The sequence below is a fragment of the Amblyraja radiata genome, chromosome 27 (assembly GCF_010909765.2).
Source record: "Amblyraja radiata isolate CabotCenter1 chromosome 27, sAmbRad1.1.pri, whole genome shotgun sequence".
Taxonomy (NCBI): Eukaryota; Metazoa; Chordata; class Chondrichthyes; order Rajiformes; family Rajidae; genus Amblyraja; species Amblyraja radiata.
Window position 1 is genome coordinate 5,265,723 of NC_045982.1, and position 72,089 is coordinate 5,337,811.

General features: G+C 44.3%; 1 protein-coding gene across 5 annotated transcripts; it reads right to left on the reverse strand.

Moving 5' to 3' along the window:
* Positions 1-1,344: 1,344 nt before the first annotated feature.
* Positions 1,345-44,562, reverse strand: LOC116988349 (glutathione hydrolase 1 proenzyme-like). Of its 5 annotated transcripts, none has more exons than XM_033044976.1 (13): positions 44,168-44,562; positions 38,006-38,107; positions 34,200-34,330; positions 32,557-32,625; positions 25,131-25,323; positions 21,076-21,239; positions 18,457-18,603; positions 14,339-14,475; positions 12,411-12,592; positions 10,376-10,500; positions 7,352-7,476; positions 3,498-3,626; positions 1,345-1,808 (listed from the first exon to the last, which is right to left on the reverse strand). In XM_033044976.1, exons 1-13 carry the CDS (start codon positions 44,299-44,301, stop codon positions 1,644-1,646), a joined length of 1,803 nt encoding a protein of 600 aa, XP_032900867.1. In that variant the 5' UTR covers positions 44,302-44,562; the 3' UTR covers positions 1,345-1,643. The 5 variants fall into 5 exon arrangements, with proteins under 5 accessions (XP_032900867.1, XP_032900868.1, XP_032900869.1 ...); XM_033044977.1 differs by having other exon boundaries at positions 38,006-38,193; positions 44,168-44,266; XM_033044973.1 differs by having other exon boundaries at positions 1,346-1,808; positions 38,006-38,161.
* Positions 44,563-72,089: the final 27,527 nt, after the last annotated feature.

Sequence of the window (72,089 nt, forward strand, 5' to 3'; positions counted from 1 at the left end):
ATATATTTAACAGACATCGTGTTCTACCACTTTTGACTGTCTGCTGCTTCAACCTGTTAAAGTTAGCAGAGAAAAGAAGACATTATGTGCAATTTAAAAAAAATCCAAGTAAGCTTTACTGTATTATTTGTTTTATTTAGAAATGTTTGCTCATGAAGGCAGGCGGTTTTAATAGACATGTTATTTTCATGATCAGATATTTCTGTACATTTTCACAAAATTGCGCATTTGCAATCATAAGATAGCAGCTTCATTAATCCGATTACTTGCAATTATTAGTGACCAATGAAATAATTCAAGGAACTGAAGCAATGAAATGCTTCAGTCACTTAAAGACTGATCCCATTCACAATTTTAATTCTTCATTACCTTCCCTGTGGTGTAGAAATTGACCCAAACATCACAATGTTTAATCCTTTGAGGGGTTCAACTGGTTATATTCAGATTCAGATTCAACTTTAATTGTCATTGTCAGTTATATTTACTAACTCTGATTGGAGGACATTGGGACCCTCAGCAAAGCCATGTAATAGCTATAGAAAATCTAAGTGAAATGTTAAGCACATTCAGCTTACTAATCAAAACCTATATCTGATTTCAATCTCATAAGGTTTCCTTATGAGCATTAATTATTCCCATCTAAGTATGAAATAGTCACATGTTGAGCACTCCTCAATGTATTTTGTTACTATGGCCTTGTTTATGCATACTGTGGGTACATTTTCCAACATATTGCTCCCATTGATGCAAGAAACATTTGAAGAATTTGTCATATTAGGGGCGACACGATGGTGCAGCAGTATAGTTGCTGCCTCACAGCGCCAGAGACCCAGGTTCGATTCCACCCAGTGCTTCTCTGTACAGAGTTTGTACGTTTTCCCCGTGACCTGCGTGGGTTTTCCCCGAGATCTTCGGTTTCGTCCCACACTTCAAAGACGTACAGGATTGTAGGTTAATTAGCTTGGTATAATTGTAAAGTGTTCCTAGTGTGTGTAGGATAGCGTTAGTGTGCGGGGATCGCTGGCCCGGCTGGGTTGTGGTGGGCCAAAGGGCCTGTTTCTGTGCTGTATCTCTAAATTAATCTAATCTAAAAAGTTATAAATGATAGTTTGGAAAAGCTTGAGCAGCGCACAAGCAAATCTACCCACAATAGTCGAGAATCTTTGTTGAGATTCATTGCACCCCATCTTTGTAGTCCTGAGCTTCATAATGCCCCTGTCCCACTTAGGAAACCTGAACGGAAACCTCTGGAGACTTTGCGCCCCACCCAAGGTTTCCGTGCGGTTCCCGGAGGTTGCAGTGTGGTTGCCGGAGGTTGCAGATAGGAGAAGCAGGTAGGGAGACTGACAAAAACCTCCGGGAATCTCCGGGGACCACACGGAAACCTTGGGTGGGGCACAAAGTCTCCAGAGGTTTCCGTTCAGGTTTCCTAAGTGGGACAGGGGCATAACTCTCTGGGTGGATTACAGCATGAGACATTCTAGCTTTCAACAAAATGGTTTGGTTTGGTTCACAATGTTAAGGTCTCCTGCGAGCCACGAAGTGGTGATAATTCACAGCTAAAAATCTTACTCATATTGGCCAAAATATTCTACAATAATTCACACAATGATGAGTAGGAGTTGAAAAGGCCCCTGAATGACTCAGTATCCAGCAGGGCAGCCACCTTTCCGTATAGCATCTGAAACAGCGTGCCAAACTCCCCCTTCCTTGACAATAGCCTGCACTACTGAAGGCATATCGGCAAAATCCGTGATGTGCATCTTCTTCTTCAGGTCAATCTCCATTTCCTCGCGAAACTGACGGAGCTGGAGAAGTCAAAGGCAGAAAGTGGGAGTTGACTAATCACCAGAAAGTTCAATCGATTCATGTAATTTTCAGTACCAAGAATATTTTTTTCAATACTGTGAGAAACTAGGGACAGGTTCAAGATATTTGGTGCACGCAAGGCGTAAATATACATGGACATTTTAAAGCAGAAAAACGGATAAAACAAAAACAAGATGAAGTCTTCAAAAGGGAACTGCAGATGCTGGAATATCGAAGGTACACAAAATTGCTGGGGAAACTCAGCGGGTGCAGCAGCATCTATGGAGCGAAGGAAATAGGCGACGTTTCGGGCCGAAACGTCGCCTATTTCCTTCGCTCCATAGATGCTGCTGCACCCGCTGAGTTTCCCCAGCAATTTTGTGTACTAACAAGATGAAGTCGGCAGTTTTATCATTTCAGACAGTCAGAAATTGCACAGTCATATAGCATGGAAATAAGTCCTTTGGTCCAACTTTGACCATGCCAACCAAGATTCCCCAATTAACCTAGTCCTTTTTGCCCATGCTGCCTCATATCCCTCCAATCCTCTCCTATCCATGCACCTGTCCAAATGTCTGTATACCCACCTCAACCACTTCCTCTGGCAGCTCGTTCCATTTGCCCACGGCCCTCTGTGTGAAAAATTGCTCCTCGAGTCCCTTTTAAATCTTTCCCTCTCACCTTAAACCTATGCCATCTTGTTCTCGATTCCCCGACCCTGGGAAAAAAGACTGTACATTCACCCTATCAACCGCCCTCATCATTTCTCACGAGGCATGGATTACATCATGAGATATTCTAGCTTTCAACAAAATGGTTTGGTTTGGCTTGCAATGTTAAGTTCTTCAGCAAGCCATGTAATGGTGATATTTCACAGCTACAAATCAGTTATAATTTATAAATGATAATTTGTCACATAAATTATATCATTTATAATTCAACTCAAAATAATCATGGTAATAGACAATTTGATAACATTGGTAATTTTAGGAAGTAAATGTTTATGAGGCACTAGACACTGGAGTATTCATAGAAACATAGAAAATAGGTGCAGGAGGAGGCCATTCGGCCCTTCGAGCCTGCACCGCCATTCAATATGATCATGGCTGATCATCCAACTCAGTATCCTGTACCTGCCTTCTTTCCATACCCCCTGATCCCTTTAGCCACAAGGGCCACATCTAACTCCCTCTTAAATATAGCCAATGAACTGGCCTCAACTACCTTCTGTGGCAGAGAATTCCAGAGATTCACCACTCTCTGTGTGAAAAATGTTTTCCTCATCTCGGCCCTAAAAGATTTCCCCCTTATCCTTAAACTGTGACCCCTTGTTCTGGACTTCCCCAACATCAGGAACAATCTTCCTGCATCTAGCCTGTCCAACCCCTTAAGAATTTTGTAAGTTTCTATAAGATCCCCCCACAATCTTCTAAATTCTAGTGAGTACAAGCCGAGTCTATCCAGTCTTTCTTCATATGAAAGTCCTGACATCCCAGGAATCAGTCTGGTGAACCTATGGATGAATTGTCTTCCAATGGCACATTTAAATATCCTACATTCCTATACTGCCATGTGGTCATCAAGAATTATTTTATTTAGGCACAAAACATTTTGAACAGAATTATAACAACACACATCTGATGCAGATTAATGGCTCATAATGTTTTATTTTAAGGAACTTTACCAACCTCTTCTGCATTTCGTTCTAGTTGCTCAGGCTCAAATTGAACAAAGTTTGGCAGTAGTTGGTGATGGATTCTTGGCCTGTTCACAGCCTTACAAGCATCATCGCCAAACCATAGTGCATGGATAATAACCTAATGAAACAAGAAAAAAGGTGTCAGTTATTGAGTACGAGCCCTGTTCCATTATTTGCCAATTTTATTAAAAGGCCAATTTAAAAGACCAATACAGACAAGTGGCCCAAAGGGCAGCGTTTTACGACTCCAACATCTAGTTTTGTTTATTGTCACATATACCGAGGTCCAGTGAAAAGGTTTTGTTGCGTGCTAACCAGTCAGCAGAAAGACAATACATGATTACAATCGAGCCGTTTACAGTGTATAGATACATGATAAGGGAGTAACGTTTAGTGCAAGGTGAAGCAAAGTCCGATCAAGGATAGTCCGAGGGTCATCAATGAGGTGGGGTCAAGGAAAGTGCGTTCACGTTGCCGCCCTGTTTCCACTAATCTTTCCACCACCACGCACAAGAAGCGACAAGACAGACACCATTGTATGCGGATGCTGAGAAGCGTGTTCAGCTCTAGCCGAGCAAGTTCTAATCCTGTGTGTGGACTCGACAAGGAGAAGATCAATGAGGTAAATAGTAGTTCAGCACTGCTCCCTGGTTGTGGTAGGATGAGCCAGTTGCGTGAAAACAACTGGAAAGAAATTGTCCCTGGATCTGGAGGTGTGCGTTTTTACACTTTTTCCTGACGGGAGAGGAGAGAAGAGGGAGTGGCCTGGATGCAACTTGCCCTTGATAAAAGGGAGGTTGGTTTGTGTGATGGTCTGGGCTGCACGATTCGCTGCAATTTCTTGCATTCTTAGATGGAGCTGTTCCCAAACCAAGCTGTAATGCGTCCAGATAAAATCCTTTCTCTGGTGCATCTGTAGAAGTTGGTGAGAGTTGTAGGGGACATGCCGAACTTCCTACGCCTTCTAAGGAAGTAGAGGTGTCGGTGTGCTTTCTTGGTCATTGCTTCGATATGGGTGGTCCAGGAGAAGTTGTTGGTGATATTGAATCCTAGGAATTTCTACTTCGGCACCGTCAATGCAAACTGGCGTACGTGTCTTTCCTGAAGTCGATCACTATCTCATTTGTCTTGCTGACATTAAGAGAAAGGATGTTGTCTTGACAAACCCCCCCTTACCTGCGTTAACCTGTTACTTGCCTGGCTTTGTCCTGCCGCTCCTCTCTTCCAGCTTTCTCCAACCCACCCCCCTCCCCCCCCACTGCCCGAAACAACTCAATCGGTCTGACGGAGGGTCCTGACCTGAAACGTCACCTATCGATGTTCTCCAGAGACGCTACCTGATCTGTTGAGTTACCTCAACACTTTGTGCCTTTATTTTGTTAACTAGCAAAACCACATGCTCAGAAAATACTAATTTCAAAATCATATCCATTCAACAGGTCCACTGCTCATGAAACCAATAGCAATTCTTTCATCTTCCACGAATGCATTACATCTTCCGAGCTGAATCGATCCAGTCGGTCAGAATGAAATCGGGTAATTGCTCAGCGAGGGTGCCTGTTGTTTGTCTGCCATCCTTGTAAAAGTAACAAACAATTACTCCCACATCCCTATTCTTTCCTCATCAACTTGCAACATATTTTCTTGTCATGTATTTTCAATTTTCTTCTAATAGTTCCTATTGATTTTGACTTTTTCACACAGTGCATTCCAGGTCACCATGTCTCACTGGAGTTAAAACATAAAATCCTCACTTGTTTTGATTCTTTGATAAACTCTTTTTATCGGATCAAGTGAATTAAATAATTTTCTTTGGTGAAAAAGGACCACTATCTGTATGCGACTTCAGTTTAAATAATTGTATATTAAAATATCATCTCCACAATTTCACCTCCAACTTAATGTGCCACCTGTCTTCACATTGCGTATAATTATTCCATATCAAACCTCAATCAGGAACCAGGTTGTTTTGGATCAGGCTCAACCTCAGTAATCTGATCTGGCCCTCCCCACACGAGACAAGTGATTGGATCTGAACTGCCACAGGGGCATGGGGATGGTAGTGCAGAAACAGGCCCTGTAACGCACGCAGTGGAGACTAACACTAGGCACTGAGCCAACAAAGCTGTCAAAGCTCTGGGTGAATTTAATCATTAAAAGCATTCAAATATTAAAACTTACAATCATAACACATAAAACACTGATAAAACATTTTAAAAGCACTCAACTCGAGCATGGTAATTTGAATTAAAAATAACAACATTCTCCTTTGCTTCCTGAACTGCAGGCCTAGAATTCCTCTTGAAGGCAACATAGTTTTGGATCCTACGCCAGGACAGACCAAAGATCCTATAGCAAGCAAGATAGACCACTCCTTCTAAATGTAATGAGCTGACGTGCGGTACGCAACGGAGCGGAACGTGGGCCTTTTTTCCATCCATTTCAGTAACCCGACCCGACCCGCAGTGTAATCAACGTTGCGGGGGAACAGTTTGTGTTAATAAATTATAATACTGAAAATGAGGAGAAGATTTTTACCAAATAACTTTTATTTTTACGAGGATGTTTCCGTAACCGGCTTCCGTCTCCGCACGAGTATCTTTGCTCCGCTACGGGATCTTTGGTGCGGAGACGGAAGCCGGTTACGGAAATGGGGCCGAAAATTACCCATGACCGTACTACGTCTTTTTCGTCGAGTGATCTATCTTGCTTGCTATAGGATCTCTGGGTCAGACTGGCATGGGGTCCAACTGACCATGACTCTGACCGCTCTAGGCCTCTGGACCACGTGGGTGACCTGGTGACACATTCAGCCCCCAGATCCACCTGCAAGTTCCAGGCTTGCAGCACACCACAATGATTCAAACTGCCCTTCCTGTCTCCCACCAATGTGTGAATCTCCCCCCCAGGACTGCCGCCTTACTTTAGATTTAGCTGCACCATCACACCCTTGTGATGGAGAACAAACGTACCTGTAGTCCATTGGCAGGCAGTGACTGGCAGGCACACAATGAATGGTAAGTGACTAATGGTGGGTGGGTGATGAAACAGGGTAAGACAAGCAGTGGGACCCACCCAGGCAGTGGACACTATGTTGTGGATGACACGAGGAGCCATAGACTATGCAAGACAGCCGAAGGCTTACAGTGTTGGGCTCATTTTGTCTTTCTGCGGTGGGAGTGATTCAGGCAATCCTTTTCCTTTATAAAGTACAAGCATGTGATTAATTCACTGCAACTCCACACTTCTTTGTAAGTGCAATGGTGCAGCAAGTAGAACTCCTGCCTCACAGTTCCAACAAGTTGCATTCATTGCTGACCAGGAGTATTGTCCGTGTGGAGTTGGCACATTTCTTCCCTGATCACAATGGTTTTCCGCTGGAGCCTCTGGTTTCAAAAGACAATAGACAACGAGTGTAGGAGTAGGCCATTCGGCCCTTCGAGCCAGCACCGCCATTCAATGTGATCATGGCTGTGATCATTCACCCCACAGTCCAAAGACATGGTGAATTGCTAAGTTAATTGGCCAGGCAAAAATTGTCCCTGGAGATTAAAAATAAATTGGGGAGAATTGATGGGATTGTCGGGAAATAGGGAAACATCTGTTGTAGGGGGATTGAGGAAGAATTGGGAATGCTCAGTGACCAGGTGAAGACTTGATGGGCCAAAATGGCCACCTATGTGGTAAGGAGATATCATTTTTCAGTGTTTTTGGTCAATTAAATGAACAGGTTGATGTTGAAGACTTCACAGTGTGATATCCTTGGAAGTGAGAAGGAATTTGTGCGAAACTAATTAACGTCTTATCTTTGGTCATCCACCATCCATTATGTAATCCCATGACCTCATCACGTACCAGAGCAGTTGCTGTGATGATCCTCGAGCTACCCGAAGCTCCCACTACCATTTTCACATTTTTATCTTTGTCGCGTATAATTGCGGGAGACATAGCGGAGAACGGTCTTCTGCCTAATGGAGAGATATCAACACCGTTACTTCAGTTGCTAATTAATTGCTAATTTATTCTACTCTCATTGCTTGGGGTTATAAATAATTACTGGATAAAATGGAGCAAATTGCACTGATAATTATTGTTCGGGGACTAACTACATCTCCATCAGGGTTATTTGCTGCCCTTTCATCTCCAGATGTTGGGCACCAAAATATTTTTTTTTCACACGCCAGAGATTATTCTAAGAGGAAAAAAAATAGTTCGAAAATAGGAATTAACTCACTGAAGATGCAAATCAATGTTGCAGGTCAGGACATTCTTGCCATAGAGGGAGTACAGAGAAGGTTCACCAGACTGATTCCTGGGATGTCAGGACTTTCATATGAAGAAAGACTGGATAGACTCGGCTTGTACTCGCTAGAATTTAGAAGATTGAGGGGGGATCTTATAGAAACTTACAAAATTCTTAAGGGGTTGGACAGGCTAGATGCAGGAAGATTGTTCCCGATGTTGGGGAAGTCCAGAACAAGGGGTCACAGTTTAAGGATAAGGGGGAAATCTTTTAGGACCGAGATGAGAAAAACATTTTTCACACAGAGTGGTGAATCTGTGGAATTCTCTGGCACAGAAGGTAGTTGAGGCCAGTTCATTGGCTATATTTAAGAGGGAGTTAGATGTGGCCCTTGTGGCTAAGGGGATCAGGGGGTATGGAGAGAAGGCAGGTACAGGATACTGAGTTGGATGACCGGCCATGATCATATCGAATGGCGGTGCAGGCTCGAAGGGCCGAATGTCCTACTCCTGCACCTATTTTCTATGTTTCTAGGAGTGAGAAGAAACAGGAAATATTGTCAGTTTGCTGCTGTGTATCGGGGTGAGGGAAGAACGGAGGCTGGAGTTTATCGGTGGACCCAGGTACAGAGTGGACGATGGGTGGGCAAAACCAGGTGGGGGAGGAGGATGGGACAACAGGTGATAATGGCCGGCGCACCCGGTGAAAGATTTATCCATCAGTGCAAAGGTTTGGAGGTGGAAAAAAGAATCAATGAAAAAACTTTTGTTTCTAAGACGCGGGTCATGTAGGCAGGATGCGCACTGTCATTTTGATGCTGCAAGAGTTATCCACAGTGCTAATGGAACTAAGTTCTACAGCAGCAAACGCTCGGGCGCGTTCCTGAACCACAGATACGTGAATGTTCCCAAGCAATGTGCGATTTCATTAGCGAGAAGGAAATTACATTCTATCACGTCTGGATTTCATGACACAATTAGAATGAGGCACTGCAATTGGTTTAAAATGATCTCACAATAAAACTGTGTGAGAAAGAACTGCAGATGCTGGAAAAATGGAAGGTAGACAAAAATGCTGGAGAAACTCAGCGGGTGAGGCAGCATCTATGGAGCAAAGGAAGAGGTGATGTCTCGGGTCCACTCACAATAAAACTGGGTATTTATTTAGCCAAATTATCTCTTCTGTGGTTCCTCTCTTCAAAAAGCACACACAACACACGCACGCACGCACGCACGCGCACACACACACGCACACACACGCGCACACACGCGCACACACATATATTAATGCCTATTTTGATTCCCATCTACCCTTGTAGATTACACTCACACATTTGGGACAATTTAACCTACTAGCGTCCATGCATTTAGGATGGGGGAGGACACCAGAGCACCGAGAGGAAACCCATACAGTCACAGGGAAAACGTGCAAACTCTATACAGACAGCATTGAGGTCAAGCTTGAACCTGGGTCTCTGACACAGAGAGACCGCACCTGTATTAGCTCCACCACTGTCTGCCATTGTCAGGCTCTACATAGTAAACCCTCATCTCTACTTTTGTCATGTTAAACACTTGGCTCCACTCCTTCAAGTGGCCACGCCTACCCTCAACGCCAATGTCTTTAGTTTCCTTTATAGAGAGGACATCCTTCACCGAAGGCAATAACTCTCAATCTAACAACAGACACAGAACAATACAGTGTGGAAACAGGACTTCAGCCCAACTAGCCCATTCTGACCAAGGGATTGGATGCCTACTTGAGCTGGTCCCATTTGTCTGCATCGGGCCTATATATCTCTAAATCTTTCCCATCCATGCACTTGTCCAAATGTCTTTTAAGCATTGTAATTGTACCTGCCTCAAGTACTTCCTCTGGCGACCTTTCCGTATATCTGTAGACATACACGTATGACAAACGTTGCCCCTAAGCCCCTTTAAGTTTTCCCCTCTCACGTTAAATCTAAACTAATTAGTTTTAGACTCCTTTACCCTAAGAAAAAGACTGTGGCCATTTACCTTGCCTATGCTCCTCATTTAGAGATTTGATATATCTCTATAAAGTTAGCCCTCAGTTCAGTCCACTGCAGGGAAGAAAGCTATGTCTAGTTTAGTTTATTGTCACATGTATTGAGGTACAGTGAAAAGCTTTTGTTGTGTGCTAACCAGTCAGTGGAAAGACGGTACATGATTACAATCAAACTATCATCCTGTGAATCTTTATCTGCTCACTATCCTGCCTAATGACAGCATCACTATGGATGAGAGTCAGGGGAGAGGGAAACGAGACATACAGAGAGATATAGAACAAATGAATGAAAGATATACAAAGAAATAAACGATGTTAGAGGAGAGGCCATTATTAGCTGTGGGTCGGGTGAGGATGATATTAAGACTCAATAAGACGATTTTGAAGCTAGTATGACGACTTGGGTGGGGGAGGGATGGAGAGAGAGGGTTACTTGAAATTAAAGAAATCAGCATCACTATAGTTAGGTGGCCTGAACTGCACTCAATACTAACAAGTGTGGTCTCACCAATGTACAGTCGCAACACAAAATCTCACCCGTGCCGTGTACAGTTGTAACATAATATTTAAACAGTATATTAAAACAATGATTGTACCTGGTTGAACATAGTTTTGAGAACACGGTGGCAGACTGTTCTTTCCGTTATTATGTAGGGAGAAGTCTGCCATCTGGTTGTTGAATATTATCCCAGTCCCATTGGAACGGACAAATGACCCAAAGCTGCAAGTGCAAAAACCAGAATGAGAGGGACGCTGGCACTGAGAACGGCAACAGTAAATCTCATTTAGAGCGACAAGAGAGTGCTGACAGAGTGTATCTCATTTAGAGCATGGAGCTCAATAAATGGATTCAATAAAATCTCCTTGAAAAAATATCTGGAACAAAGTGACTGAACATTTCGCTCAGGCATGACCCAGTGTAAACAGTTTTCTCTATTTCCATACGCGGGGTTTACGTAATTATAAAATAGTTAATAGCAATCGCTTAAAAAAACAGAATAAATAAAACAATCTTCCCATTAAAAGACATTTGAACAGGCACTTGGAAAGGATAGGTTAAGAAGAATATGGGCCGGTGAGACTAGTGTAGATGGGGTGTGTTGGTCGGCATGGGCATGTTGGGCCGAAGGGCCTGCTCCACACTCTATGAATCTATGTAAACAATTGAGTAATCTCACAATGTAAACTTCTCCTGCAGCCCGGGCCTCTTAGATTGGGCCAAGCCGCGACTTTGTTTGACAACTTCCCAAATGGTTTTGGTAGATGCATGATGTTCGCACTGGCCAACGTTCTTACAGCTGTAACTCCTGTCTGGCACCGCACACCTCCAATGGAAATCCTGGGATCAGAGATGAACGCCCAGAGTGATGGCTGGGGAAAGCCAGCAAAGAACAGAAGAATAACCTCGGGGGCCAACATTGGACGGGATCAAACACAAACACATCTTCACCATACAGTAAGGATAGTTAAACCACCACCATTTGCAACTTCCAACTACAATGTCACAAACGCATACTAGTCATGCTTTCATAGAAACATAAAACATAGAAAATAGGTGCAGGAGTAGGCCATTCGGCCCTTTGAGCCAGCACCGCCATTCAATGTGATCATGGCTGATCATCCCCTATCAATAACCCATGCCTGCCTTCTCCCCATATCCCTTGACTCCACCAGCCCCAAGAGCTCTATCTAACTCTCTCTTAAATCCACCCAGTGACTTGGCCTCCACTGCCCTCTGTGGCAGTGAATACAGCTTCTCCATGAAATCATATCATGCATAAGGATGTAATTTCCTAAAACCTGCTAAAAAAAACACATAATTGGTGGCAAACATAGTCAGCAATCAATTTTCAGGTTAAGTTTTATTATGCAACTCATACAACAATAGGGTGGCACGGTGGCGCAGCGGTAGAGTTGCTGCCTTACAGCGCTGGCGACCCCGGGTTCAATCCTGACTACGGGTACTTGTGTGTACGGAGTTTGTACGCTCTCCCCGTGATCTGTGTGGGTTTTAATGGATGGGATTTATATAGCGCCTTTCTAATACTCAAGGCGCTTTACATCGCATTATTCATTCACTCCTCAGTCACACTCGGTGGTGGTAAGCTACTTCTGTAGCCACAGCTGCCCTGGGGCAGACTGACGGAAGCGTGGCTGCCAATCTGCGCCTACGGCCCCTCCGACCACCACCAATCACTCACACACATTCACACACATTCACACACAGGCAAAGGTGGGTGAAGTGTCTTGCCCAAGGACACAACGACAGTATGCACTCCAAGCGGGATTCGAACCGGCTACCTTCCGGTTGCCAGCCGAACACTTAGCCCATTTTGCCATCTGTCGCCTCTAAGATGTTTTCTCTGAGATCTTCGGTTTCCTCCCACACGCCAAATACGTACAGGTGTGTAGGTTAGTTGGCTTGCTACAAATGTAAAATGCAAATGTGTGTGCAGGGGTAGTGTTAATGTGCGGGGATCGATGGTCAGGATCGAACCTGGGTCTCCGGCGCTGCAAGCGCTGTAAGGCAGCAACTCTACCGCTGCCGTTTACTAGATTCAGTTTTATTTTCAACTGACCTATTTCAGTGCAGCTATAACACTATTCAATAATAAACAGATAAATACTCACCGCCCGTTGATGGTGCTGGTAACAGACACTGCGCTACCATCTTTCGCAACCACTGAGAGATGGGATGTTCCACTCTGTCCTGGTAAAAAGCATTTGATCCCATAATCATCAATTCCTTCACTGGTGTTACTGTCGTTGATCCTCTCTCTAATTTCATTTGCTTTTGAAATCATCTCCATCGCCTGTGTGTTTTTTTTAAATGACAAAAATGAGTTAAAACAGCGCGCAGTGTGGAGAAAAATGACAATAAATAGCACCTGCTGATGTAAACATCATTGTAGAATTAATATCCTCATAAATCCAGGTGAGAACATGCCTCAGATTTCTAAAATGACCAGTCAAAGTTTCCAAAGCACATTTTTTAAAAAATGAAGCAATCCTTTCATTTCATGGTGATTTTTTTTTTCTTGTGTGGAAATTTACAATATATTTCCAATCTGAAAGCTTTGCTCACTTAGTCACACGGCCCTTCATCCCAACGTGTCCATGTCTACTAAGATTCCCATCAGAGCTAGTTTGCCCAGCGAGTACAGGCCCACGATAGACTCGGCTTGTTCTCGCTAGAATTTAGAAGATTGAGGGGGGATCTTATAGAAACGTACAAAATTCCTAAGGGGTTGGACAGGCTAGATTGTTCCCGATGTTGGGGAAGTCCAGAACAAGGGGTCACAGTTTAAGGATAAGGGGGAAATCTTTTAGGGCCGAGATGAGAAAAACTTTTTTCACAGAGAGAGTGGTGAATCTCTGGAATTCTCAGCCACAGAAGGTAGTTGAAGCCAGTTCATTGGCTATATTTAAGAGGGAGTTAGATGTGGCCCTTGTGGCTAAAGGGATCAGGGGGTATGGAGAGAAGGCAGGTACAGGATACTGAGTTAGATGATCAGCCATGATCATATTGAATGGCGGCGCAGGCTCGAAGGGCCGAATGGCCTACTCCTGCACCTATTTTTCTATGTTTCTATGAACCATACCCCACCAAACCTTTCCTATCCTATCTGTGCACCACTACCCACCCACTCACACACTACCCACTCATCAGCCACCTCCTTTCTCAGCCAAGCTGAAGTCTTCATCATGCAGTCGTAACAATTACCTTAGAACCTACTGTACCAGAGTGGAAGCAATTCCTGATCTAAATGTCTTTTAAATGTTGTACTGTACCTGCCTCAACCATTTCCTCTAGCAGCTTGTTCCGTTTAATACTTGATACCCATTGAGCCTAGAATTTGGACATTAGCTTTAAGTCAGATCAACTTTGTGAGCAGATTCCTATATTACATTACTTGGTGGAACTGGCTGGGTACTCAATTGAAACAGGAACAATTTGCATGAATAAAACACCTTTTCTTTAGCTGATGATCAGGCAAAATGGAGAAAGGGCATTCAGGGTGATACTAAGAATCTGAACCCCAAATAATGTAATGGTAGCACATAGAAGCCCAGTGTAGGAGATGGAAGGAGCACACATCCTCACACATTCATCAGGCACCTCCTGCCTCAGCGAAGTTGAAATCTTCATTACGCTATCATATCAATGACCTTAGAATGGGGGTTCCCAACCTTTTTCATCCCGTTTACCCCAGGCAACTATAATATTTCACTTATTTATGAACGACTAATGATGAACAGATATACCAGTCAATCAATGGTAGTCAGTCAATGAGAAAAAATATGTACAAATCCAGAATCAACAAATTTACCCCCTGGGTTGGTGAAACTTACCCCCTGGGGGGGGTAAATTTACCCCAGGTTGGGACCCCTTGCCTTAGAACCTACGGTACCAGTGTGGAAGCGATCCCACGATGATGAGGACGGAATACAATTGCAAGGTGACACGTTTCCACATGCAGTTTCCATTGTAATTACTGGCCATGGGATTTATAAATGACATTGTAAACAGCAAGGGCATGCAGGTGAATTCCTCTTACCTTCCTGTGGTCATTGGATGTTGGATAATCCAACTTGCTTCTTTCTGCGAATGCAAATTTGAAGGCTTCGATAATTCTGTGGTATGTTAGAGCTCTCTGTTCTTGAGTGGATATGCTCTTTCTGGAAAATTTATATCCTAAAAGCAGAAACACATCAGAGTCTCACTATGTAGTGGATGAGACCAGGCAAACCAACTCTTCAGAGGATTTGTGTGTGTGGCACAGTGGCGCAGCGGTAGAGTTGCTGCCTCACGGCGCTAGGGACCTGGGTTAAATCCTGACTGTGGGCGCTCGCTGTACAGAGTTTGTATGTTCTCTGTGGCAGCGTGCGTTTTCTCTGGGTGCTGCAGTTTCCTCCCACATTCCAAAAACATGCAGGTTCTTTGGTTAAAGGTGGAGAAGGTCTTAAGAAAGGTCTTGACCCGAAACGTCACCTATTCCTTTTCTCCAGAGATGCTGACTGGCCCGCTGAGTTACTCCAGCATGTTGTATCTATCTTAGGTCTCTGTAGGTTCATTGGCTTTTGTAAAGCCAAAGTCCCCTAGTGTGGAGACAATTTGCAGAAGCCAATTAACCCACAAACCTGCACGTCTTTGGGATGTGGGAGGAAACCGGAGCACTTGGAGAAAACCCACGTGGTCACGGGGAGAACGTACAAACTCCGTACAGACACCACCAACAGTCGGGATCAAACCCGAGCCTCTGGTGCTGAAAGGAAGCAACTCTACCGCTGCACCAATGTACTGCACCATCTTCTGACCCAGTCCAATCTTCTGATCAAACAAAACTAAACTAATCTGCCAGCTATGGGACCTTGTCATGTGCAAAATGATTGTCCTGTTTATCTACTAACATTGATACAACTTGAAATCAGTACGTGTGGCTCCATGAGACTATAAGAGAAGTGCCAAGGTGCGATGTAATGCAGGTATTCCTGCCCCTTTCCACTTTTGCAATGAAAACAAAATCATTATTCAGTAACCATCCATTTGATGGTCATGTTTTCAACCAAGCCTTCATTTTAAACACTGTCAGAGCTTTATTAAAGGACAACAAACAAAGTAACATTTATTGTCACATACACCAATTGGTGTAGTGAAATTTGAGTTGCAAAAAAGGCAAAGGGGATCTGAACCAGTTTTTTCAAATAGTTTGTTCAAGAAGGAACTGCAGATGCTGGAAAATCGAAGGTACACAAAAAAGCTGGAGAAACTCAGCGGGTGCAGCAGCATCTATGGAGCGAAGGAAATAGGCAACGTTTCGGGCCGAAACCCCAAATAGTTAATGGTTCAACATAATAGCTCTTATTCAAACAGAAACCACTGTATCTGAATAAAGAAGCACTCTGAACGTGCTGTTCCTGTATTAATTTTCTTGCTAATTTGCAGCTTCAGTAAGTTTTCTCTGCCAACATTTCAAGATTTCTGTTATACGATTTAGTTTAGTTTAGTTTAATTTAGAGATACACATAGAAACAGGCACTTTGACCCACCGGGCCCATGCCGACCAGCGATGTGATGTAATAGCTTTCAATTAATACAGTGATCAATTGGTCTTATCTCTGACAATGTGACACAAGAATTCATTCAGAATGAGTTTTGAGTCAATTCCAAACGCGTGCATTCCACTCAAATCTGCATGGCCTACTTCAACTCCCAACCCTCATTTAAATGCACAATTCTTTCTGGGTGTTAAGTCAGTGCAAAGCAAAATACTTTCAGTCACTTCCAGAATTAGGCAATCCCACTGGAATTCTGTATTCAGACAAAAGATATATGTTAAAAACAACCGTGTCCTTCTCACCCTCTTAGAAATGCCACAGGTTCAAACATGCTGGATGAGATAGTGACCTAGGCTGATCCAATATAGAAGAGTACAGCACAGGAACAGATCCATCCGCCCAAATGTCCATATCAAACATGATGCCAGGTTAAAGTAATCTCATCTGCCTGCATGTGATCCATAAATCTACATTTCCTGCATATCCATATACCCATCTAAAAGCTTCTTAAATGCCACTATAGAGCCATACAGCATGGAAACTGACCCTTCGGCCCAACTTGCCCACACTGGCCAGCATGTCCCAGCTGCACTCGTCCCACCTGCCTGCGTTTGGCCTATATCCCTCCAAACCTGTCCTAACCATGTACCTGTCTAACTGTTTTTAAACGTTGGGATAGTCCCTGCCTCAGCTACTTCCTCTGGCAGCTTGTTCCAAACACCCACCACCCTTTTGGGTGAAAAAGTTACCTTTTAGATTCCTTTTAAATCTTCCCCTTCACCTTAAACCTATGGATCTGGCCCTCGATTCCTCTACTCCGGGCAAGAACTACTATCCTAATGCCCCTGTCCCACTTAGGAAACCTGAACGGAAACCTCTGGAGACTTTGCGCCCCACCCAAGGTTTCCGTGCAGTTCCCTGAGGTTGCAGGTAGTGGAAGCAGGTTGGGAGACTGACAAAAACCTCCGGGAACCGCACGGAAACCTTGGGTGGGGCGCAAAGTCTCCAGAGGTTTCCGTTCAGGTTTCCTAAGTGGGACAGGGCCATAAGTCTCCACCACAACTCTTTTAAATTTTGTCCCTCTCACGTTAAAGTTGTGCCCTCTAGTTTTTGACATTTCTAGGCCTCTGGTATACTTCTATTACATGCTCCCCTTGGCCTACAATGCCCCAGAGAAAACAATCCAAGTTTAAACTGATTTAAATTTAAATTTATTCCAGATTGCATGCTATATATTGGGGTTTGGGGAGAGGTGGGTTTTAGAGTTAACAATCGCCCCCCCATTGACAACTCAGATTCCTACACTTACAGGTCACAGTGCCTTGTATTGCCAAAGTTTGCAGTTAAAGTGCCAGTGGAGCTGACTGAATCTGATCACTTTGTCCAATTTCTCCATTTGATCTTCAAAGATCTGCAAAGCAGAAGGGTCTCGACCTGAAATTCCTTCTCTCCAGTGATGCTGCCTGTCCCGCTGAGTTACTCCAGCTTTTTGTGTGTCTATCTACAAAATAACAGCCATGAACCTGGAGGTACAGAGCTGGCGGCTCGATTGCAAGCACGTATGGTTCAGCAGTTTGGACACTCACTCCCGTAATAAATTACAGCGCATAGTTAACAAAGCATCCAAAATCATCAGCACTCCCCTTCCATCAATAGAATCACTCCATCACAAACGGTCCGTGTCAAGGGTGAAGAAAATCATCTCTGATCCCTCCCACCCAGCTCACCACATCTTCCACCTGCTGCCATCAGGAAGGCGCTACAGCTCACTGCCCGCCAAGACATCTCGATTTAAAAACAGTTCTTACCCACACGCAATCCGAATTCTGAACACACTATGACAACAGCACATATCCTCCCCATGCATGTACTGTATATTGTATGATGTTGTGTTTTATGTTATGTTTGACGGGAATCAGCCTACCTTGTAACATCCTGTACTGAACCTGAATTCCACCAGCTTGACTGTGTGGTCATTAAATAATCTAATCTAATCTAATCTAATCTAATCTAATCCGCTGACCTCAGTGGAGCGACACAACAGCTGGGAAGGCGGATGAAGGCTGCAGCAGAAAAGGGTCTCCGGTCGTCTTGGACTCCATGCCACTGGATCCTGACCCAGATCTGTCAAGAGCCGTGTGGTGGCTGTCTGTGCACCAGTCTCCCCACGTTAAACAAAGTCACGCCCAGGCATCGTCCCAAAAGAGGACAGTCATACTCATACGAGTGATGAATCGGTTCGCCTAAGGGACCGGTGATGAATCATGTATAGTCTTTCCGCTGGCTGGATAGCACGCAGCAAAAAATCGTTCCACTCTACACGTGAAAATAAACTAAACTAAAAGTTAAGTATTTAACAAGGAACTGCTGATGCTGGAAAATCGAAGGTACACAAAAATGCTGGAGAAACTCAGCGGGTGCAGCAGCATCTATGGAGCGAAGGAAATAGGCAACGTTTCGGGCCGAAACCCTGAAGGGTTTCGGCCCGAAACGTTACCTATTTCCTTCCTGAAGGGTTTCAGCCCGAAACGTCGCCTATTTCCTTCGCTCCATAGATGCTGCTCCACCCGCTGAGTTTCTCCAGCATTGTTGTGTACCTTGAAAAGTTAAGTAATACCTTCAAGGATTTTGAGAATGAGCGCAAGGACTGGCCCACCCGATGGAGCACCAGGGACATACAACGTGTAGTCACCCAAGGCCACATTTAATGCGGTCTCTTCTCTCGCCTTATACTGCATCAGGTCCTTTCGGGAAATCATCCCACCTAGAGAGAAAGAGAGATAGGCATGACTGCCCAGTCCATTGAGCTGTTGAATAAGATTCTAAAATAGTTGCATTAAAATAATTGGACAACACCTTCAGAAAATAGAACATGTCGACATCAGTAGTCGGAGACGCCAAGAGTCAAGTCAAGAGAGTTTTATTACGCAACGCAAAACATGCTCTTTCCAATAAGTTTAAAGTATTTAATGGTGGGTTTTTGCAAAAGGAAACAAAGATTAGGCCCAGAGGATTTGTGAACAGAAATAGCAGATGAATTACTTACAGCTTTTCTTTAAAAAAAAAAATGAGGCACAATCTCTGATCTGCCCACCCTGTGGGTACAGTCTCTTGTGACCGACATCTTTCTGCCGATCCCTTCTCTCCTGTGGAGGTGCGGCAAGTAGTGCTGCTACTTTGCTGACCCAATGACCCAGGTTGGATTCTCATCTTCGACGGTGCCTGTGTGGAGTTTGCACGTGCTCTGCTCCCTTTTCCCATAAGATGTGCTGACTGGAAGGTTATAATTGGATTGCCAAGAACAAAAATACCCTGAGCATGATTGTTGGCAGGAGAGAATAGATTACAGGATAAAGAATGTGGAGGAAGGAACTGCAGATGCTGGTTTAAACCGAAGATGGAGACTGAATGGTGGAGTAACTCAGCGGGACAGGCAGCATCTCTGGAGAGAAGGAATGGGTGACATTTCGGGTCCCTTAGGCGAACAAAGAAGAATTGTTTGCCACACCATCTTGCAGAATGGAGAGAAGAGAAAGCATATATAAAGGCCTGCATTTATATAGTGCTTGTCATGGGCTCAGGGTATCAGAACATCCTTTACAACTTGTGAACCACGTTTGGAGTGAAGTTGCTGGAATTTAAATTTCAAAAGAAGTTATTCTCTTTCTTGATGACCACAGAATCAGAAGAAAAAAACCCATCTGGTTCAATAATGCCCTTCACAAATGAAAATCTACCATCATTATTGATCTGGTTAGTTTGTACCTCTACATCCACCATTGACTCTTGATTGCCTCTTGAGCTCAGGAGAGGGTTGAGAGGGGAAGGGAGTGGAACAATCTATGCCCGCATTGCCAGGAACATCCATGTCTCATGAACAATGAAAGGTAATTCTTAAGTTCTTAAAAGGACCCAAAGTGCAGGAGTAACTCAGCGGGTCAGGCAGCATCTCTGGAGAACATGGAGAGGTGGCGTTTTAGGTCGGGATCCTTATTCTTAATAAGACTCAAATTCTTAAGTCTGAACGAAACAAAACACAATGGCACCAGAGATGCGGAAGTACATTAAACAAGGAAAACATCAATCACGCCATGATGAACTTTTAAATAACTAATGAGTCATTTACAAATAAATAATGATCTTTTTGAAGTCAAATCCCAGCAGGATAAGTCGTGCGCCTGAAGCAATCAAGGTAGTTTTAGATCAAAGGAAAAGACGAAGAACTTTGCCGAAACAGGTTTGGAAATCTTGAGGTTTGGATATTTTTCAGAAGTCAGCAAAGGTGACTTACAGTTAAAGAGTTAGTTACACAGCGGGACTGGCAGCATCTCTGGAGAGAAGGAATGGGTGACGTTTCGGGACGAGACCCAATCTGTTGTACGTATGATGTTTTGGGTTGAGAACCTTCTTCAGACCCGCTGAGTTCATCCTGCTGTTTGTTTCCCCATACTCCCTTTAACCCCCCCCCTCCCCCCCCACACCTTCCCCAAGAACAAATAATAGAAAAGTGAACTTGACCAAGTTCTACTTTTGATTATTATTTTTGGTTTGTACAGCTAGTATTGTTACTACATAACATTTCTAGGAGGATTTTGCACAGAGCACCACGGCATACTAAGTAATAGATTCAGAAGGTATTAAACATAGAAAATAGGTACAGGAGGAGACCATTCGGCCCTTCGAGCCAGCACCGCCATTCATTGTGATCATGGCTGATCGTCCCCTATCAATAACCCGTGCCTGCCTTCTCCCCATATCCCTTAACTCCAGTAGCCCCTAGAACTCTATCTAACTCTCTCTTAAATCCATCCAGTGGCCTGGCCACTGCCCTCTGTGGCAGGGAATTTCATAAATTCACAACTCTCTGGGTGAAAAAGTTTTTTCTCACCTCAGTCTTAAATTACCTCCCCTTTATTCTAAGACTGCGGCCCCTGGTTCTGGACTCGCCCAACATTGGGAACATTTTTCCTGCATCAAGCTTGTCCAGTCCTTTTATAATTTTAGATGTTTCTATAAGATTTACCCCTCATCCTTCTAAACTCCAGTGAATACAAGCCTAGTCTTTTCAATCTTTCCTCATATGACAGTCCCGCCATCCCAGGGATCAATCTCGTGAACCCACGCTGCACTTCTATGTAATTAAAACTGAAACACAATTAAAACATAAGGACTGGAGACATTCAAACTTTGAATTTAGTGGATTGGCTATTTATATTCAGATGGTGAGAGTACATACCTGACTGGCTTACAGACTGAACAATATCCTCAGCAATGGGTCCATCATAAAATGTGTCTGGCCCTTCATCTGCTATCTTTTGTAGTGTATTCGCTAATTGTGGAAAATATATTAGGTCATTTTCATTCAAAATCCTGTTGCTGTTTTTCTTACAGAACACATCACTGTGAAAATAAAAGATTTTTTATGATTATTATTTTTCCCCTCATGGTCAGCAATAAGGCAAATTCATCAATTCCACACGCCCAGTGGATGAGCTGAGGAAAGAATATTTCTCTCTCTGCAGATGCTGCCTGACCCGACCAGCACCTCCTGACCCCATCTCCAGAGCATCTCTGGTTCCCATAGAAAGGGCTCGACCTGAAAAGTCACCCATTCCTTCTTTCCAGAGATGCTTCCAGAAATGTGTTACTCCAGCATTTTGTGTCTATCTTCCCATATATTTCCAGTGGGAATGCATGCATGGATAGAAAAATGGGTAAACAAACTGCATCGTATTACAGATTCTCCGGCCTAAGGTTAATTTCTTTTTCTTTAAATTTTTTTAATTTTTTTTAATTAGAAGCAATTGTACAGAGATAAAACATTCGGCATCTAAAATGATACAATTATTGTACAGCTTCATTTTTAACCTTATAACCTAAATTATGAAAATGAAAAAAGAAAAGAAAGAGAAAACAAGAAAGGTAAGAAGTGGAAAGTGCAAAAATAGATTGAAGAAGAAAAGAAAATCCCCTAAACTATCAAAGCAGTGCAGCAGAAAGATATAGGGATAGAAAAAAGAGAAAAAAGAAAAGTGGAGATATACCTTGCCCCTTGTCCCCCCCTGCCTGCCTCACCCAACCCAGCATCGGATTTAAATTTAAATTTGTGTTGCACCATACTATTGTTGTAAGAATTCGGTAAAGGCTAAGGTTAATTTTAATGAGGCTCCATGCTGGGAGCACAGCATTGGTGAATATATCCATGTACGTTTTCTATTGAGAAGCTTTCATAAAAATTGAATTGGTTGCATTGAAATTCATGCCTGGTTGGTAGCACTGAACAGGGGGCTCATGTTGTCGACCTCCCTGTGGTGAGCCCTGTCAACTGACCTCGGTCAAGTGAACGACAACAAACAGAGACAGCAGCAGCGTTGCAGCTGGGCGCCAACCCGGAGCATGCGCCCTTTTTACAGATGTCGAACCGGATGGCATCACCCTGCTGCAGACCTCTGCTGCCTCAAACACGAGAAGAAGAAGCACTGAGCACTTTGTTTGGTCATGTCAACACATTGACTTCCAACTGATGTGAATTTTTTAGCATTTTTACTTTAAAAGTTAAATGCAACCTGGCAATGACACCAGCAAAATCTGCACGTGTGATTTCTTTTTGTTTTCTAAAATATCGAAGCCTAGAATATGGAACAGTACAGCGCAGGAACAGGCGCTTCGACCCACAATGTCTGCACCGAACATGATGCCAAGTTAAACTCATCTCTGCCCGCGTGTAATCCATATCCCCCCTATTTCCCGCACATCCATGTGCCTGTCCCATTGCAACTCTTGCATCTGCCTCCACCGCCTGGCAGTGTTGTTTTCCAGCCACCCACCGCTCAATGTGTATTAAAATAAATTGGCCGTGGAAACTAAATCACACAAAAAAAATTAAATTAATTCCACCAATTTCCTGAAACAATATCCTGGTATTTACCATCAGTTATTCCTTCTGTCACCTGTTCATGATCATTGATATCATGGTCATAATGTCATAAGTGATTGGAGTAGAATTAGGCCATTCGGCCCATCAAGTCTACGCCATTCAATCACGGCTGATCTATCTCTCCCTCCTAACCCCATTCTCCTGCCTTCTCCCCATAACCACTGAATAGAGAATAGTTGTCCGTGATAACAAAGGCATCGCAGGTATAGAAGAATGGCCATGTGCTGCCGCTAATGAAATTCTATTTCTCCTTTTGTAGAGAAATACTTTAAATAACGGCAAAAATATCTTGATGTATAATATACTGTTATACTGCATGAGTATAAGATACTGTACGGGTCTGAAGAAAGGTTTCAACCTGAAACATCACCTGTTTCTTTTCTCCAGAGATGCTGCCTGACCTGCTGAGTTACTCCAGCATTTTGTGTCTATCTTCAGTGTAAACCAGCATCTGCAGCTCCTTCCTACATATATCGTTAACATTATGAATGAATAGCTGCCGCTGGCTTGCACAATACATTGCTTTAATTTTCCTAATTGGGTCCGGTAGAAACTACATCATGAGATGATTCGTAGTGGCGGAAGTAGTGGTCAAAATCTGGGCCAGATAGATTTGCAGTAATCAACTGAAAAGTTAAAAGCTAGCTACTTAGATTCAGTTTGATATGAATCGTGCAATTTGTACAATGGCTTCCCTTCCCCCCCATCACACCAGCTCCAGAATCCAGCAAGCTATTCTTGATCCCTCATCCATCCTACTTCCCCTTGCTCAAATTGAGCAGTTATTGGTGTAGCCCTCATGCCAAGATATACATGGGCGGCACGATGACACAGCGGTAGAATTGTTGCCTCAGCGCGAGAGACCGGGGTTCGATCCTGACCATGGACCAAGAAAGCTTTTGGTGTGCTGGCCTTTATAAATCAGAGCATTGAGTATAGAAGTTGGGATGTAATGTTAAAATTGTACAAGGCATTGGTGAGGCCAATTCTGGAGTATGGTGTACAATTTTGGTCGCCTAATTATAGGAAGGATGTCAACAAAATAGAGAGAGTACAGAGGAGATTTACTAGAATGTTGCCTGGGTTTCAGCAACTAAGTTACAGAGAAAGGTTGAACAAGTTAGGTCTTTATTCTTTGGAGCGCAGAAGGTTAAGAGGGGACTTGATAGAGGTCTTTAAAATGATGAGAGGGATAGACAGAGTTGGCGTGGATAAGCTTTTCCCACTGAGAGTAGGGAAGATTCAAACAAGAGGACATGACTTGAGAATTAAGGGACAGAAGTTTAGGGGTAACATGAGGGGGAACTTCTTTACTCAGAGAGTGGTAGCTGTGTGGAATGAGCTTCCAGTGGAGGTGGTGGAGGCAGGTTCGATTTTATCATTTAAAAATAAATTGGATAGGTATATGGACGGGAAAGGAATGGAGGGTTATGGTCTGAGTGCAGGTAGATGGGACTAGGGGAGAATAAGTGTTCGGCACGGACTAGAAGGGCCGAGTTGGCCTGTTTCCGTGCTGTAATTGTTATATGGTTGTATATGGTTATATATTTATTGGTGTAGCCCTCATGCCAGGATAAACATGGGTGCCACGATGGCACAGCGGTAGAACTGTTGCCTCAGCGCGAGAGACCGAGGTTCGATCCTGACCATGGTTTAGTTTAGTTTAGAGATACAACGCGGACACAGGCCCTTTGGCCCACCGAGTTCACGCTGATCAGCGATCCCCATACACTATCACTATCCTACACACTAGGGACAATTTACAATTCTTACTGACCCCAATTAACCTGCAAACCTGCACGTAGTTTTGAGTGTGGGAGGAAACCGGAGCACCCAGGAAAAACCCACGCAGTCACGGGGGAACGCGTACAAACTCCTTACAATCAGCACCCCTACTCAGGAGCGTACCTGGGCCTCCGGCGCTGTAAGGCAGCCACTCTACCGCTGCGCCACCTTGCCGCCCGTTGTTTGTGTGGAGTTTGTACGTTCTCCCAGTGACCACGTGGGTTGTCTCCAGGTGCCCCGGTTTCCTCCCACACTCCAAAGACGTACCGGTCTGTAGGTTAATTAAATTATGGTAAATTATGAATTGTCCCTAGACGTGCAGGTTTGTAGGCTAATTGGCTTCTGTAAATTGCCCCGAGTGTGCAGGATGCAAAAGTGGGATAACATAGAGAACTAGGGCATGAATGATTGATGGTCAGCATGGACTCGGTGGGCTGAAGGGCCTGTCTCCACACTGTATCTCTAAACTAAAGTAAACTAAACATTCGACTACTTTCTGGATTCTGTTCTCCATCAGCCATTAGATAAGTCAGTGAACTATTTGCAAACATATAGGACCTGGCTCTCACCATAGCGACGAACTCTCTTCTATTTGGAGTTTGTTTGCTTCAAGTGCGACAGCTAGGCTCTTACCCACCGGAAAACCTTTCCTTGCGAATTCAATGGAAGGCTCAAACAATTGCTTCCATGGTAGCCGGCCATGTCGTTGATGTGCAAGAGCATATCCTCTGATTTCGCCTGGAACTCCAATCGACGGCCCACCTGCAAATACGGGGAAACCATTAAAGAAATACCTGGGTTTAAGGTCAAAACTGCAGCATTCAAAACATTACACACTGGAAAGCAGACAAAAATGCTGGAGAAACTCAGCGGGTGAGGCAGCATCTATGGAGCGAAGGAATAGGTGACGTTTCGGGTCGAGACCCTTCTTCAGACCCGAAACGTCACCTATTCCTTTGCTCCATAGATGCTGCCTCACCCGCTGAGTTTCTCCAGCATTTTTGTCTACCTTCGATTTTTCCAGCATCTGCAGTTCTTTCTTACACACTAGAAAGGTCTGTGAGACAGACTCGACTAGCTATAAGGAGCAAGCATTGACCTACAAATGAATAACTGGACTCAGATGAGTAGGAGGAACAGCAGCTCATATTTCGCTTGGGCAGCTTGCAACCCAGCAGTGTGAATATTGATATCTCTAACTTCAAGTAACCCTTGCGTTCCCTCTCTCTGTCCCTCCCCAACCCTAGTCATCATACTGGTTATACTGTCATCTTGTTGGGCTCCACTATTTGTATTAACTCGTTATCGCCTATCCCACAGCCAACAATGGACCATTGTGGGCTCCACGTTTACTTGATTATCGTGGCTTTCTGCATATCTTCCATTCATTTGTCCTAAGTACCGTCTATATCTCTCGTTCCCATTTCCCCGATTCTCCGTCTGAAGTAGGCTCTCGGCCCGAAACGTCACCTATTCCTTTTCTCCAGAGATGCTGCCTGACCCGCTGAGTTACTCCGGCTTTCTATATCTAACTGGCCTCATCTTTCCAGTCATCCTCTTCTGTAATTGGATTGGGATCAAAGAACATAGAAGAGTGCAGCACGGTCCCTCCATAATCTCATTTGCCTACAGATGCCCCATATCCCTCCTAAACTAAATAACATGCTCGTTCCATAGCCATTTATCTATGCGTAAATGTCTCTGAATCATGAACATTTGGTCACCATTGCATTCTGATCTCTGTTCATTTTCCGGAGAGTTGACTGAGGAATGAGAGGCTGTATGACTTTCTTCTACAATTTCAAGACAGCTTCAAAAGGTTAAGAAGTGTCTCGACCCGAAACGTCACCCATTCCTTCTCTCCAGAGATGCTGCCTGTCCTGCTGAGTTACTCCAGCGTTTTGTGTCTACCCTCAAAAGGGTTTAGATTAGTTTAGAGGTACAACGCGGTAACAGGCCCTTCGGCCCACCGAGTTGGCGCTGGCCAGCGAGCCCCGTAAACAAACATGAACCTACACACACCAGGGACAATTTACAATTATACCAAGCCAATTGGCCAACAACCCTGTGTGTCTTTGGAGAGCGTTTTGGAACTAAAGCTTAGAAAGTTACATAAAGAGAGAAGATATTCTAAGGCCTCAATAGTCGGAGCTCATGATGATGGATGATGTCCACTGAAGTAGTAAGTTACCATATTTCAAGTGTCACTTTAATATATTGAGAATTAATGAAGATGAAACATCCTGGCTTTCTATTTGAGAGAAATGACACTCAGGCTGTTTTTACATAGTTTGGTTTGTTTACTTATTTATTGTTTCCACGAACGTTTGGTACCTTGGGTCGCAGTCTGATGAATTCCACATTCTCCTGTACACTAATCTTTGGAAGGTTAGACACCTTCATGGGAGTTGTTTTAACTCATTTACAGGATGTGAGTGTCTTTGCTAAGGCCAATGTTCATTCTAACCATATAACCATATAACAATTACAGCACGGAAACAGGCCATCTCGACCCTTCTAGTCCGTGCCGAACACATAATCTCCCCTAGTCCCATATACCTGCACTCAGACCATAACCCTCCATTCCTTTCCCATCCATATAACTATCCAATTTATTTTTAAATGATAAAAACGAACCTGCCTCCACCACCTTCACTGGAAGCTCATTCCACACAGCTACCACTCTCTGAGTAAAGAAGTTCCCCCTCATGTTACCCCTAAACTTCAGTCCCTTAATTCTCAAGTCATGTCCCCTTGTTTGAATCTTCCCTACTCTCAGTGGGAAAAGCTTTTCCACGTCAACTCTGTCTATCCCTCTCATCATTTTAAAAACCTCTATCAAGTCCCCCCTTAACCTTCTGCGCTCCAAAGAATAAAGCCCTAACTTGTTCAACCTTTCTCTGTAACTTAGTTGCTGAAACCCAGGCAACATTCTAGTAAATCTCCTCTGTACTCTCTCTATTTTGTTGACATCCTTCCTATAATTAGGCGACCAAAATTGTACACCATACTCCAGAATTGGCCTCACCAATGCCTTGTACAATTTTAACATTACATCCCAACTTCTATACTCAATGCTCTGATTTATAAAGGCCAGCACACCAAAAGCTTTCTTTACCACCCTATCTACATGAGATTCCACTTTCAGGGAACTGTACACAGTTATTCCCAGATCCCTCTGTTCACCTACATTCTTCAATTCCCTACCATTTACCATGTACGTCCTATTTTGATTTGTCCTGCCAAGATGTAGCACCTCACACTTATCAGCATTAAACTCCATCTGCCATCTTTCAGCCCACTCTTCCAACTGGCATAAATCTCTCTGTAGACTTTGAAACTCTACTTCATTACCCGCAACCCCACCAATCTTAGTATCATCTGCATACTTACTAATCCAATTTACCACACCATTGTCCAGATCATTGATGTACATGACAAACAACAGTGGACCCAACACAGATCTCTGTGGCACCCCACTCGTCACTGGCCTCCAACCTGACAAACAACCATCCACCATTACTCTCTGGCATCTCCCATTCAGCCACTGTTGAATCCATCTTGCTACTCCACCATTAATACCCAACCATTGAACCTTCTTAACCAACCTTCCATGAGGAACCTTGTCAAAGGCCTTACTGAAGTCCATATACACAACATCCACTGCTTTACCCTCATCAATTTCCCGAGTAACATCTTCAAAAAATTCAAGAAGATTAGTTAAACATGACCTTCCAGGCACAAATCCATGTTGACTGTTCCTAATCAGACCCGGTTTATCCAGATGCTTATATATATTATCTCTAAGTATTCTTTCCATTAATTTGCCCACCACTGACGTCAAACTAACAGGTCTATAATTGCTAGGTTTACTCTTAGACCCCTTTTTAAACAATGGAACAACATGCGCAGTACGCCAATCCTCCGGCACTATTCCCGTTTCTAATGACATTTGAAATATTTCTGCCATAGCCCCTGCTATTTCTACACTAACTTCCCTCAATGTCCTAGGGAATATCCTGTCCGGACCTGGAGACTTATCCACTTTTATATTTCTCAAAAGTGTCAGTACTTCCTCTTCTTTGATCCTCATAGTTTCCATAGCTACTCTACTTGTTTCCCTTACCTCACATAATTCAATATCCTTCTCCTTGGTGAATACCGAAGAAAAGAAACTGTTCAATATCTCCCCCATCTCTTTTGGCTCTGCAGATAGTTGGCCACTCTGACTCTCTAATGGACCAATTTTATCCCTCGTTATCCTTTTGCTATTAATATAGCGGTAGAAACCCTTTGGATTTACTTTTACCTTACTTGCCAAAGCAACCTCATATCTTCTTTTAGCTTTTCTAATTTCTTTCTTAAGATTCTTTTTACATTCTTTATACTCCTCAAGCACCTCATTTACTCCATGCTGCCTATAACTATTGTAGATCTCCCTCTTTTTCCGAACCAAGTGTCCAATTTCCCTTGAAAACCATGGCTCTTTACAATTTTTACGATTTCCTTTCAACCGAACAGGGACATAAAGATTCTGTACTCTTAAAATGTCACCTTTAAATGTACTTCATTTCTCTTCCACATCTTTCCCATAAAACAAACTGTCCCAATTTACTCCTTTTAAATCCTTTCGCATCTCCTCAAAGTTAGCCTTTCTCCAATCAAAAATCTCAACCCTAGGTCCAGTTTTGTCCCTCTCCATAATTATATTGAAACTAATGGTATTGTGATCACTGGACCCGAACTGTTCCCCAACGCATACCTCTGCCACCTGACCCATCTCATTTCCTAACAGGAGGTCCAGTACCGCCCCTTCTCTAGTAGGTACTTCTATGTATTGTTGCAAAAAACTATCCTGCACACATTTTACAAACTCCAACAGGAATTTCCTGCACATTCTCCGTCATTGTGCAGGAAATTCTGGCATGCCATCATCCGAAACTGTTGCATTCAGTCCTGCGGTGACACTCCCACAGTGTGGTTGTGCGAGAGTTCAGGATTCCAGGATTTTTTTGTTGTTGTTCAGCAACAATAGGTAATAGGTGCAGGAGTAGGCCATTCGGCCCTTCGAGCCAGCACTGCCATTCAAAGTTATCATGAATGATAATCCAATCAGTACCCCGTTCCTGCCTTCTCCCCAAATCCCCTGACTCCGCTATCTTTAAGAGCCCTCTCTAGCTCTCTCTTGAAAGTATCCAGAGAACCGGCCTCCACAGCCCTCTTAGGCAGAGAATTCCACAGACTCACAACTCTCTGTTTGAAAAAGTTTTTCCTCATCTCCGTTCTAAATGGCTTACCCCTTATTTTTAAACTGTGGCCCCTGGTTCTGGACTCCCCCAACATCGGGAACATGTTTCCTGCCTCTAGCGTGTCCAAACCCCTAATAATCTTATATGTTTCAATAAGATAACCTCTCATCCTTCTAAACTCCAGAGTGTACAAGCCCAGCCGCTCCATTCTCTCAGCATATGACAGTCCCGCCATCCCGATGAAAGAATGGTGGTTTATATCCAAGTCTGGATAGTGTCCAATGAGGAAGGATGTTCGAGCTGGTATTCTCTTGCTGCCCTCATCTACATGTAATCATGTATTGACTTTCCGCTGACCGGTTAGCATACAACAAAAGATTTTCGCTGTACCACGGTACACGTGACAATAAACTGAACTGACACTAAACTGATCTTCTATTGTGGAGAAGTTTGGGCCACAAACCATAATCAGTCTAAACATTTGTTTCACACTCTCTCTTGGCCTCTTGGCCTTAATACTGAGCAATTAGTTTACATGTCCACTTCCAGGTTCAATCAGTGCCTCCCAACAAAAAATATATATATTGTGGGAGAATCCAAACACACCACTGTGTTTCTCACTGGCTCAGGTGTTGAGTGTTGATATAGCACACCTTTATCATCAATAATGGGTAGTTAGATATAGAGTCATTCAGCATGGAAACAGGCCCTTTGGCCCAACTTGCCCATGCCAACCAGGATGCCCTATCTACAGTAGTCCCACCTGCCATACATTTGGCCCATATCCCTCTAAACCTTTCCTATCCATGTACCTGTCCAAATGTCTTTTAAATGTTAATATAGTACCTGTCTCAACTATGTCCTCTGGCTGTTCGTTCCATACACCCACCACCCTCTGTGTGAAGAAGTTGCATCTCAGGCTCCAACTAAATCTTTCCCCTCTCACCTTACATAGAAACATAGAAACATAGAAATTAGGTGCAGGAGTAGGCCATTCGGCCCTTCGAGCCTGCACCGCCATTCAATATGATCATGGCTGATCATCCAACTCAGTATCCCGTACCTGCCTTCTCTCCATACCCTCTGATCCCCTTAGCCACAAGGGCCACATCTAACTCCCTCTTAAATATAGCCAATGAACTGGCCTCGACTACCCTCAGTGGCAGGGAGTTCCAGAGATTCACCACTCTCTGTGTGAAAAAAGTTCTTCTCATCTCGGTTTTAAAGCATTTCCCCCTTATCCTTAAGCCGTGACCCCTTGTCCTGGACTTCCCCAACATCGGGAGCAATCTTCCTGCATCTAGCCTGTCCAACCCCTTAAGAATTTTGTAAGTTTCTATAAGATCCCCTCTCAATCTCCTAAATTCTAGAGAGTATAAACCAAGTCTATCCAGTCTTTCTTCATAAGACAGTCCTGACATCCCAGGAATCAGTCTGGTGAACCTTCTCTGCACTCCTTCTATGGCAATAATGTCCTTCCTCAGATTTGGAGACCAAAACTGTACGCAATACTCCAGGTGTGGTCTCACCAAGACCCTGTACAACTGCAGTAGAACCTCCCTGCTCCTATACTCAAATCTATATCCTATATTAATCCTATATTAATTTACCTTAAACCAATATCCTCTGGTTCTCGATCCCCTCTAGATCTAGAATGTCGTGCTTGATTTTTAATAGCGAAAGTAGTACGAGGGGCGACATTAATGTATCTCAGCCCTGGGCATCCTGTCTGCAGAAAAGGCCCGAGGGCCTAAGTGCTAATCGTGCTGCTCTGTTGCTATGGTTGATTTATTTGAAATGGACATTGGCCACCACTATACAGGATGCTGAATGAATGGAGTTTGGTGCATTTATCATTTCCTCCCATGAACAGAACCTGTAGAGCAGTTAGCCTTTGGAGTGCATGATCAATAGTAAAAGAAAACTGGTATTAGGAGCTCAGTGATTCAGGCAGCATCTATGGAGGGATATGCACAAATGACGTTTTGGATTAGGACTCTTCTTCAGACTTTTAAAAGGCTTTAGGACAGATATATATACTGTAGGAAGGGTTTAGAGGGATCTGGACCAAATGCAAGCAAATGGAACTCATCCAAAATGCCAACTTGATCGACATGGGCAAGATGAGGTGAAGAGCTGGTTTTAGTGTTGTACAGCTATATGGCTTCAGACCCACTGAGTTCCGTCAGCAGTTTATTCAAGATTTCAGAATCTGTAGGCCCTCGTGTCTCCAATAGTAAAAGCCCTGTCCCACGGTACGAGTTCATTCCAAGAGCTCTCCCGAGTTTAAAAGAAATCAAACTCGTGGTAAGCACGGAGAATGAACACAGCGGGTACGTCGGAGCTCGGGGACGTCTCTTAGCGGCTCTTAACGCTAACGGCAGGTAAGCACGGGAAGACTTGTGAAGATTTTTCAACATGATGAAAAATGCCCACTTGAGCCCCGAGTACCGACGAGCAGCCATTACCGTAAATCTCCGAGTTCGAATCAGGGCAAACTCGGGAGAGCTCTTGGAATGAACTCGTACCGTGGGATAGGGCTTTAATCAAAGGAGATAGAAGACTAGTGAAGATATCTTCCCTCATACTTTACATAATAGTGGAAGAGAGAGCCAACTCTTCATATTTTTAACAACATTACAATTCAACACAGTAGTAAGCTCCATTGCAGTTCATAGCATGCTCATTATGTAAATCACCAAAATAACGATAGTTTGGCAGTCTCAGTTTTGGATCCGATGGTTACCTGTCTCCAGGCTGTTGGGAATTTCATTCTCTGGAGCCACTTCTCTTGAATTAATAATTCCCACCTCACCTACAGAAAACATTAAATTAACACAAGTTGAATTTGATCACTTGGGGAGGAGTTTTGTCATTTATTAATCATTTCTGTAGTATTTTCCCAATTACTTGACTCTTCGCTGGGCACTCTCCACAGCAGAGAGTGAGGGTTGTCACCATTTACAATGTCACTTTCAGCATAAAATCTCATTGATGGGCAGATCATGGGATATCCAGAATTAGACTGAATTTCCTTTCTTCCTGACTGTACAGATTAATGCACCCCACCAAAAAAAATCACAATGTCAGCTTTTATTTTGTGTTCATGCCCCTCTCCGGAATCTGATCTTCAAAATTAAGATGACTCTAATGAAGCCCTGCGGGACTCGGTCACATCAGAGTTGCCAGTCAGATGGGGTGACAAGGTAGTTAAGGGTATCGCAACCTGCCACCCTGAACTGTCAAACAAGAACCCAGGAATTGCTCATTCCTTTCAGCACCTTACACTGCCACAGTGCAGCCATGTTGGCGCAGCGGTAGAGTTGCAGCCTTAGACCCGGGTTCGATCCCGACTACGGGTGCTCAAGAAGGAACTGCAGATGCTGGAAAATCGAAGGTACACAAAGATGCTGGAGAAACTCAGCGGGTGCAGCAGCATCTATGGAGCGAAGGAAATAGGTAACGTTTCGGGCCGAAACCCTTCTTCAGACTGATAGGGGGTGGCGGGGAGAAGGAAGGAAAAAGGGAGGAGGAGGAGCCCGAGGGCTGGGAGGAGACAGCTCGAGGGATAAGGAAGGGGAGGAGACAGCAAGGGCTAACAAAATTGGGAGAATTCAATGTTCACGCCTGCCGGATGCAGGCTCCCCAAGCGGAATATGAGGTGCTGTTCCTCCAATTTCCGGTGTTGCTCACTCTGGCAATGGAGGAGACCCAGGACAGAGAGGTCGGATTGGGAATGGGAGGGGGAGTTGAAGTGCTGAGCCACCGGGAGGTCAGGTAGGTTCTTGCGGACCGAGCGGAGGTGTTCGGCGAAACGATCGCCCAACCTCCGCTTAGTCTCACCGATGTAGATCAGCTGACATCTAGAGCAGCGGATGCAGTAGATGAGGTTGGAGGAGATACAGGTGAACCTCTGTCGCACCTGGTACGACTGCTTGGGTCCTTGAATGGAGTCGAGGGGGGAGGTAAAGGGACAGGTGTTGCATTTCTTGCGGTTGCAACGGAAAGTGCCCGCGGAGGGGGTGGTACGGGAGGGAAGGGAAGGCTGCCTGTTCGGAGTTTGTCTGAGGTCTTCGGTTTCCTACCACACTCCAAAGATGTACAGGTATGTAGGTTAATTGGTTTTGTGTATGTGTAAATTGTCCCTAGTGTGTGTAGGATACATTTAGTGTGCGGGGATCGCTGGTTGTTTCGGATTCAGTGTGCCGAAGGGCCCGTTTCTGCGCTATATCTCGAAACTAAATAAAATTTTACACCAGAAATGTTTGCACACTTTGTAATTGAACTTTATCAAAAAAAATCCACGAGCAGCCTGTTTCAAATTTCAGTTGAAAAGAGAGCATGGAAAGAATATACTACAAGGACTGGCTGAATGATGAGGAAGTGGACCTGTTGATGCACTGTAGACGGTGAGGATCAGGCCCCCTCCGATGCCCATACTGTGGGGATTCATCAGACCGATGCAGAGCAACGCCGCGATGGCAGAATCAACCACTGAGCCGTTCCTCTTCATGATGTCCCTGAAACCACACAGAAACGCAGAACATTTGGCTCAATATTGCTTCAAAGATCTATCCAATTAATCCCACCCCTCGTATTTCTCTCCTACTGCCGTAGAATTATTTTCTTCCTGGACATCTAGGGCAGCACGGTGGCGCAGCGGGTGGAGCTGCTGCCTTACAGCGCCAGAGACCCAGGTTTGATCCTGACTATGGGTGCGGTCCGTACGGAGTTTGTACGTTCTCCCTGTGACCGCGTGGGTTTTCTACAGGTGCCCCGGTTTCCTCCCACACTCCAAAGTCCTACAGGTTTGTAGGTTAATTGGCTTTGGTAAAGATTGTAAATTGTCCCTAGTGTGTGTGTAGGATAGAACTAGTGTATGGGTGATCACTGGTCGGCATGGACTCAGTGGGCCGAAGGGCCTGTTTCCAAGCTATTCATTTTGGTCTTACCAAACTGGCAGATTTCAAAAGACATTTTTCTCACTTGCTGAAGTAACTGGGTGGGTCAGGCAGCACCTCTGGAGAACATGGATGGGTGACATTCTGAGATGGGACCCTTCTCAAGACTGATTGGAAGGGGAGCGGGAAAGAAAGCTGGAAGAGAGGAGGGTCAGGATAGAGCATGGCCGGCAATTGGTGAACACAGGTGAGGTCGTGTTTTATAGGCAGTTTGTTGGACAAAGGCCAAGAATGAAAAAAAAACCTCTCACACTTAACTTGGTTCACAGGCAGGGAACTTGGACAAAAGCAGCCTCCATGTTGGAAGAGCAATTATTACACATTTCCCACTTGCCACCATTTTCCCAAGGGAACCTTTTACATGGCTATTCTTGTTCCTATGGAAACCTCGTTAAATTGTGCAAATCATTGTCCTAGCGCTAATATGGGATGTAATTATTACAGCATTGACAGGACATACTGTACATGGCTGCATTTTTATTGATGCAATAAAAATGGAGCACCCACCCTCCCCAAAATTTGGGATTATGTAAAGAGTTAGGATTCCGTTATGTTGTAAATTTAACATTAGCATAAGACAGCATCGGTTTGCTCAAATGCCCTCATCTCGTATATTCTAGATCAGATTTTAAGACCAGGGTTGACTACAACGTGGTATCTGGAGAGTTTTGTTCCAGGTCACCTTGAGGGTAGATACCCCTAGTGATCTGCCAGCAAGTACATTAACATTTGCATGGAGGTTACAAGTGCAAAATTAGTGGAGGCATTTGAAAGTAAATTAAGTCAGCGGTGTTGTGGGTTACAGAATTAATATTGGAACAGGACGGTCAGAATTTGCAAAACGACGAACAATGTAGATGGGACAAGTAATTGAAAGTGGTTCGAATGAGGAACTAGCTATCCACTGTCTGAAGAAGGGTCTTGACCCGAAACGTCACCCATTCCTTCTCTCCAGAGATGCTGCCTGTCCCGCTGAGTTACTCCAGCATTTTGTGACTAGCCACCAGATGATGCTTGATACAAATAACCTGACCTAGTTAAGCTGAGCTTTGACTGAAACATATTCCTTTTGGCCTTAAAAACCTGGCAGATTTCAAAAGATACATATTTTTCTCACTCTTAAGAAAGGCACAAAGTGCTGGAGTAACTCAGTGGGTCAAGCAGCATCTTTGGACAGCATGGATAGGTGAAGGTTCAAGTCTGGACCCTCCGTCAGAATGATTGAAAGGGAAGTGGGAAAGAAAGCTGGAAGAGAAAAGGGGCAGGATAGAATGTGGCTGGCAATAGATGGACACAGGCAAGGACATTTTTGATGGGCACACTGTTGGACAAAGGCCAGGAATGAAAAAAAAACCCCATCTCTTAACTCGATCCACGGACAGGGAACTTGGACAATAGCAGGAGAGAAACAGAATCCAAGGACGTGGGGACATTTTTGGATCACATGGTATTCACGTCTTTCTGACATAGAAGAAGACCATTTGGCCCATTGAATCTACGCAGACAAGATTAGATAATGCAAGGTGGGAAGAGGCTCATGTTGAGAAGGAACATCCCATCTACGACCAATGCAACATGAGTCCGGTGTGCGGCATTTTCAAGATGCATTGCAGCTACTTGGTAATTAGTCTTCCACGGCACATCCAAACATGACACATCTACCATCTGGAAGAACAACATGTGCTTGGGAATACCATCCAAACTTGGGAACACCATCCAAACTTGGGAACACCATCCAAACTTGGGAATACCATCCAAACTTGGGAACACCATCCAAACATGCTGCCTCACCCGCTGAGTTTCTCCAACATTCTGTATCTACCTTCGATTTTACCAGCATCTGCGGTTCTTTCTTAAACATTTCGTCCACTCCACAGTGAAATCTCCTCAAGGTATGCCTACTTTGAAGAAGTTCTCCCCCTCTCTCCGACGAGTTTAGCAACATCCTCTCTCACTGCTCCCCCTTTCTGTCTCCTCCTTCCCTACGTCTCTACGACCACGTCTTAATCCAGCAGTCTGAAGAAGGGTCTCGACCCGAAACGTCGCCCGTTCCTTCTCTCCATAGATGCTGCCTCACCCACTGAGTTTCTCCAGCATTTTGTATCTACCATCCAAACTTGCAAATACATCACTGTGTACTTGCCAAGTTGTTTTCCATTTTCAGGGCTCAAACACAACGGGTCACCAACTAGAAGTTTGCGGCAGGTCTCTTAGGAGTGGAGGTCCTGCATGGACATTTTAAAACTTCTTTAAAAACATGTAGAATCCTCTGGAGATGACAACTTGGACTGACATTTACTCAATGCAGTTGGTATTGGATCACAAGAGTGAATTCACAGGTAGTAAAGTTGCTAATTGGCCACGATGTGGTGTCTGTGTCAAGATGTAGTTCTGGATGAGTCATCGAGCATTAGGAAGCTGATGGGGCATGGATATGTCAACTTCGATTATTCAAACACAGTTTATTAACCAGGACTTAAGTAATTCACATGTCATGATTAATTTGCTGAAATCAAAGACAACCTAAGCACACCCACATTTAACACTTAGCAAGAGGGCGGTGAGTTTATGAATGGTGCCCATATGGAATAAGCTGCCAGAGGAGGCAGTTGAGGCAGATACTATAACACCGATAACAAAACACTTGGACAGGTATATGGACAGGAAAGATTTAGAGGGATTGGGACCAAATGAGACTAGCATAGATGGGACATCTAGGTTGGAAGGGACGTGTTGGGCCAAAGGGCCTTTTATCGTACTGTATGACTCTGATTATGATTATGTGTAACTTAACTAAATCAAGGGCACACACAAGAGATTACTATGGCAGAGTGTGGCATTATAATGGCCCTGTCCCAATGTACGAGTTCATTCAAGAGTTCTCCCGAGTTAAAAAAAATATCAAACTCGTGGTAAGCACGTAGAATGAACGTAGCGGGTACGTCGGAGCTCGGGGATGTCTCTTAGCGGCTCGTAACGCTAACGGCAGGTACTCGGGAAGATTCGCTAAAGGCAGGTAAGCTCTGGAAGACTCGTGAATATTTTTCAACATGTTGAAAAATGTCCACGAGAGCCCCGAGTACTTACGAGCGGCCATTACCGTAAATCTCCGAGTTCGATTCAGGGCAAACTTGAATGAACTCGTACAGTGGGACAGGGCTCTTAGCAACTCAAGGATTTCAGCATATTATAGATACATTTCCGATGTTACATTAAAATAATATAGCGGCTTACCTGCCAATTTGAGAGCAAGGAGCTGCATCTGAGGCGATAGCAGTGTTCTTATGAATTTCACAGGCATCACATGTCCAGGCCTGATGCACAATTACTCCAACACTAATAATAACAATGATAATCAGAAGGATCCCAGTGATGTAGCACATCTTCTTTCTGGAAGAAGAACTCAGGTATCATGGATTAGGCTTGAATAAATGCAAATAATATTCAAACCAAGGTGTGGTGATGGTGACAGGTGGGTAATGAAATACTTTGTCAAATGTTTTTATGTCTGTGTTTGTAGCTGAAACAAAGTCCTTGTAAATTGCAGGAGGGGAGATGCTCCAAGGGAAATTAATAAATGGAATAAAGGGCAGAGAAGAATACAATTTGACCAAAGAATACTGTTGTTTATAGGCACTAAATCCTGGAGTAACTCAGCAGGAAAGGCAGCATCTCTGGAGAGAAGGAATGGGTGACATTTCGGGTCGAGACCCTTCTCCAGACCTGAGTATTATTGTTTTATTGATTACATTAGTGGAAAGAGAAATGCCAAATGAACATTCTGAAGAAGGGTCTCGACCCGAAATGTTACCTTTTCCTTCGCTCCATAAATGCTGCCTCACCCGCTGAGTTTCTCCAACATTTTGATCTACCTTCTGAATGTTTCAGCATCCAAGGCTTTCAAATTAAAGAAAAGGAAATATTTGATGATGATCATTGTTTTTGCTGGTTTACCAAAGAGAACAAACACAGTGCTGGATGGAGTAGCTCAAGGGGTCAGGCAGCATCTCTGGAGAACATGGATAAGCCTGGATAGAGTGAATGTGGAGAGGTTGTTTCCACTAGTAGGGGAAGCCTAGGACCAGAGGCAGCAGCCTCAGAATAAAGGGATATACATTTAGAAAGGTGATGAGAAGGAATTTCTTTAGTCACAGGGTGGTGAATCTGTGGAATTCATTGCCACAGACGGCTGTGGTGGCCAAGTCAATGGATCTCAGGCAGAGATTGACAGATTCTTGATTTGTGTGGGTGTCAAGTGTTATGGGGCGAGGGCAGGAGAATGGGGTTGAATAGATCAGCCGTGATTGAATGGCGGAGTAGGCTTGATGGACCCACTGGCTTTCTTCTGCTCCTAGAACTTATGAACAGTCGGGTCTCTTCTTCATACTGAATTTGTTACAATGGGCACCTACCTAAGCAAAGAGATCAGCAATGCCTACTTGTGTAATCATGACCAAAGATTATAGAGCAGCGCAAGATGCGCCACTCTGCGAAAAAAGCGTAGTATGACATGGGTATGACATGACGCCATTTTAGTGAGCTGCAATTTTTTCAATAATATTAATAAAATTTACAATAATATTAACTATATATGTGAAGTGATGGGTTATATATAAAACACTGTTCCCTACAACACTGATTACACCAAAGATGATAGAGCGGTTCAACCTTTGGAACGGATTACACCAAAGATACTAGAGGAGCATTGCCCGCTGCCTCCCTCGGGCAGACGCTTGAGGCTCTCCCGCTGGCCGCCTTCATCTGGTATCGGGGGGGTCCGACCGAGAATCAGTCTTGGATCAACTCAGGAGTGGAGGAAACGTCCTCTTCCCCCAAAGATACTAGAGGAGCCTCTAGTATCTTTGCTTTTCCCTGTGACCTGATGTAAGAGCAGATTGTATAACTGTGGAGTCCGTCCCCCTCCCCGCTACCAAAGATGTGGCGTTTGGCATAAACAAACAGCGGCCGTGACGTTCTGTTACGTACTACACGTCAGCCCATTGGATTTTAGAGGAGTGGTCTATCTTGCTCTGCTCTATAATCTTTGATCATAGACTCGGCTTGTACTCGCTAGAATTCAGAAGATTGAGGGGGGATCTCATAGAAACTTACAAAATTCTTAAGGGGTTGGGCAGGCTAGATGCAGGAAGATTATTCCCGATGTTGGGGAAGTCCAGAACTAGGGGTCACAGTTTAAGGATAAGAGGGAAGACTTTTATCACCGAGATGAGAAAATCATTTTTCACACAGAGAGTGGTGAATCTGTGGAATTCTCCGCCACAGAAGGTAGTTGAGGCCAGTTCATTGGCTATATTTAAGAGGGAGTTAGATGCGGCCCTTGTGGCTAAAGGGATCAGGGGGTATGGAGAGAAGGCAGGGATGGGATACTGAGTTAGATAATCAGCCATGATCATATCGAATGGCGGTGCAGGCTCGAAGGGCCGAACGGCCTACTCCTGCACCTATTGTCTATGTTTCTATGTTTCTATCATGACAGCCATCGTAATCTTGTTACATGCAAACAAAGCAGTGCAATTTTACCGGCTGTGCTGATGGTTCTTTAGTTGCCGTTGAGAACCAGGTTGTGGTTCCATGATGTGTAAACAGTGTTGGTTGGCAACAATGCACATGATGTAAAAATCACCTCCCTTGACTTCTCTTATTGTCCCTCTGTTTCCAAGTAAACAGCAGGTATCCCCGTCTAACCCTTTTCCTGCCTTCGTACTCTGCATCTTCATTGAAATTCTGCAACAGCCTCTCGCACTGTACATTTGGAGCTCTCTTGTCAATCCCTAAAGCCTCTTGTCATCTTCCACCACCCACTACCATATCAACAGGCAGACAAAAATGCTGAGAAACTCAGCGGGTGCAGCAGCATCTATGGAGCGAAGGAAATAGGCAACGTTTCGGGCCGAAACCCTGAGGGTTTCGGCCCGAAACGTTACCTATTTCCTTCCTGAAGGAAAGGAAATCCACAGGCTGGGCTGTGGTGGGGAAGGTTGATCATGGTCTTAATTGCTCGCTCGCTGCTGGTGCTACTAACAGTTGAACTCTTCTTCCTCCCGCTCAGCGGTCATCGTTGGGGGAGTGGTCGGAGCCCTGTTCGCTGCCTTCCTGGTCATGCTGCTGATCTACCGGATGAAGAAAAAGGACGAAGGGAGCTACACGTTGGAAGAGCCAAAGCAGGCGAACCCTTCAGGAAGGAAATAGGTAACGTTTCGGGCCGAAACCCTTCAGGGTTTCGGCCCGAAACGTTGCCTATTTCCTTCGCTCCATAGATGCTGCTGCACCCTCTGAGTTTCCCCAGCACTTTTGTCTACCTTCGATTTTACAGCATCTGCAGTTCCTTTTTAACCACATCGACAGCCTTTGCTGCCTTTCTGAAGTCCCAGAATCAACTTAAGATCACTTCAAGTCGAGTCAAGTCAGGTTTATTCTTCACATACACATACGAGATGTGCAGTGAAATGGAAAGTGGCAATGCTCGCGGACTTTGTGCAAAAACTACAATCCAGAATGGAACAGAATCACATATTCACATATTACATATTTGTGGGAGGAATTTTAAAAAGACATCGCACAACAGTAGAGTGGTTCAGTAAAGTTAGTCCCTGGTGAGATAGGAGTTTACAGTCCTAATGCCCTGTGGGAAGAAACTCCTTCTCATCCTCTCCGTTTTCCCAGCATGGCAACGGAGGCGTTTGCCTGACCATAGCAGCTGGAACAGTCCGTTGCTGGGGTGGAAGGGGTCCCCCATGATCTTGTTGGCTCTGGAGTTGCACCTTCTGATGTATATAGTTCCTGCAGGGGGGGCGAGTGTAGTTCCCATAGTGCATTCGGCCGAACGCACTACTCTCTGCAGACACCCTTGGCATGGACACAAGGTCTCTGTGCAACGAGATGATCGACAGAGGTATTATATTGTGCAGCCCAGAAAAGGCCAAATTGCACATCACCTCTGCAAAGTTGGCTGATTTCTGCCAGAGGCTGAGATACTAGCTCGACCTTGGGAGGGTAAGACTCAAGCGGGGTGTCTGTTCCCGATTGCTACCTTGTCAAACGAGTACACGTGCCTTCCTTGGTTGAATAATCTTCTCACAAGTCAGTATTCAGGCTGGCATGTGGAACGCTGTTCATTCAACATGCCAGAGTGGTTTAGCAGTGGGTAAAGCTATTTCTTAATTAAGGCAATAAGTAGTGAAGGAGAGAGGTGGGAAAGAAAATGATGGGCAAGTGTGCTCTAGGGAGAGGTTGGGCTGATTGGGACTTTATTCGTTGGAGCATAGGAGACTGGAGTGGTGATCTTATAGAGGTGTTTAGAATCATGCGGGGCGTAGATAGGGCAAATGCACACAGTCTTTAGCAAGAACGAGATGGCATAGGTTTAAGGTGAGAGGGAAAGATGTGATAGTATCCTGAGTGAAAACCTTCTCCACACAGAAGGTGGTGGGTATATGGAATGAGCTGGAAGTGGTCGAGGCAGATACAATAACCCCAGTTAAGAGACATTTGAACTGATGTACAGGTTGGAAAAGGTTAGCAAATGTGAGCAAATGGGAACAAGCTTAGATGAGCATCCTGGCTGACACGGGCAAATGGGGCCAAAGGGCCTGTTACATACTGGATGACTCTATCGCTATGAGGTGTGCAGCCTAAGCTAGTGTTTGCACTGAATGGAGAACCAGTTGCTCCCAGCTGCGATGCAAATATTCAATATCAAACCCCAGCTTGTCGCTACGGCATTGTTTTGCATTTAAAAAAGTCGTTCTTTTCAGCCATGTTTGTCACCTCAACATAATTATGACAAAGGGCTCTGAAGACTTTCAAGGAGTGCCCTGTACTTACTGAGTCTATCCTTTTCATCTTTCTGCCTCACTTTAAAAAAAAATAATGGGCCAGTTACTTAATAGCCTTAATAACTGAGAGGCCTAGTCAGCAAATAGGTATGCTCCTAGCAACTCTGTAGATCACCGGAAATATGTCCAGATCTCTATGGCACATATTCCAGTTGAGAAGTTATGCTTTGTATATTGCCAACCGCAGCGAGTCCTTCTGACCCCTTCTTCAATGAACAACTTCCTAATAAAGCATTCACAACACTACCATAGGGGGTCATCTGATCTGATGCTTCTCACAATCTTCCCTTGCCTTTTGTTCCTGATGAGCCATCCCATTCCAAATCCTCATCTCCCAACCCATGGGGTAAGTAAATGGCTCTTTGGAGCTGGTCAAATTGCTCCGTGACAAATTTAGGACAATTATTTAAAAAACACGAAACTTGTAAATCAACATCATTTATCATGGAAATTCTGCCAATGACAATAGCCTGGGTGTAATAGAATATTTTATCCAGTCTTTCTCTTCCATGCCCTACAAACATGGACTGTCATTTAGGCTTCCCACTAGTTCTGGCCTACATGGCAATTTTCAACACTTTAGGATGTAATTGACCTGAAGAGAAGAATAGTTCTCAAGCCGGTTCTGGTCGGCATCCATTTTTATGGACAATTTAATAACGACTTGGAAAATAAACATTCACGTAAATAAAAGAGCAAACTGATCATCCACCAATTCATCAATTAATGCACTATCACACCTAAGGCTAGAATATTTCAAAGCCGCTTTTGAGCTCCGCTATTTCAAATCATCGGAGATGGGGAGTTAATGTTCCAGTTCCACATTGTGTGTTTCAACTCCCTGGTGAAGAACTATCGCTTACAAGAAGCTCACCATCCATCAGCATCTTTAGCGCAGCCAAAGATAATCACGGAATATGGACACTAAATACTGGAGTAACTCAGTGGGACAGGCAGCGTCTCCGGAGAGAAGGAACAGGTGACCCATTCCTTCTCTCCTGAGATACTGCTTAGTCTGCTGAGTTACTCCAGCATTTTGTGTCTATCTTCGGTGTAAACCAGCATCTGCAGTTCCTTCCCACACAGAGTCAGAGAAACATAGAAACATAGAAAATAGGTGCAGGAGTAGGCCATTCGGCCCTTCGAGCCTGCACCGCCATTCGATATGATCATGGCTGATCATCCAACTCAGTATCCCATCCCTGCCTTCTCTCCATACCCCCTGATCCCTTTAGCCACAAGGGCCACATCTAACTCCCTCTTAAATATAGCCAATGAACTGGCCTCAACTACCTTCTGTGGCAGAGAATTCCACAGATTAGACTGGTGTAGCTCAGAATGCAATTCAGTCCAATGTGCTCCTTCGTTACAAGGATTATCCAGGCTATCCCATTTCAGAATAGGCCTGTATTTGTTTTTAACCCTTTTTTTAAAACATATCTATCCCATCCCCATTTTGAAAGCTGTTATAGTATCCGCTCCCTCCGTCCAACCCGAGAGTGCACCCAGATCATAACAAGAGGAGAAAAGCAGGTTTTACCTGTTTCCCAAACACCCAGAGTGGAACGATGCAGGGTTGTCAGTGGCGTCCGGTTTAATTCTGGGTTGCAGTGGGATTGTGTTTGAGCAATTCTCATTAAGTGCTCCGAGTTCAGATGGATTTTCATCGACCATGTTTGCGTTGGCTCAGTGAGTCCTGTGCAGCATAGATTTTCTCTGACCAGGGCCTTCAGTTCACATGAACAGTTGCTCCTTTCTCTCAATTGACAACAATCGTTTGCAATTCTTCCCTCAAATCACCATGGCAATGGCTTTTGCAACAGTTGCTTTCAAAACGAAAGTTGATTTTCCAGTGGGATTGAAATGAAGAGATCTCTGGTCCTGATATTGATGTCAACAGCTTACCTTACTGCAACATTGGTTAGGATTGGATTAATGTTGATCCAATTAAAAGCAAGATTGTGAACACTGTGGAGAATAATGGTGGGGGAGGGTAAGTTAGTAATGCCTTCGAATCATAATCATGCTTCAGAATATGCAGAGAGGTTTGTACCTAGGTGACCCAGGCAGTTATAGCATTCTGTCAGAGCACAGCTTAGACAAAATGAAAATGACTTGCAAATGCAGGGACACTGCCCAAGAACCGGAAAATCGTGAAAACACCCATCAGTCCCATCAGCAACCGTGACAATAATTTTTTTGAATGTAGGTTAGACAAACATGCCTTTTCTTTCCCCGTCTGCTGGTTAGCCTGCACTGTATCACAACAGTAGCTGTATTACAAAAACTGAACTTCATTGCAGTAAAGTGCTTTGTCATAGTCTTGCAGTCATACAGCGTGGAAGCAGTCCCCTTCGTCCCAACTTGCCCACACCCACCAACATGCCCCACCTACACTAGTCCCACCTGCTTGCATTTGGCCCATACCCCTCTAAACCTGTCCTACCCATGTACCTGTGTAAATGTTTCTTAACATCATTCTTAGCGACATCACAAAACTGAGAGAGGCACCATGTTTTCTTACTTTCCATTAATTCCATCGCTTTCCATAAGTAATAAATGAGTTGCTATATTAATAAAGTGCTCTTCAAATTAGCAGCGGTACTTTATACGTTGTTGCTTTTCAGCGTTCAATTTTCATTTGTAAAGATTCTCAGTGTAAAGGGCCTGTCACACGTGCCGATTTTTTTCGGCGATTGCCGGCGTCATATCAGTGTCGCCAAAAGATTTTGAACATTTCAAAATCCAGCAGCGACAAATAAAATGTTGCAACACTTGAAAAAACACCGCACGTCAATACGGCATCACGTCGCAGCACGCTGAGAATTTTTCAGTGATCTGATACGTCAGTCAATGATGCCGGCAGTCGATGAAAAAAATCATCAAGTGGGACAGGCCCTTAAAGCTTTCCATAAATGAATGGGGGGGGGGGGAGAGTGCAGTGGAGAGATAAGTTTTTTTGGCCTTCCATCACAGCAATGTGATGGATGTTTATGTAAATTATGTTGTGTCTTGGGTCTATTTGTTTGTAATGTATGGCTGCAGAAACGACATTTCGTTTGGACCTCAAGGGGTCCAAATGACAATAAATTGAATTGTATTGTATTGTGCTTCAGGACTCGATGAAATCCCCTACATCGAGTCATTGAATGTAAAACAGTAAGACAAAGCAATTCACCCTTCATGATACCTTTCAGCCCAAAGGAAGTTAGTAATTTGAAGAGCAATTTCCAGTTTAGTTTAAAGATTCAGCCCACCGTGCCCACGCCGACCATCGATCACCCTTTCACACGCGTTCTTTTTATCCCATTTATAACTTTGTTTCAATGTCGGAAACTGTTGGTGACATTATGAACTTTTAAATCTGTTGCTCTTGTTTTAACAATCAGAGCAATTCTTCGCAGTGGACTTGTAATGTTGCCCATGCATTGTAACCAGACTAAATCTTCCCTCATCCCTAGGATTTGTCTTTTTTTGTTTCCATTTAAAGGCACATTCAGTGACCAGAAGGAATGCAAGCTCTAACAGATAGAGCAGATATCTTCCCTGTTTGACTCAAACGCTGGATTCTAAATTATGGCAAATCTTTCACTCAATTCTCCGATCCTGCTCTTTGTGAAACTTGAAGCGGAGTCATTGACTGATGCAGTGTGGAAACAAGCCCTTCAACCCATCGAGTCTTGCTACTCATCAGCCACCCATTCACACCAGTCCTACGATAATCCCCTGTTTATTCTCCCCATACTCTTATCAACTAACCCTCGGATTCTACCACTCACTTGCATAGAGGAGCAAATTACAGCGGCTGATTAACCTGTAAACCCGCACGTCCTTAGGACGTGGAAGGAAACTGGAAGCCCTTGCGGAAACCCATGTAGTCACAGGGAGAGCCTGCAAACTCCACACAGACAGGACCCAAGGTCATCATTGAAGCTGGGTCTCTGGCGCTTTAATGCTCCTGCACTTCTTTCTTGCTTGCGTGTGGCGTGCACAGCCTAAAGTTGTAGATCAAGGGTAGACATCCAGGCCAGGACAGCATCAGTTACTGGGTGGATGGCTTTGATGCCCCCAGGGAAAAGCCTCAGTGAGCAGTCATTCACCGTGTGTGGGATGGTCTGGTCTGGATGTGCTCACTTGCAAGCAGGGCTGTCTGTCACCCCCCCACTTATGCAGGTGATGGGCTGTTCTTGCATGGAGGGTGCGGATTCTGCTCAGGGTTAGCCATTGCTTGCGATGGAGGTCAAATCTCAGCGGTTTCACTGTGGGGTCCATGATGACCTTGTTGGAGTTGGGTTTTTTTTGTTTGTGCACGTCGGGTTGATTGCATTAGTGGACCACATGAAGGTTGCAATCTCCCACTAACTCTGTACTAACTCTGTGTCACTGCATCTCCCTGAAGAATGAGACTGGCACTGGATTCAGTTTTATGAAATTATCAGCTTTAAAACAGAACTATAGATGAACATTTCAGGAGTCTGTTGATCATAATTACATTCTGATTTTTCTCCTTGTCCTTCCTGCCAATTTCTAATCCACAATGTCTTTTATTTTTCTGTCAGCGTTGTAATTCTTTGGGGTAATAACCTTAAATGTCTGTGATTGGGCTTGCTGTGTAAAACGTGGACAAATAAATGGCCAGAACTCGCTTTGTGTTTCAAATCCCTGGCACCGTGAGAGATCATTAGAGAGGTGGTTTGATGAAACTCGCTGAAGGTACAGAGCCACGGTGACTGAGAATTACAACTGTGTGGAATCTTCCCTGGAGTACCTAGTCATGTAACTAAAACCAATCAAGCAAATCTCAAGGTAGACACAAATTCTTTCCTGGAAGCTGATCCCAAGGACGAGTCGCGCCGTGGCCACTCCCTCTTCCCCACTCTTCCCTCAGGCAAAAGGTATAGAAGTGTGAAAAAGCACACCTCCAGATTCAGGGACAGTTTCTTCCCAGCTGTTATCAGGCAACTGAATCATCCTACCACAACCAGATAGCAGTGTGAACTACTATCTACCTCTTTGATGACCCTCGGACTGTCCTTGACTGGACTTTGCTGGCTTTACCTTGCACTCAACGTTATTCCCCTTATCATGAATCTGTACACTGTAAATGGCTCAATTGTAATCATGTATAGTCTTTCCGCTGACTGGTTAGCACGCAACAAAAGCTTTTCACTGTACCTCGGTACACGTGACAATAAACTAAACTGACTCTGAACTGAAATCTCTGGTGCATCGAATGTTTACGCTGTATGACCTTGTCACAGTACCTTAATTGTCTTGCCACGCTGACAGATCACAATTGTTAATGTCTCTCGATATTTTGTAATTTTTACGATTCTTGGCGCGGACTCAACTATTGCCTGGGAGGAAGCATCAGGGACAGTTGAATCAAATTGTTTATTGTCAAAGGCTATACAGCAGCATCCTCACTGTGAGACCGCATTAAATACCGCCTTCCCTTCGACATCCACAAATGGAATTGGTTGTAAGAGGCAACTCCATGAAGCTCACGGAAGAGTGAAAGACTTGGATCGAGTGGATGTGGAGAGGATGTTTCCACTAGTGGGAGAGTCTAGGACCAGAGGTCACAGCCTCAGAATTAAAGGACGTTCCTTTGGGAAGGAGATGAGGAGGAATTTCTTTCGTCAGAGGGTGGTTAATCCGTGGAATTCGTTGCCACAGAGACCTGAGGAGGCCATCAGCGGATATTTTTAAGGCAGAGATAGATAAATTCTTGATTGTACGGGTGTCAGGGGCTATGGGGAAAAGGCAGAAGAATAGGGCTGGAAGGGAAAGATAGATCAGCCATGATTGAATGGCGGAGTAGACTTGATGGGCCGATGGCCTAATTCTGCTCCTATCACATGAACTTATGAACAATTTAAGTACAGGAAACCCTTGCCCATTCTTTGGAGAAACGGTCATTAAGCAATCTTTTGCCTATTTATTAGTACATAATTAACAAGAAGGAAAACACATACTATAGCATCACTAGTTTATGAGCTTTCTATGATGTCTGTGGGCTCTCTTGAGTTGCTGCTTACCAGATACCGCAGATGCTGGTTTAAACCGAAGGTAGACTTGAGTTTTGATCATACTGAAATTCAAAGCCGCCTATCTTTACTCAGAGAGTGGTAGCTGTGTGGAATGAGCTTCCAGTGGAAGTGGTGGAGGCAGGTTCGATTTTATCATTTAAAAATAAATTGGATAGGTATATGGACGGGAAAGGAATGGAGGGTTATGGTCTGAGTGCAGGTAGATGGGACGGGGAGAATAAGTGTTCGGCATGGACTAGAAGGGCCGAGATGGCCTGTTTCCGTGCTGTAATTGTTATATGGTTATCTTCCAATGATCGCACAGGGACTCCAAACCATTTCATAGACAATTTATTGGTGTCGGGTTTCTGGTGCTTGCTATCCAAGAGTGTAATCGGCCAAAAAGAAATGAAATCAAAACAAAAACTGCAGGAAATACTCAATGGGTTAGTCAGCATGTGTGGTGAAAGGAAAAAGGATAACGTTGGCCTTTTTATCAGAATTGGTAAACAATAAGGTAATCGGTTTAAATTCAATATAGAGGTACAGGAAAGGGGTGGGAAAGTGAATGAAGAGAAATTTAAAGCTGAGGGGGAAGGTGTTCTCCCGCAGAGGCTGGTGGTTATGTGGAACAAGCTGCCAGGGCTGGTTGTGGAGACAGATACCATTAGAAATGTTTAAAAGTCATTTTGACAACTTCGATACAAAATTTCAGACATGGGCTTATGCAGGTGAATGAGATTCGAGTAGATAGGTATTAGACAATAGACAAAAAACAATAGGTGCAGGAGTAGGCCATTCAGCCCTTCGAGCCAGCACCACCATTCAATGTGATCATGGCTGATCATCCCCAATTAGATTAGATTAGATTAGATTATTTAATGACCACACAGTCAAGCTGGTGGAATTCAGGTTCAGTACAGGATGTTACAAGGTAGGCTGATTCCCGTCAAACATAACATAAAACACAACATCATACATTATACAGTACATGCATGGGGAGGATATGTGCTTTTGTCATAGTGTGTTCAGAATTCGGATTGCGTGTGGGTAAAAACTGTTTTTAAATCGAGATGTCTTGGCGGGCAGTGAGCTGTAGCGCCTTCCTGATGGCAGCAGGTGGAAGATGTGGTGAGCTGGGTGGGAGGGATCAGAGATGATTTTCTTCACCCTTGACACGGACCGTTTGTGATGGAGTGATTCTATTGATGGAAGGGGAGTGCTGATGATTTTGGATGCTTTGTTAACTATGCGCTGTAATTTATTACGGGAGTGAGTGTCTAAACTGCTGAACCAGACTGTAATTGATGAAGTGAGCATGCTTTGGATGATGGCTGTGTAGAATTGGATTAGGAGGTGTTTCCTCACTAAACTTCTTGAGCTGGCGGAGGAAGAAGAGTCTTTGGTTGGCTTTTTTGTAGATGTGATTTGAATTGATTTTCCATTTGAGGTTCCTGCGAGGTGCAGTTCCTCCAATTTGCGTGTGGCCTCGGGAAGATGTGATCTCAAGAGATACAATGTGGATAATTGTGGACCTGGGAAAGTGACTAGGGTGAAAGATTGGGGGGGGGGGGGGCAAGGAGGGAAGTGTAAGGTAAAGTTACTTAAAGTTGGAGAATTCAATGTTCATGCCGCTAGGTTGTAAGTTGTCCAAGCAAAATGTGAGGTGGTGTTCCTCCCCAATCAGTACCTCGTTCTTGGCTTCTCTCCATATCCCCTGACTCCGCTATCTTTGTTTATTGTGGCCAGAATGGGCAAGCTGGGCCAAAAGGCGTTTTTCTGTGCTGGAGAATTCTATTGAGTTTGATACGAGTCTCCCTGATAATTAGTCTTTGACCTTTGACTAAAAAGGAGAAACCTTTTTGTGTGAATGTGCGAACATGCTTGATCAGTGCACGAGACAATGATTACCTGTCAGTTTCTCAAAGGGTAAGTACAGAGCTCTCTACAAGTGACTGCCACTCATTTTGCTCTCAACATTTCAGCATTTTGATGTATGACATTCAGAAAAATAAACACAGCTCCACATGTTTGAACGGGCTCACAATCTCGTGTCACTTTAGCTGATCATAAATCTCACGGCTTACATTTTCCTGCTGCTGACAGCCCTGACGCCTGCCTGTACACATGAGGAATGTAAATAGGACAAAGCACCAAGGGAAGCAAGGATTCACACCCACCTGGGTGGCCTTGCACAACTTGATGCAGTTGAAGTAGAGCAAAGAACTTGAGTGTGAAGAAAGGTCCTGACCCGAAATGTCATCTATTCATATCCATCCACAGATGCTGCCTGACCCACTGAGATTCTCCATCATTTTGTTTTCTGCTCAAGATTCCAGCATCTGCAGTCTCTTGTGCCTCTAAAGTTGAAGTATTACTATTCGAGGCCTTGGCCACTTTCAGTCTTCCTCAGCGCCTACAACTTAGTTTACTTTGGTTTAGGGAAACAGCGCGGAAACAGGCCTTTCGGCCCACCGTATCCACGCCAACCAGTGATCCCCGCAAACTTACACTGCCCTATACACACGAGGGACAATTAACACATACACCAAGCCAATTAATCCACAAACCTGTGCATCTTTGGAGTGTGGGAGGAAACTGAAGATCTCGGAGAAAACCCACGCAGGTCACGGGGAGAACAAACAAACTCTGTACAGACAGCGCCCGTAGTCAGGATCGAACCCGGGTCTCTGGCGCTGTAGGGCAGTAGCTCCACCGCTATGGCACCATGCCACCCTAAAGCTCTCTGCAATCCTGATGCACGGCTGTTCCCAAACCAAGTTCAAGTTCGTTACATTTATTGTCATTTGCACCAATTGGTACATGATGCATCTGTAGAAGTTTGGAAGAGTCAGCAGAGACGTGCAGAATTTCCTCAGTCCCCTCAGGAAGTAGAGGCATTGGTGTTCCTTCTTGGCCGTCAGTGTGGCGGCCACACAACAGATCACTGGTAATATTAACACCAAGGAACTTGAAGTTCGCAACCATCTCCACATCCGCACCATTGATGCTGATTGGGGCCTGTCTTCCACCATGCTAGCTGAAGTCAATAACTGGCTGTTTCATCCTGTTGACGTGGAGGGAGAGGACAATGTCCTGACAACATGCCACTAAGATCTCTATCTCCTTCCTGTACTCCATCTGATCATTGTCCGTGATTTGGCCCACCACAGTGGCGTCATCTGCAAACTTGGAGTTGAAAATTTGAACGTACGAATATGAGAGAGGACGGGGAACTTCCAGGACCAGCTTCAGGTTAAAAGAGGTAGTGCTGATGGGCAAGTGATTATCCCAGCCTCATGAGGTTTGTTTAATCACTAAATGGTGACATTTGAGAAATGAGTGACATTTGAGAAATGATCATACAATGAGATATAAGATGTAATGAAATACCAAGGAGAGGTCCAGAGTATTGCTTGAAATGAAATTGCGCAGTAGAAGAAAAGGACACTGGCTGACAGCAAACGATCAAGGAATTAATCTTCATAGAATAGTTGATTAATTGTTGGAAAAGTTCCGGAAGTGAAATGTCGGCAAAGGTTAGATGCTACGGAGGAATCTTGCAATCGTTCAAGATAGATGTCAATTAGGATGGGGTGAACACACATCAAACAAACCTTTCAATACAGAGTGCAGTCTTACATGGATACGGTGATGTGGAAGCACCTTGTGTACAACAGGTTAGTGCAGGTGATTATCTGCCACACTAGTCTCTGCACCACTTTCATCTCGTCCCTCTCTGTAGATTTCTTCTCTTCTGTTCTCCCTCATATATCTACCTGCCTGTGCATATGTGTGACAATAGACAGTAGACAATAGACAATGGGTGCAGGAGTAGGCCATTCAGCCCTTCGAGCCAGCACCGCCATTCACTGTGATCATTGCTGATCATCCACAATCTGTACCCCGTTCCTGCCTTCTCCCCATATCCCTTGACTCCGCTATCTTTAAGAGCTCTATCTAACTCCCTCTTGAAAGCATCCAGAGAATTGGCCTCCGCTGCCTTCTGAGGCAGAGAATTCCACAGATTCACAACTCTGGGTAAACAGGTTTTTCCTCATCCTTCTAAATGGCCAACCCCCTTATTCTTTAACTGTGGCCCCTGGTTCTGGACTCCCCCAACATCGGGAACATGTTTCCTGCCTCTAGTGTACCCAATCACTTAATAATCATACGTTTCAATAAGATCCCCTCTTATCCTTCTAAATTCCAGTGTATACAAGCCTAGTCGCTCCATTCTTTCAACATATGACAGTCCCGCCATCCCAGGAATTAACCTACGCTGCACTCCCTCAATAGCAAGAATGTCCTTCCTCAAATTTGGAGACCAATTGCAGGCGTAGGTTCGCATCCCACCTCTGACACCATGTTGAGCTTCTGCTGTTGGAATAACTTAGGTCACACACAGTGATGAAGATCCAAAGACTTTATTAGCGTTACAAAAACGGCACACAATACTCCATGTGTGGTCTCACTAGGGCCCTGTACAACTGCAGAAGGACCTCTTTGCTCCCATACTCAACTCCACTTGTTATGAAGGGCAACAAGCCATTAGCTATTCATCCCTGCTCCTGGTGGAGTTTGATACGATACGATAGAACTTTACTTAACCCAGGAAAAAAATTGATCTGCCAACGGTGATAAAAGCACAAGGTACATGAAACATGAAGTTAAAGTGACGAGTGGAAAGGATTGGGGATGTGCAAAGATTTGGGGGGGGGGGGGAGCCAGCACCGCCATTCAATGTGATCATGGCTGATCATCCCCAATCAGTACCCTGTTCCTGCCTTCTCCCCATATCCCCTGACTGCTATTTTTAAGAGCCCTATCTATCTCTCTCTTGAAAGCATCCAGAGAACCGGACACATTTTCACAAAGTCTATGTAAAGAAACAATCCCCCTTCAAAATGCTTTTCTGACCTCCACAGCCCAAGCATCTCCCTTTGCAAGATAATCCTCCCGTTTACAATGCAACACTGCTAGAATCATCTTAGCCATTCATTAATAGGCATTACCATAACAACCACATAGGAGCATGACTCAGGTCAGGAAACATGCTGACTCCATCAGCTTGGTATTTAACTAGCTTAAAGCAGGATACATGATGCAGCTGTCTGTGATTTAATGTAACTGATCCACTAACAACCTGTACCAAGAGGGATACTGCACAAACACCACCACAGCTACAACCCTTCTACCAACACATGTAGCTCAGCATCCCAAGGTACATTACAGGAAGGTCATTGAACAGTCCCGAACCACACAAGGAAGTGTAAGTCAAACAAATGTTGGTCGAAGAGGTGAGTTTCAAGTAGCAAATTAAATGAGCTAAAAAGCAACGCCTGTATCAGAGCAGAATTCAACATCTGAGAGTTTTGGTAGCCGACGACTTCAATGCTGTCGTTGAAATCACAGGGCTTTAAGAGACGGGAATTGAGGGAGGGGATAGGTCGCACGGGAGTTGAAGGGCTAGATTTGGGGATCATTGCAGAAACTAATGAAGGAATTAAAACTAAGTACGGTGAATCTTCTTGGGATCCCAGTTGGATTGGGACCTTCAAACCCCCTCATTTCAACCGATTACATCTACCACCGAATCCCTGCTAATCACACTCCACAATCCAGCTGATACATCATGATATTTGTCGAAGCAAAGATCTGCAAATGCTGGTTCAGTACCAAAAATAGACACAAAATGCTGGAGTAACAACTCAATCGGTCAGGCAGCATCTGTGGAGAAAAAGGGTTTGGCTCTCCCCTTCGCCTATCTTCCATACCTTGCCCCAAGACGCCCCTATATCTCAGCCGTGACCCCCTGGTCCTTGAGTCCTGACATACTTGAGTTCCTTCACTAAAGGGCGGAACGGTGGTACAGCGCCAGAGCTCGGGTTTGCTCCTGACGATGGATGCTGTCTGTATGGAGTCTGTACGCTCTCCCAGTGACCACGTGGGTTTCCTCCGGGTGCTCCGGTTTCCTCCCACACTCCAAAGACGTACCGGTCTGTAGGTTAATTAAATTATGGTAAATTATGAATTGTCCCTAGTGTGTAGGATAAGGCTAGTGTACGTGGGGCGATTGCTGGTCGGCGCAGACTCGACGGGCCGAAGAACCTGTTTCCGCGCTGCATCTCCAAAGTCTAAAAGTCCAAAGTAATGTCTAACCAAAGAGAAGGTCAAATGTACCCTTTGCATGTAAGGCCTCTTCTAAGCCTCCATGACTGTATGCAGAGTAGCTTATTGTTGCAGGGAGATCCATCACAGGGAAAACAAAACATTGAAAATCCCCACGCATGAACAGGGCATGGGGGAGAGAGTGAGTGTGTGGTATTGAATCAAAGAGTCGACCATGTTCAAATTGAATGGTGGAGTCGGCTTGGATGTCCTATCCCCCTTCCTGTTTTTTCTAATGTTTTATGTGAAATTACTGCAGTAATACAGAACAATTTCTAGGCATTTGATAAAGTACCACCTAGTTGAACATTTTTTAAATAAAATGGAAGCGCTTAAGGATTAGGGCAGTGACAGAATGGATACAAATGACCTGATGGACAAAGGTAGAACGTTGTTATTTCAAACTGGATGGCAGATTATATTAGCTCTGCTGTGCATTCTTTTTATTAATAACCTGGAAATAAGTGGAAGTGATGAAACACCAGCAGTAACGCACAAATCCAAACCTGAAAATGGAATGGAATGTGAGGAGAAGAGCGGCAGACTTCTATGCCAGAGATAGACAAATAAATTAATATTTCATAAGTGATAGGAGCAGAATTAGGCCACGCAGCCCATCAAGTCTACTCCGCCATTCAATCATGGCTGATCAATCTCTCCCTCCTCCTAACCCCATTCTCCTGCCTTCTCCCCATAATCCCTGACACCCGTACTAATCAAGAATCTATCTATCTCTGCCTTAAAGATATCCATTGACTTGGTCTCCACAGTCTGTGGCAATGAATTCCACAGATTCACCAACTCTCTGACTAAAAATAATTCCCCCTCATCTCCGTCCTAAAGGAACTCCCTTTCATTCTGAGACTATGACCTCTGGTCTTAGACTCTCCCACCAGTGGAAACATCCTCTCCACATCCACACTATCCAGGCCTTTCACTATTCGGTTAGTTTTGGTCACCCCCTCATCCTCCTGATCTCCAGCGAGTAGAGGCCCAACATTTTTTATGTTGGAAAGTGCAGCGTGCAACACGTTGGAAGAAGATCGCACTCTTCCAAATTCTGCTGCTTGAGGATGGAGAAAGAGATTCCAGGAAATGCTCAAAGCTTCCCTGAAGAAGCGTAATGTGCCAAATGGGTAGCGGGGGCCTCTAGCAGATCTGAGCAGCAACACTCACAGTAGCATGCAGAACCCCGGCCAAGCCTCGGGAACATCACAGAAACCTGCGTAAGTAGCAGATTTTGTTTAGCCTTATGCGTGGCTGAACAGACTTGGATTGTTTTCTGTGGAACACCGGAGTTTGCAGTGAGACCTCATAGAAGTATATAAAATGATCAGGGGCATAGCTAGGGTAACCAGACAGAATCTTTGTTCCCAGAATGGAAAAATGAAAGATTAGAGAGCATAGCTTTAAGATGAGAGGGGCAAAGTCTAAAGATGTGCGGGACAACTTTTTAACACAGAGTGCTGGGTGCCTGGAATACACTACTGGGGCTGATGGAGGGGTTAGATACGATAGTGTATGTAAGAGACTTTGTACAGGCATATGGAAATTCAGGGGACAGAGAATTATGGATTATGTGCAAACATTGTGGGCCGAAGGTCCTGTGCTGTACTGTTCTATATTCTATCTTCTAAATATGAAATAAAAGCTCTCGTTTGAATAAATGGTTTTAGATTTAAAGTCAAACTCTTAAGGGCCTGCCTCACTTACGCGATTTTTTCAGCGACTTACCGTCACCCGTCATAGCCTATGTTGAAAATCCAGAAAAAGGTACGACTCTTTGAGCGACATGTCGCGGGGGTGACGCCTGTATGGTCGTGAGCAGTCGCCCAAAGAGTCGTACCTTTTTCTGGTCGCCGCTGGATTTTCGACATTTTGAAATTTTCCGGCAAGTCGTGGGAAAAATCGCGTAAGTGGGACAGGCCCTTGAACTAGAGAAGGTAAAATAGGATCTAGAAAAAGAGATCTGTTGATATTAAATATCTGCCCTCACATTTCCTCAGTTGGCCATTTAGAAGGATGAGCACCTGCACAAACTGTCTGATGATAAAGAAAAAGGCAATAATATTATTCCACAGCCATTTGCTGGCTCCACTTTAAAAACTTGTCTACATTTGTTTCAACTTGTCATAGATTCTACTTTCACCAATGTTTCTGGATGAGTCATTCCATGAATTAATAGCTGTGCACAAATACAATTTTTAGCCTTTCGCTTTGATCCTTTGACAATTATTTTTCATGTAACTGATCCACTTGTTGGCTCATTATTCAGCCAGAACCCAGTGGAAAAGAGGACTAGAAAAATCTAAAGAAAATTGGAGCTCTCTCTTAAAATTCCCTCCCTCTTCCTACGGGAATCTCTTTGTCCAAGGTTTTAGACAAGGTTTTCTAATATCTTTTCTAATATCTAACAGAATTATTCACTGCATCTCAGCACTGCAACTCTGGAATGTGCAAGGAGTCCAGCAAGTTTATTTCAAGAGGGACTTGTATTCAAAAGCAGGGATGTGATGCTGAGGCTCTATAAGGCGCTGGTAAGGCCACATTTAGAATATTGTGAGCAATTTTGGGCACCCTATCTGAAGAATGATGGCTCTGGAGAGGGTCCAGAGGTGGTTTACAAGAATGACCCCAGCAATTAGCTTAACACATGATGAAAGTTTGTCGGCACTGGGCCTGTACTTGCTGGAGTTTAGAAGAAAGAGGGGGGACCTCATTGAAACATACAGAATAGTGAAAGGCTTGGATGTGGAGAGGATGTTTTAACTAGTGGGAGAGTCTAAGACTAGAGGTCATAGCCTCAGAATTGAAGGACGTTCTTTAAGGAAGGAGATGAGGAGAAATTTCTTTCGTCAGAGGATGGTGAATCTGTGGAATTCTTTGCCAGAGAAGGGTGCAGAGGCCAAGTCTGTGGATATTTTTAAGGCAGAGATAAATGGATTTTTGATTAGTACAGGTGTCAGAGGTTATGGGGAGAAGGCAGGAGAATGGGGTTAGGAGGGAGAGAGATCAGCCATGATTGAATGGCAGAGTAGACTTGATGGGCCAAACTGCCTAATTCATCCTAATCCTATCACTTATGACCTAAGTGGAGAGATAAGGACACAGAGTGCTGGAGCCACTCAGCAGGTCAGGCAGCATCTCTGGAGAACACGGACGTTTCGGGTCAAGATCCTCCTTCAGTTTCCCACCACTTTGAAGCAACTTGATTCCACCATTTGAATGGAGAGGAATAGCCACGAGGGTGAACAACAAGGATAAGGTGTTTTTTATTTATTGGATCTAAGTAAATTAACTTATGTATTCTTAAGGGTTATAAAGTTTAAACCTCTCGATAATTATATCTGGAGTAGATGGGACTGGAAATAGCAGAATCAAATCTGAGACAAATTAAGCTGTAACATCCATTGTAGGTCTGATGCTTTCCATCTTTGAGGGCTTGGCAACCTGAAACATGGATTCTGTTCTTACCCAGCGGATACTGTCTTAATGGCCGAGTATCCCTACATTTTCAGTTTCTATTTTAGATTCCCAATGCCTGTGGTATTTAGATTATGATTTTGTTATTAGAAACATAGAAACATAGAAATTAGGTGCAGGAGTAGGCCATTCGGCCCTTCGAGCCTGCACCGCCATTCAATATGATCATGGCTGATCATCCAACTCAGTATCCCGTACCTGCCTTCTCTCCATACCCTCTGATCCCCTTAGCCACAAGGGCCACATCTAACTCCCTCTTAAATATAGCCAATGAACTGGCCTCGACTACCCTCTGTGGCAGGGAGTTCCAGAGATTCACCACTCTCTGTGTGAAAAAAGTTCTTCTCATCTCGGTTTTAAAGGATTTCCCCCTTATCCTTAAGCTGTGACCCCTTGTCCTGGACTTCCCCAACATCGGGAGCAATCTTCCTGCATCTAGCCTGTCCAACCCCTTAAGAATTTTGTAAGTTTCTATAAGATCCCCTCTCAATCTCCTAAATTCTAGAGAGTATAAACCAAGTCTATCCAGTCTTTCTTCATAAGACAGTCCTGACATCCCAGGAATCAGTCTGGTGAACCTTCTCTGCACTCCCTCTATGGCAATAATGTCCTTCCTCAGATTTGGAGACCAAAACTGTACGCAATAATCCAGGTGTGGTCTCACCAAGACCCTGTACAACTGCAGTAGAACCTCCCTGCTCCTATACTCAAATCCTGTCTGTTCTAGTGACACAAGTACAAAACACAAAGTTAACTCAGCAAGTCAGGCAGCATCTGTGGAATGGACAGGTAACATTTTGGGTTACCTAGTCAAGTGTCAAGAGTCAAGAGTGTTTTATTGTCACATGTCCCAAATAGGACAATGGAATTCCTTTTCTCCAGAGATGCTGCCTGACCTGCTGAGTTACTCCAGCATTGTGTGTCTATCTTTGGTGTAAACCAGCATCTGCAGTTCCTTCCTATACACCTTAACATTTTGGACACTTTGATTTTCCCAAAACGATACCTGTCCATTCATTCTCTCTACAGTTGCTGCCTGGTCTGCTGAGTTCCTCCAACACTTTGTGCTTTGCTCAAGATTCCAGCATCTGCAGTTCCTTGCACTATCCTTACACCAGCACTATCCTGCAATAGACAATAGACAATAGGTGCAGGAGTAGGCCATTCGGGCCCTTCGAGCCAGCACCGCCATTCAATGTGATCATGGCTGATCATCCCCAATCAGTACCCCGTTCCTGCCTTCTCCCCATATCCCCTGACTCCGCTATTTTTAAGAGCCCTATCTAGCTCTCTCTTGAAAGCATCCAGAGAACCTGCCTCCACTGCCCTCTGAGGCAGAGAATTCCACAGCACCACTGGTGACAATTTATAATTTACAGAAGCCAATTAACCTACAAACCTGCACGTCTTTGGAGTGTGGGAGGCAAGCGGAGCACCGGGAGTAAACCCACGCGGTCACCGGGAGAACGTACCAACTCCATACAGACAGCACCCGAGGTCAGGATCAAAAGCGGGCCTCTGGCGCTGTGAGGCAGCAACACTACCCGCTGCGCCACCGTGCCGCCCTGACCATTCAGAACAAATCAGAATGAAGTATCAACAGCAGCATTCAAACAACAATGTCCCATAAATGAATCGGAAAAAAACCCCCACTCTTGCCTAATTCTTCTATTAAGCTTGCGACTCAACTAATTTTCACCGGCCCCAAAGTATTCTGGAAGCTGGCACCTGTTGCCGCTTGGACTTTCTGCCAAACCGTACAATTGTTTTTTGTCCAAATCAGTTCTCTTTTTTTCGAAAGCAAAAACAACACGTGAGATACAATAAAATGCGATCATAGTGAAATTATATTATAACAACCATTCTTGCTTTTAGATAGCTTTTAAGTTGTTGGACTGCTTAAAACGTTATCTGGAATTTCTATTAAAGACAGAGAATCTCCTGGTTTGTCAGGGTGAGTTGATTTTGGGCATGGTGTGTTTCGCAGTGGTTGCCATCATGGGAATTTTTATTGATGATTTTGAAGATGCAATTTTGAAGCAATCACTTTGGTAAGCTCCAGTGCCAAGATGATCTAGATTGTATTTCTCAAAGTGCCTTTCAGGGATCGCTATTATGAAAATTAAAGTGAACAGCATTGGTGTTTTACAATAGAGGCAGCAAAGGGCTTTGTGAAACCATCGCAACAAAGAGCTTTCATTCTCCGCTGAAGAGCAGCCCTATATCAAATCACCACGATTAGATCATTCTTCTGTCAGAAATCCTATCTCAGAATGGTAGGTTCAAGATTAATTCCGCAGTGCCCATCTTTCCCCTGTAATTGATCAACTTTCCTCCATTGTTATAACCAAAGTTACAAAGGAACTTCTGAAGTAATCTAACACCTATTCTCCCTTTATCTTGCTCTGTGTCTTTACTGCGTCTTGCGATATATTCTGGCACATCAGCCTCCAGTTCTAGCTTGGCGGCACTGTTCTTGCTGGTTTACATCTGATCATGGCTAGGGTATGTCTAACAAGGTGTCTGCTCCCAGCAAAGTAACGCTAACTCAAGGACCTCTTGCCCTTCTTTCTACCTAGTTTAGTTTAGTTCAGAGATAGGGCGCGGAACAGGCCCTTCGGCCCACCGAGCTTGCGCCGCCCAGCGATCCCCGCACATTAACACTATCCTACACACACTGGGGACAATTTACATTTATACCAAGCCAATTACGCTACAAACCTGTACGTCTTTGGAGTGTGGGAGGAAACCGAAGATCTCGGAGAAAACCCACTCAAGTCACAGGGAGAACGTACAAACTCTATGCCACCATGCCGCCCCTAGCTTGCTGTATGTTTGAAGATCTTAAGACCACCTGAATAAGTGCAAGGAATGGCAGGAAGATCGGAGAACAGACTAGGCTGGAGTTGTTTCTTGGAACAAGAGAGACTAAACAAGATTTAATTGACCCACGTAATATCATGAGAAGTTTGATCGAATGAGCAGAGACGATCTGCTTCCAAAAATACTGCAGATCTAGGAATCTTAAATAAAATAGAAAAAGTTTACAAACAGTACGATAAAGAAACATGGATAACATTTTAGATCAATGATAAATTCTGGTGGAATGATCTGTTTTCTTCAGTAAATATGTCTCTAATTGGTTAGGGAGGAGGGGAGGGGGTCATGGATTTCAAGCATTAGATAAGAGTCCGTGGGTGGGGAATCTTGAAGGTCACCACCCATGAAGATGATGGAGGCAGAATCTTGCACTGCATTTAAAAACTGCTCACTTTTACACTGAAACAGCCATTATCTGCAAGGCTAGAGACTAAGAGGTGGAAGGTGGGACAACTTCATATGTAACAAGGGACAAAGTTGAGCACAGGAGACCCAGGCCAGACAGATCTGAGTGTCAGGGGTTATGGGGAGAAGGAAGGCAAATGGATTTGAGAGGGAAAGATAGATCAGCCATAATCGAATGGCGGGGTAGACTTGATGGGCCGAATGGCCTATTTCTGCTCCTATAACTTATGAACTCGTGTGTGCACATGGGACAAATCATCAAAGTAGCAAGCTACTGCAGGCTTGGGATCAAAATGGATGCCAGATGGGTGGTTGAGCTTTGCAGTGAGAAAGAGATCGCATTCACAACCAGCAAATGCAGTGCACAAGATTGAGAGTCGTACAGTAAATCCAAGCTTCACGTGTAATGGTAGGAAGCGAAGAGGTAAAAGTGCAAGGGTCGTATTGTCTCTATTTGCATTGGAAGGTGCAAGGGGTGGGCTAAAGGGTGAGAAGTCAGTAATAATAATCAACTTGTGCGATGCTTTACTGATCGAAGATGAGAAGGTGGGCGGTGGCAATGAGATCAAGCCGCCATTTGATAAATGTTAGAGGGATGGAAGAAATATAAGAAACTGGCAATGAGAGGCTAATTCCACAATTAGATGTTGCTATTCGTGTCACCAGAGACCATATTATCTGTGCAGGTAGGAACTGCGGATGCTGGTTTATACCGAAGAGAGACACAAAATGCTGGAGTAACTCAGCGGGACAGGCAGCATCTCTGGAGGAACAGGATGTGTGTGAGGTTTCGGGTCAAGACCCTTCTTCAGACTCCTTCTTCAGACCATATTATCTGTGTTTTCGATGTTAAAGGACTTGGTAAATTCCTCAAACAACCCTGTGATCCACACTAACGACTGGAGGACAAACTGAAAGGGAATCTGATTGTTGCCATAGTAACTGTCGCTGCCTCAAGGGGTCGACACTGAACACTACAGGCTGGCCTCCACCAGTTCAGTAGGTTGCAGAAACTCAAATATGCAATTTAATTAAGATTATTTTTAGATTCACACATATCATTGGCATAATTTTCAGAATATTCTTGCTCCGTAATAAAAAATGGAAAGCACATTTTAGACAGTCTTTCAGGATTCTGCACTGATGGAAAGCCTAGGGATTATGTTTCACATTGTAGCCTGTGGAGGCTGAGATAAATATTAATACTTTAATTTAAATTTTGAAATTATCTCAATGTACAAGCATGGGGGATTTCACACAAAGGTACACTCTACAACAATGCTTTGAGAATTATTTAATTCCAATGTTGCCTTGTAATATATCATCCATAATACTGAATCATTCATGCAGAGTACAACTACTTTGTGTATTTCTCCCACTTTGGACTGAATAATTCTGAGCTATAAACCAGTGAGTGCTGAAAATCCCTTTATTTTCTTCAGGGCGATAGATGGCCGCAGAATCTGTTCACCGGCTTTAAATCTCTGCTCAGCTCAGAGTTTGAAGGAACAGATTTCTTATGCCCTGGAGTGGCACCAATATTCCTTTGAGCTGCATTCTACTCAACTGCTGATCTAACTGGTACCAAGTGGAGGTTACAGGACCTCCTTGAACAGTGGAAAGAAGAGCAGGAGTTTGTCATTGGGCTACTTGAGCTCACTTAAGCCATTTATTGAGATCGTGAGGAGGCTTTCCAAAGCTTCCCTCCTCTTGCGAAATAATCCACCCATCTCAGAGCTAAAACCTGAGGCAACATCTCCTGTTTCATGTTTCTCGGTTCTATAGATGTTTATATTAAGAATTGTTTCCTAACATTTCTCATGAGTAGCTGAGGCCTGTTTTTTAAGATTCTGGTAAAGAAAGTCCCTCACCTGTGACACTGCTTCTGTCTAATGACCCACTTAAAGCTCTTTCTCAAGATTCATTGGACTTTTACATAAATGTCACAGTGCATTCAGTCACTCGACACAATCCTGAACCAAGCAACAGAATTAAACTAACAATTATTGTTTGCAACCAATGTTATCTGAACCACGATACCTTGGTAGTTTCTAGTTCATCAGCCCCACTCTTCAACAAGGCTTGTAGTGCTGACATACCTTCCTAGGTGTGAACTATGAAGATACTCCAAACCTGAGAAAAACCTGAGAAACACACAAACACACAGGTCAGGCAGACCTTATAGAGGTGTACAAAATCGTGAGAGGAATAGATCGGGTAAACGCACAAAGTCTCTTGCCTAGAGTAGGGGTATCGAGGACCAGAGGACATAGATTTAAGGTGAGGGGGAAAGATTTAATAGGAACCTGAGGGATAACTTTTTCACACAATGGATGGTGGATAAAAGAATGAGTTACCGGAGGAGGTAGTTGAGGCAGGCCATATTGCAATATTTATGAAACATTTGGACAGGTACGTGGATAAGACAGGTTTAGAGGGTTATGGACCAAGCACAGGAAGGTGGGACCAATGTAGATGGGACATGGTGGTTGGAATGGGGAAGTTGGGCAGAAGAGCCTGTTTCCACAATGTATGACTTATGGCAGAAACTCCAGAGGGAGTGGACAAGCGATGTTTTGGATCAGGACCCTTCTTCAGACTGATTGTAGAGTGTAAATTTGTAGAGTGTAGACTGAAGAAGGGTCTTGACCCGAAACGTCACCCATTCCTTCTCTCCAGAGATGCTGCCTGTCCCGCTGAGTTACTCCAGCTTTTTGTGTCTATCTTTGATGGTAGAGGATGTATAAAGGTAGCAACATTTTTTCACATGTATGTTTTAGAAAGAGTCACATCTAGGGGAGAGGAATGTAGAGTACTTTTGCTGAGCATCCTAATGCCCCTGTCCCACTTAGGAAACCTGAACGGAAGCCTCTGGTGACCTTGCGCCCCACCCAAGGTTTCCGTGAGGTTCTCGGAGGTTCCCGAAGGTTTTGGTCACTCTCCCTAATGGTCGAAAGTGGTTTCCGCGCAGTCGAGGCTTCTTCTATGTTCCTGCGATTATTTCAACAAAATCAAAACCGGCCTCGACTAAAAATAGGTTGCCGTTTGGTCGAAGACAGTGGTTTCCGTTCAGGTTTCCTAAGTGGGACAGGGGTATAAGCAATCTCAGAGAAATAGCCTTAAGATCGTTAATCCTCCATAATTGCTGTCAAACCCACAGACCTGGTTTAAATTTGATCGTGGGGATATGGTGAGAGAGAAAATGGCTTCAGATACATTGTCTAAGGATAGTTGGTTGTTGGCATGGTGGACCTCTTCTGTGCTTTGTAAAGCAAATCAATGTGGATGCTGGGAACATGACATAAAAGCAACACGGTGACATTATCCGGCATCTGTAGAGAGTGAACCAGAATTAAGTGTGGTGAATCTGTGGAGCTCATTGCCACAGACTACTGTGAAGGTCAAGACATTGGGTATTTTTAAAGCAGAGATTTAAAGCCCATCAAGTCTACTCTGACATTCAAGCATGGATGATCTAACTCTCCCACCTAACCCCATTCTCTTGCCTTCTCCACATAACCTCTGACACCCGTATCAATCAAGAATCTATCTATCTCTGCCTTAAATATATCCACTGACTTTGCCTCCGCAGCCACCTGTGGCAAAGATTTCCACCGATTCACCACACTCTTGACTAAATAAATTCTTCCTCATCTCCTTCCTAAAGGAGTGTCCTTTAATTGTGGGGCTATGACCTCTAGTCCTAGACTCTCCCACTAGTGGAAACATCCTCTCCACATCCACTCTATCCAAGCCTTTCACTATTCTGTAAGTTTCAATGAGGTCAATAGACAATAGGTGCAAGAGTAGGCCATTCGGCCCTTTGAGCCAGCACAGCCATTCAATGTGATTATGGCTGATCCCCAATCAGTACCCCGTTCCTGCCTTCTCCCCATATCCCCTGACTCCGCTATTTTTAAGAGCCCTATCTAGCTCTCTCTTGAAAGCATCCAGAGAACCTGCCTCCACCGCCCTCTGAGGCAGGTCCCCCCTTTTCTTCTAAACTCCGGCGAGTACAAACCCAGTGCCGTCAAACGCTCATCATAGGTTAACCTACTCATTCCTGAGAGCTGCTAAGCACAACTTCCCACCATTTAATAGTAAGATTAAACGAGAACTTACCAGTTTGAAGTTTGATCGTTATTTTATGAGGAGTAACGTTGAGGGAATACGTGAAGAACCCCGCCAGGACGCATGCGTGTCATTCTTCAAAGCAGCGGTGTGAAATCACAGATAACTGTAATGACTAAACATAGTAAGATTAGAGAAGAGATACCAGTTGAGTATATGATCAAGGGTGGGAGCGGAGGGCACGTATTCCCTCAACGTTACTCCTCATAAAATAACGATCAAACTTCAAACTGGTAAGTTCTCGTTTAATCTTACTATTTTACTTCGGAGTCACGCGAGTGACTACGTGAAGATTTTAAAGCTCTGTGATTTCATGCCGTGAGTCCATGCATCACATCTGCCTTGATTATGGGGAGAATAGTGTTAACATCATTAGATATCAATACGATATTGAAACAACGAAAAATTTATTAACACCAAATCATAGCCCCTATTTATGGGGTAAAATCATATTACAGAACTTAAAAGTGTTTCTGCAAATGTTCCAGGTTCAATGACTGGTTTATTATAAAATCGTTGGAAAGTTCTCTCCGTTGACCATCCTGCTGTCTTGAGGATTTGGTCCATTGGAACATCCAACTGCATTGCTGCTGATGTAGCTGCAGCCCTGGTGGAGTGAGATTTAAAAATGTTAGTGTCTACTCCAGCCTTTATTAGGACCTGTTTTAGCCATCTTGTGATGGTCTGGACTGTCACTTTTTTGCGTGGCTGTTTGTAGCTGATTAAAAGTGCCATTTCTTTGCCTCTGATGATCCTTGTATATTCTATATATAAGTTCAAGTTCAAGTTCAAGTTCAAGTTCAAGTTAGTTTATTGTCATGTGTCCCTGTATAGGACAATGAAATTCTTGCTTTGCTTAAGCACACAGAAAATAGTAGGCATTTACTACAAAACAGATAAATGTGTCCATATACCATGATATAAATATATACACACATGAATAAATAAACTGATAGTGCAAATAACAGAAAGTGGTTGGTAATAATCAGAGTTTTGTCCGGGCCAGGTTTAATAGCCTGATGGCTGAGGGGAAGTAACTATTCCTGAACCTGGTTGTTGCAGTCTTCAGGCTCCTGTACCTTCTACCTGAAGGTAGCAGGGAGATGAGTGTGTGGCCCGGATGGTGTGGGTCTTTCATGATACTGCCAGCCTTTTTGAGGCAGCGACTGCGATAGATACGAATAGTAAGTGAGTTACTATACAGAGACGATCATCCGTCGGGTAGGCCCTGAAATCTATTTTTAGCCCCGCTGACCTCTGTCTGTTCTGTTTGACTAATTCATGGATATGAAAAGTCAAATTCCCAGATGCAATAGTCAAGTTGTCCAGCCTTAGTTTTTGTAGCGACTGGGCCCTTTGTGCCGTGACCAAGGCCATGAGCATGACCATTTTCATTGTTAGTTTCTGTAGGGACAGAGCTGTAGGTGGAGACCAGTTTCTTAACATGGTCAGTACAATGCTCACATCCCAAATTTGGGTGTACCTGGTTCTTGGGGGATTAGTATTGAAAATGCCCCTCATGAGTTTGGTTACCAGGGGGTGTGTCCATACAGAATGCCGCTCTGTTCCTTGCCATAGGTATGTTGACAGAGCACTTCTGGCGCAGTTGATGGCACTATAGCTGAGCCCCTCATCGTAATGGAGGCTAGCCAGAAATTCCAGAACAGACGGGATGTTGATTGATCTGTGGTTGAGGTTATTGTTGTGACAGTACTTCCCCCATTTCTTGATGTACACCAAGTACTGTTTTTTGGTGGACTGTCTGTGGGCCGATGCAATCATATCCATTGTTCGGTCCGTCAGTCCCAGGTGTTGTAGAGGTGCTTTCAAACTCTACAAATTAATAGGTTTGTATAATTATGACATGGGTGACTTTCCTTTGTTACTGGATGGACCAGTAAATTAGGTCTATGATGGATGGTGATGCATGGTTCTAATACCATGTCTAGTATCACCGGGAACCATGGTTGAGTAGGCCAATCGGGTACTATCAAAATACCAGACGCAGAGTCTTGTTGTATTTTCCTTAATACCCGACTGATGAGGCAGAAAGGAGGGAATGCATAAATAAACAATTTCCCCCAATGCAGCGAAAATGCATCTGTTGCCGCTGCCCCAGGGTCTGGTTCCCATGAAACATAATTTGATAATTGGTGATTGAGCCTGGATGCAAAAAGATCGATATCTGGTGTTCCATACCGTGCTGTAATTTCAGCAAATACATTTTTGTCCAACATCCATTCAGTGTTTTCATTGAATTTACGTGACCTGGTGTCTGCCACTAAATTTAGTTTACCTGGTAAGTAGGTAGCTGATATCCAAATATCTCTCTGGATACACCATTGCCAAATTGTGTTGGCCAGATTGTCACATGATGTCGATTTGTTTCCACCCATATGGTTGATATATGCTACCACGGTGGTGTTGTCAATTTGTAGTCTAACATGCTGGTGATTTAACCCAGAACAATATGACTTAAGGCCATGGAATGCACTTAACATTTCCAGGTAGTTTATGCCCAGTGTTTGTAATAATGATGCCTCCTGTGCATTCCATCTCCCTCCACAGCTGGAGATGGAATTGGTAGCATCCCAACCAAGTGCACTGGCATCAGTTTGTAGTACCATAGACGGCTTGCTGATAATGATTGGATTGGAACAATACCTGATGTTATGTTCCCACCATTTTAGTTCCATTATGGCCTCTGTTGGTAGCTTCATTGGTCTGTCAAAATGGCCACCATTCATTTTGAGTGCTCTTATTTTTGCTCTCTATAAATTTCGATAGTGTAAAGGTCCGAATTGTGTGGCTGGAATTGCAGCCACTATCTTCCCAATTATTCTAGCTACCAGTCTAATGGATGGTTTGGTGATGTCAATGATTTCGCTACAAGCCTCTATTAAGGCTGTAACCTTTTCTTTCGGCAAAGTCACTGACATGAGAACTGAGTTAATGGTGAACCCCAGATAATCCATTTTTGTTGAAGGCGTTAATTTAGACTTAACTGGATGGATGATAAACCCCAGTTCTTCAAACAATTGTTTTGTGGCTGTTACCGCTTGTTTAGCCAATTCCAAAGTTTTGCCAACAATAAGTATGTCATCTAGATATGCCATTACCATGTGTTTTTGTTTCCGCAGTAACGCTAGGGCTAGTTTCAAAATTTTTGTGAATAGCCTGGGGGCTGATGTTAGCCCATCAGGTAGTGCCCTGTATTTCCAGCGCTGACCCATCCAGTTGAATTTTAAATAACATCTGTCGTCACCTCGATGCTTGCCATGTAGTAGCCTTCGGAAACCAATTGCTTAGCAGTAACAAAGGTTTCCATCTTGAAATGAATATATTGTACAAAGGTATTCAAAGTAGTCAAATCGATGATGATGCGGCAACCACCATCTTTCTTGTTTTTTATAAAGATGTTGGACACGAATTCCTGTGATTCGTGTTGGGTTTTCCCAATTACTCCTTTATTTATATAGCCGCTGTAGTTCAGCATGTGCTTTAGATTTTTCTATGCCTGTGGGCACGAACATTCGGTTCGGTACATGCTGAACTGGAGCGTTATGTTTTTGTATAAATTCTATGGTATAACCCTGGATACTGCTTAGAATATAAGTGTCGGTAGTTAACTTATTCCATGCATCCAAATAATATCGTAATCTCCCACCAACTTCCATGCTCTCTTTAATTCTTAAGAAACCAGACCCACCTACCTCCATGGTTACCAGTGGTAGGTGTGTTACTTCTTCGGCATCCTCCGTGGACGTTGAGGCGCCGTTGTCTGGGTCTGTAGTTGGGTTGGTGTTGAGGGCTTGCGCATTTTCCAGGAAGGTCGGTCTGGGCCATGGCCTAAAAAAGACCGATGTTGGGTGTTCCTGGTTTTTGCGCTTGCTCCAGTTTGTGTTGGCCGACTGGTGGGTGCGTAGGGGTGATGTTTTTGGCCGTAGTAGCTTTTGGATGCTGCTTTTATGAGCCCCAGGGTTTTCGCCTCTTCGTCTAGTTCTTTGACTTGTTTTGATAAATCCCCTCCAAATAGTAGTATTGATGATTTGGAGGTTCCAGGTTTGCAGAGGCCTGCAAATTTGGGGTCTAAAGCCGGTTGGATAGCACTTTTCCTAATATTGTTTAACTCGTATTGTGAGTTGCAGAGTAAAGCCAGTGCATCTTGGTGGTCTTCGGTCATGTTTTGCTCATTCAATGTGCGGGCAAAAGCCGTAATTCCTGCCGTTAGGACTTTTAGGACTTTCTGTATTTTTAAGTCCCTGGTTCTAATTGATGCCCCGACATGTTTCCAGATGCACTGGTTGACACTGGGAACATTTAGCGACTTGCAGTTCCCTGGTGGTAAGTGTCGTGCTGTGGTGTCCGATAATGCCTGTCCCTGTAGTGGGTTAAAAGACATGTAGTCAATGCTTGCCGCTATTTTCGGCTCCAGGTTTAGGCCAGTTTGGTCGGATTGGATAAACTGGGACACCATATCCAACATGTTTTCTTTCACCCCAGGCATACTAGGGGTATGTTGATCACTCCCCTCTTCAGGGTCAGCCCAGAATTGACCCTCCTTGCTCCCCTCTGATGAGGGAGAAACACTGTGCAGCCCCACAAGAGGTACTGCTGTGGGGCTTACTAATTGCCCACTGTGGCTAGCCTCCATCTCCCGGAGCCTGCCACTTTGGAGTATTTCCTCCAGCAGCCGCTCCAACTGGCTCTTATGCTCTCGGGCATAGACCACTCGCGGCTGCTCCTGATCCTGCAGCCGCTCCAACCGGCCCCAATGCTCACGGGCACTGGTCGCTTGCGGCTGCTCCTGTTCCCCGCTCCCAGCCGCTCCAACCGGCCCCAATGCTCACGGGCACTGGTCGCTCGCGGCTGCTCCTGATCCTGCAGCCGCTCCAACCGGCCCCAATGCTCACGGGCACTGGCCGCTCGCGGCTGCTCTAAGTCAGACTCATCGGAATCTGCCATTCTGTCTGTTTTTTGCTTCGCTTTCCCGCCCGGCCGAGGTGTGGATTTGGCCGGTGCGGGAAAGAAGTCTGGCACAGCTGTTCCCATTTCGGGAGATTGGCGTGCCGTCGGCTGCTGCTGCTGCTGCTGGCTGTCCGCAACTCCGCGGTTCTCCCCCGCCAGCTTTTTCGCAGCCTTCCTTCTCGTGGATCTGCCCATACTTCCACCTGGAAGGTAAATGGGAAAAACGCAGAGTCTCCTTACCTGCTGTTCCCGGCTTTTAAATTCTGCCGCTAAGGGGAACGTCGTTCCCCTGCTGTGACTCGTTGCAATGCGTGTAGCGATATGACACGCATGCGTCCTGGCGGGGTTCTTCACGTAGTCACTCACGTGACTCCGAAGTAAAATTCCCTTTCATGCAGTTCAACCACATTATTTTTTAAAGTACGAGCTGACCCGGCTGAGGATTTCCAATCTATCTGTTTGTTTTTTTCTGCTGTTCCCTTTCCCCAGACAGATGAGCAAAACTAGGCTGAGGAGAACTATTGTGCTGCTTGTGACTTTCTGAAGGCCTAAGATATCTGTACATTAGCGTTTCCGCTCACAAGGAAACGCTCTTCAAAAGACAATGGCTTTGTTTTAACCAACCACTCCAAATCACAGGGCAATTGGTTTAATCAGCAACAAACATGGCAGCACTTAGACACTGGTGACAAATGCTACATGCGCAGGACTATTTCAACAATAGCTTGCATTTATCTCATCAATTGCACGGGAGTGAAACATGCTGAGCCATAATTGCAAAACATTGTTTGACTTGAAGCTCTATTAGCTGTTTTGGTATCTCTTTGAATTTCCTAAGTAGAATATCCCACCTTTTACTTCCCTTTCATTCAGTTCAACCACGTTATTTTTTAACATACGAGTGAAGTCCATTCACCAAGATTTCCCAGATAAAGGTTGCAACAGGAAATGATAATATAGATCAACCCTAATGGACCAGCGCAAATACCCCAGTTTAAAAGTCCAATTAAGTATTTTCTACCTCATGAACAACAAGAGATGGGTCAGCGGTCAATAGACAATAGACAATAGGTGCAGGAGTAGGCCATTCGGCCCTTTGAGCCAGCACCGCCATTCAATGTGATCATGGCTGATCATCCCCAATCAGTACCCGGTCAACTGGAAATTGGGAAAGTTCACATGAGAGAGGAATTGGTGGTAATACTGGTGAGATGGTTTGGAGTCATTTCTGGCCGTGTATATTTCCGAAGATCTTTCCTGGGCCCAGCACACTGATGCACTTATAAAGACAGCACTTCAACGCCTCTACTTCCCGAGAAGATTAGGGAGATTCGGTATGTCAGAGAAGATTCTGCAGGTGTACAGTAGAGAGCACATTGACTGGTTGCATCA

Excerpts from the sequence above, each read along its gene's own strand:
- LOC116988349 (XM_033044973.1), bottom strand. The coding sequence starts at position 44,301 with ATGGTCGATGAAAATCCATCTGAACTCGGAGCACTTAATGAGAATTGC. Across the intron at positions 14,476-18,456 it reads CATTCTCAAAATCCTTGAAG|GATATAAATTTTCCAGAAAG; the intron begins GTATTACTTAAC and ends TTCTGCTTTTAG. Across the intron at positions 1,809-3,497 it reads TAGAACGAAATGCAGAAGAG|CTCCGTCAGTTTCGCGAGGA; the intron begins GTTGGTAAAGTT and ends TGACTTCTCCAG.